The following is a 71,373-nucleotide window of genomic DNA, read 5'->3' as shown; positions in this document are numbered from 1 at the left end:
TGGGCAGGAAATGAGTTGAATTGTGGCTGAAATAATGAAGAGCATGTGTGTGTGCAAGTGTGACAGCTTGTACATGTGGAAATGATGACTAGATGGCAGCACACACACATGGGAATGCAAGGAAACACACGGCATGGGCAGCAGGAAATCAGAAAATGAAGAATGAAGATGTGGAAATGATGATTACATGGACATACACACACATGCAAAGAGGCCTTGAGCACCATCCTTCACACTTGTGCAGCAGCAACCCTTCATCATTACTTAACATTTCTGCACAAGAACATGGAGACAACATTATACAAGGCATATGCAAAAGAGAAACATGGACAGCCAACAAATTCGTCAAAACTGCCTGTGCAGATTAGCTGACTTTGGAAGCATGTTACGAACAGCTCCGAATGAATGAGAGAATGAGCCTTATATGTTTGGAAAGCTACGGATGTCTATTTTCTGAAGCAATTTACGGATTGTTAATATCATTTTTCTAGAAGAAGTTATGGGCATTGTAACACTGAAAGGTTCAGAAAATGGCTAAGCAGATTTGGCTAATAAAATGAGAAAGTAAAGGCACTTGTTTTGTGTTTTTCTTTGTCATCAACACTCAGCAGCAAATGGGGTTATGATTGTACTCATTTGGCTTTGGAGCAAGTGGAAATGCACAGCTATAAAGAGAAGACACACCCACATGCAAAGGAAAGGAGAAACATGGGCAAAAAATGGGTGGATTGGTGGCTGAAATGATGAAGCATGTGTGTGCAAAAGGAAAGGAGAAACATGGACAGCACACACCCATGCAATCTGCACATGCAAAGGAAATGGAGTGGTCCTCTCCCTAGCCTATAAATACATCTACCACCCCCCTTCCAAAAGGGTACAATCTTGATCCATCAAAAGAGCTTCATTTCATTCACAAACACAATTTCCTTGTAGTGACCTCCATCCATTCATCTAGCCATACTTCATCTCACCAATCCATACACTTTCATCTCTTAGCCGTGCAAATCCATTCCATCCATATATCCATACACATCCTAGACATTTGTGCTACAACAAGGTGGTGAAAACAAAGGTCCTTGGCGTTTCAAGCTTGGAACTTTGGAGCGTTTTAGGTGTACTTCGTTCTTGCTTTCAATGTCTACTTTATTATTTTCTAATTTTGTTGCAATTATGAGTGGCTAAACCCCTATTTAGTTAGGGGGAAGTTTGAAGCCATGAACATGCTTGAGATTTGAATTGATTTCCTCCAATTGTGATTTGATAAGTTGTGATTGCAATTCAATTATCTATTTTATTCATAACTAATTCTTGTATGTTTATTAAGGATGCATACTTAGTTTTCATGCATGAATTAGATGCTAGAATATAAATGAGTTTCACCTAATCGTTACAAGTTTATATTCATGAGTAGTGAAGGTTGTTTATCACAATCGCGTTAATTGAATTCTTGGCAAATGTATCATGCATTCATAGTTATAATTGCCTCGTCAACACTTATGATTTTCATTGAACGTAATGATCTCTGATTGTATCTCTATTATGCATTCATATAGGGGACTTTTAGAGAATGATTTGGGTTGTTGCATGCATTCATCCAACTCAATGAGTAAAGGAAAATCTGAGGGTTAATTTGTGCATCACGGTTAATTTGGGGTGTTGAGCATCATAGTTAATTGAAAAGCAATTGGAAATCGATTCATATACAAGTATGTCATGTGTGAAGAACGGACCTCTAACTAATCCATCCATCATCTCATTTCTTAAATTCGTTTTACAATCTGTCTAATTTTATAAGTTGTTTGTTTGTTTCAAATTCATCAAAACTAAAATCCCCCTTTTACTTTCTTGTTTCAAAGTGTTAAAATCTGTTTTGTTTGTGTTTTAGAGTGTTTTGAGTCAAGTCAAAAACCAAATTCGTCCAAAGTTGTGTTAGAGTCAGAAACTGCCTAGTTTTTGTTTTTAGGCAGTTTTGAGTGTTTTTAAGTTATTTTGAGTCTTTAGAATCTGTTTTGAGTCCCTTGAGTCTATTCAAACGTTTTTAATTTATTTTTATGTTTTTGAGTGAGTTTAGAGGTTTTAGCAAGCCCTCCTAATCCCCGGTTTAAGAACGATCCCTACTTATACATATACTACAATTGTCAAAAGAGGGTTTAATTTGGGTGCTTAACTTTCATCGCATCACATACATTCAGGCAATTGAAAGTCCTCGATCAATTGTATGGCACATTGTTATGAAGGATGAGTTAGATTCAATGTTCAAGAATCAAGTTTGGACATTGGTGGAATCAAATTCTGAAATTAGGCCAATAGGTTGCAAGTGGGTGTATAAAACAAAAAGGGATGCTAATGGTAGAATTGAGAGATATAAATCAAGGTTGGTTGCTAAGGGTTCACTCAGAGAAAGGGCATTGATTACAATGATACTTTCTCTCCAGTTTCTTCTAAACATTCCATGCGAGTTGTCATGTCTTTAGCTGCCTATTATGATCTTGAGTTACATCAAATGGATGTAAAGATAACTTTTCTTAATGGAGACCTACAAGAGGATATCTATATGAAGTAACCTACTGGATTTGTTGAAAGAGGGGAGGAAAATATGGTATGCAAGCTCAATAAGTCAATATATAGCTTGAAATAGGCATCAAGACAATGGTATTTGAAATTTGATCAAATTGTCTCTTCACAAGGTTTTGTAAAGAATAAGCTGGATGATTGCATATATATTAAGTTCTCAGGATCCAAATTCATCTTCCTAGTGCTTTACATTGATGATATTCTTCTTGCTAGTTCATGTCCACAATTGCTCTAAAGTACTAAAAGAATGCTAAGTGATAATTTTGAGATGAAAGACCACGGTGAAGAACATTATGTATTGCGAATATAGATTGCTTGAGATATACATAAGAGGCTTCTTGGTTTATCTCAAAAAAGTTATATTGACAAGGTATTAGTGAGGTTTAATATGGAAAGATGCAACAATGGTCAAGTTCCAGTTAATAAAGGAGATAAGTTCTCGAAAAACCAGTGTCCAAAAACTGATTTGGAAATGAAGAAAATGCAATCTAAACCTTATGCTTCATTGGTTGGAAGCATCATGTATGCAACTATATGTACAAGACCATATATTGCCTTCATTGTAGGCATGCTAGGCAGGTTTCAAGCAAATCCAAGTGAAGCACACTGGGTGGCAGCTAAGAAAGTCCTACGATACTTGCATAGAACCAAAAGTTATATGTTGGTATATGGTAGAAGCAATTCTTTGGAACTTATGTGATACACGGACTCGGATTTGGCTGGAGATGTAGATGATAGAAAGTCAACATGAGGTTATATCTTCATGCTCAATTGAGGGGCAATTTCATAGAAAAGTGCAAAACAAACTGTCATAGATACATCCACCATGGAGGCTGAATTTGTAGCTTGTTTTGAAGATATGAAACAGGCAGTTTGGTTGAAGAATTTCTTGACAGAATTGAAGTTTGTCAATTCAATTTAGAAGCTTGTGAAGATGCTTTGTGACAACAACTCAGTTGTATTATTTGCCAAGAATAGCAAAAGAACTTTAGCATCAAAGTTAATTGATGTGAAGTTTCTTAAAGTCAAAGAACAAGTTAAGAAATGAGTAATTGAAGTGCAGCATATTAGTACTACTATGATGCTTGCAAATCCCTTGACTAAAGCATTGCCTATTGGAGAGTTTAAGCAACATGTTTCTCGGATGTGAGTATTGGAAAGTTTTGATCAGTGGGAGCAGTCAATCATCTTCTCGAGATTTGGATTGCAGTTGTGTGGGTGATAAGTTATAGATAATGAGTGCAATCCTAAAGCAGTTGAGGTTAATTTATTCAGTTATAGCTAGTTTGTTAGTCTATTTTGATTTTCAATAAGTGTCTTAGTTTCGAGGCTAAATACTTCAGCTTTTGAGTTTCATAGTTTTGAATGATGGATACTGTTTTAAGTTAGATTCATTTGATGTTTTGAAAAATAGTTTGTCTGTTTTTAAGCTCATGATTAATGAATTGTTCTTTTATCCAGTAATTGATATTCTGCTCTTGGTTGTGATTAATGTGTTTTGATCTTTTGAAAAGTGGGAGCATATCTTTTGAGTCATGAGTTATATTTGCGGATTGGATATATGTGGACTTGGAATCAATACTGCATTTTGTTTGTAGTTCATGGTTCTTGGTTTTTGTATTTTGAAATGCAATGTGATAATGATCATGATAGTGAAGTCTTGAATAAGGCTATGTGATCACTTCTTGTAATTGGTAAAAGCCATGCTTGATCTTTGTCTCATGCTCAAATGGGAGAATGTAAGAATATGAACATGAGATTAGGTGATTTGGCATTAGGTATTTGAGACCAATTGGTATAAGAAATCTTTATGGGAAGATGCATACTAATTCTTGTCAATAGAGGATTCTGTTGTAGTAATGAACTGATGTGGATTGGGAAAACATAAGTTGTTTTCCATAAGGATTCTAATAGGGAGTCCTCATTCGGTCATGAGAAGGGATATATGTATATGTATATATATAGCGACCTCTCCTCTCACAGGATCACACTCTCTTTGAACTAAGCTCTATTCTTAGTTTGAGCTTAAGGTATTCTGACAAAGAGAATAAGAGTTGATGTGCACTAGAATTGGTTCTAGCATCCCTGGCTACATCGAGTGCAAATTATTCATGTTAGTATATTGCAATAGTTAAATGGTTTGAGTTCTTGTATTTTGTATGATTGTAATTCTAGTAACTGAGTCTTGTTTGTTGTTTATGGTTAACTTGTATATAATATCGTTTTTTTTTTTTTTGGACGGTGCAATCCGTATAAAAAGTTTATCTTTCGATTAAAAATTTAGTAGTTTCATGAGCAATGCAACAGTTGGTCAATGTGGCATCATAATGCGCGACAGTTGATCACCGTTAATTGATATGAATTTACGTAAGTTTAGCTGTAACCAGCAATTGTCTGTGTAAATAAAAAGACTATATGCGTCTTGGATTGTAGTGGGTTACTTAACATCGTCATTTTTTAAGCTTGAGCTAATTTAGACCCACAACTCATATAATATGGGTTTCTAAAATGAGTACTTTCAAATGACTTTTGCACGAAGTGTCAAATAATGAGTACATATTAATTTGTAAGGTTACTGTGTAGTTGAGGGGAGAGGACTCTTATGAGTGGCTAATATGGCATTGGTTAAGTACTTAACTTAGATTCATTAGTCACTTTCTTTACTTAGTGATAAATGCCAATGTGTCCTCTCATGAATTTGTACGAATTGAAGTTAGCATATAGGGATTGAACAAACGTAGAGCTCGTTTAGAACTGTTTTTAAAATGACTGAAAGCGCTTTTTATGAAAATATTCTTTGAACCAATCTTTAGTAAAAATGCAAGTAAATCCTTAAAAAGTACTTGAAGGAAGCAATGTGCTTCTTGTAGGAAGCTTGCAGGAAGCACTTTAAATCCCTTGGGATCTAAAAACATTTTTTTTTAAAAGAACTTTCAATCATTTTAAAAATATTTTCAAACGAGCTCGTAGTTGATAATAATTTGATTTCCTTGCACTAACAACAAAATATTTCAATCAAGATGATAAAAATAAAAATAATTTTATTGATTGTATGTGTATAGTTTGAGTTTATATGCATTTCTTCTGAGGATTCTTATATGATTTTTATGTGATTATAAGAGTATGTTAAGCACTTTCGACCTTTGCTTAAATAAGGACCACTTATATTTACTTCTCATGCACTTCTATCAATTTTCAACTACCAGATCGAATAGATTGAAGTAGATCAATCGACAAAAATTAACAAAAGTGTGCAGGAGGTAAAAAGCGGTTTGTGAATAGCACTTATAAAAATTAACAAGGATGTGCAGGAGGTAAAAAGCGGTTTGTTAACAAACGATATTATTTACACTAAGGAAAAGGGTAATAGCTTAGCCTCACAATCACTGGCGGATCCATGTAGGGACCCTTCGGAAGTCCGAAGAAACACTTGTGATTGACCTTCCAGACCCTTGATGCAAAAATTATCTTAACACACAAATTAAACCATCTTGTTGTCAAATTGTAGTATAAATGCAAGTAGAGATCGTTCTAAACCGGGGATTAGGAGGGCTTGCTAAAACCTCTAAACTAACTCAAAGACATAAAAACAAAGTTAAAAACGTTTGAATAGACTCAAATGACTCAAAACAGATTCTAAAGACGCAAAACAACTTAAAAACACTCAAAATTGCCTAAAAACACTTACTGGGCAGATTTGACTCTAACACAACTTTGGAGGAAATTTGGGTTCTGACTTGAATCAAAACACTCAAAACACTAACGAAATAGAAATTTAACACTTTGAAACAACAAAGTAAAAGAGGGATTTTGGTTTTGACGAATTCGAAACAAACAAACAACTTATAAAATTAGACAGATTGTAAAGCGAATTTAAGAAATGAGATGATGGATGGATTAGTTAGAGGTCTGTTCTTCGCACATGACACACTTGTACATGAATTGATTTCCAATTGCTTTTCAATAAACTATGATGCTCAACACCCCAGATTAACCGTGATGCACAAATTAACCCTCAGATTTTCCTTTACTCATTGAATTGGATGAATGCATGCGACAACCCAAATCATTCTCTAAAAGTCCCCTATATGAATGCATAATAGAGATACAATCAGAGATCATTACGTTCAATGAAAATCATAAGTGTGGACGAGGCAATTATAACTATGAATGCATGATACAATTGCCAAAAATTCAATTAACGCGATTGTGATAAACAACCTTCACTACTCATGAATATAAACTTGTAATGATTAGGTGAAACTCATTTATATTCTAGCATCTAATTCATGCATGAAAACTAAGTATGCATCCTTAATAAACATACAAGAATCAGTTCTGAATAAAATAGATAATTGAATTGCAATCACAATTGGAAGAAATCAATTCAAATCTCAAGCATGTTCATGGCTTCAAACTTTCCTCTAACTAAATAGGGGTTTAGCCACTCATAATTGCAACAAAATTAGAAAATAACAAAATAGACATTGAAAGCAAGAACGAAGTACACCTAAAACGCTCCAAAGTTCCAAGCTTGAAACGCCAAGGACCTTTGTTTTCACCACCTTGTTGTAGCACAAGTGTCTAAGATGTGTATGGATATATGGATGTAATGGATTTGCACGGCATGGAAAATGGAAATGTATGGAGATGTGTTTGAATGTATGGATGAAATGGAATGGAGCTCAAGGCAAGGGACTTGTGTTTGTGAATGAAGCTCTTTTGATGGATCAAAATTTGTTCTTAGGAAGGGGAATGGTGGATGTATTTATAGACTAAGGAGAGGACCACTTCAATTCCTTGCATGTGTAGTTTGTATGGGTGTGTGATGTCCATGTTTCCCTTTACATTTGCACACACATGACCTCCATCATTTTAGCCACAAAACAAACACATTTTCTGCCATGTTTCTCCTTTACATTTACACACATGTTCTTCATCATTTTAGCCACAAATCAACCCATTTTCTGCCCATGTGTGTGTGTTTCCTTTGCCCATGTGTGTGTGTTTCCTTTGCCCATGTGTATGTGTTTTTCCTTTGCATTTGCACACACATGTTCTTCATTATTTCAGCCAACAATCCACCCATTTTCTTCCCATGCCAAGCCCTCCATGTCGTGCCTTTCTTGTTGTGTGTGTGCTGTCCATGTAGAGTGTGTGTTTGCCCTCCAACCTGTGCAGTTTGCATGTGTGTAGCTGTCCATGTTTCTTTTTTGCATGTGCATTTCCACTTGCTCCAAAGCCAAATGAGTGCAATCATAACCCCATTTGCTGCTGAGTGTTGATGACAAAGCAAAACACAAAACAAGTGTCTTTACTTTCTCATTTTATTAGCCAAATCTGCTTAGCCCTTTTCTGAACCTTTTAGTGTTACAATGCCCATAACTTCTTCTAGAAAAATGATATTAATAATCCGTAAATTGCTCCAGAAAATAGACATCCGTAGCTTTCCAAGAATATAAGGCTCATTCTCTCATTCATTCTAAGCTGTTCGTAACATGCTTCCAAAGTCAGCTAATCTGCACAGGCAGTTTTGACAAATTTGTTACTTAATATCTCACTTGTGCTACTTTTCTTTTCTTTGCTTGATAAATCACACAAAACACAAAAACATAGTAAATAGCTCAAAAATATAAGGAACTAACTAAGAAAAGACAAGTGAATTTTATGTAAAATATATATAAATATGAGCTTATCAACCCTCCAACAATTTGGGCAGGTGCAATGGAGAGGCTTGTTGCCTCCATGGATGTGCAGGCAGCAATGCTTATGACAAAGAAGAAGAAGAGGTTTTTAATTTTTGTTTTAAAAGACCTAGCCAAAACGACAACGTTTTTTAGCTTGGTCATTATGAAAAATTTAAAAACTAAAATATTTTTGTTTTCTCTACAAAGCCCAAGAACCCCGATCTTTTCCAATATCCCCAAATTATATTTAAGAACTCTCAGCCCCAATCATCGCAACCTTCCAACTTTAAACCCAAGTTACCCTATTCCCCACCACCATTTGCCGTTCCACCGCCTTTAGCTGCCTAATTTAATTTCTTCCAAAGTCATAGAAGTTTTTTAATCCTAGACTCTAGTCCCAACTCCCAATTATAAGATATATGTTACATTAGCAAATTTTATCTTTGTAGAGTCACTAATTGCGTTATGTTGCTGAGGAGAATTTGTTGGTATTACCCTTAAGATTAATCATGATTTATTCAATGAACCAAATTCAAAAGAAAATAGTGATTTGGAACCAAATTAGTCTAATATATATATATATATATATATATATATATATATATATATATATATATATATATATATATATATATATATATATTTGAGCTTTTATGTTGGGATCCCCCGATCTTGAAAACCTGGATCCGCCACTGCTCACAATGGGCTAACAATAATATAGTTCAAATTCACCTTTAGCAAGAATCGAACTTAAAACTCTCACTTATAAATGAAGTGGTTTGGGGTTCTACTGCCTTTGCCATTAATTTGACCCTACAAAAAAAAAAAAAAAAAAAAGCATCGTTAGAAACGCAGGAGTAGGATTATCTTCCCTTGTAATCCTTTCATTTCCTTCTCCTCTCTCACTCTCCTTTTGTAAGTTTCTCTCTATAAAAAAAATCAACACAAGATGTTGACGTGGCTTAATCGTGACCTTTCAAATAAGAAAAAAAAGTAAGCAAGGAAAATTTAGAAGGAGAAAATCTTACTCCAGAAACTCAAGAGCGCAAACCCTGGCAGTAACCTTAGCAAGGGGAAGATATTTTTGTGGGTCTCGAATGCACAAAAATAACCACAAATTTTAATTATTATTATTGTTGTTTTTTTTTTCAGGACAGATTTTAATTATTTTGGATTCATATATTTTTGTATATATTTATTTGTGCATGCAAATTGGAGAAACAGAAATTGAATGCTCAAAGCAACAGATCGTATCGTAAGCTTCTGGCTTTCTCAGAGAATTTCCAACGGGGCTTCACATGCATATGCATTATCCACACGGTAATACGATTGAGTGCTATTTAACGCTGTAATCAAATTAATTATAGTTTAGAAACATAACAATTTGCATATGATGAACAAACTTTCTTTTAACAATTTACATGTGTGTGTATATACATATAAATTGATGCTGATACGTATTAACTTCAAATGTTTTAGAAATTGTCTATGATACTAGCAATTTTATTAAATTTTCAAAAATAAAATTTATAAAAAGAGAAAATATAACTGGTCGCTAAAGTTTTTTTGTGACAACCTGATTTTTCATTGCTAAAGAGATTGTGTTTGGGTTAATATTTGAACATTGGACCTAGATGAAGGAAAGCCTAGGGATGCCAACTAAAAGGGGACTTGCCCGAAGCCCAACACCAAACCCAGAGGCAAATTGAAGTCTTCTCAGCCAAAATGCAAGCCATGTGCTTACTATTGAAGTGACAAATGATGGAGATTAACCCACTACCAGCCAAAGAACACTTTCTAGTGGCATTCTAAGTAAAAAGCTGATGACTCACTACCCTTCAAATGCTTTCGGGCAAGAACAAAGTTACAGCAGTCAAGTTAATTTGCCTATAAAATTAGGAAAAGACCCCAGAGATAAGGACACTTAACCAATCAAACAAACAAACATACAAACTCTGCTCTCAAGTCAAATTTACATCCAAAAGCTGAAATCAACCCAGATTTAGTCCTTTTTAGTGACAAGCTATCTCTTGTCCAGTTTAAAGCTCTGTTATCTCCCTTAGTGGCATAGTATTGATTCCCTTGTGTAAACTTGTTTACCATCCATCCCTTTCTAGCATATAAACCCCTGTTAATTCAAAGAGAAGTGATTGCAAGAGGTTCAACCTTGACAGACAAGGTGAAATCCTGCCCGACACTCTTTGTTTGTTTTTCTAAATTTGCAGATCTATTACTTAATGCATTCTCCAGTATGTGTTCAAGTTATTTCACTTGTTTTCCTACTTTAAGAGTCTCATTTGTATGTGGATCAGGCTAGTTTAATGAATATGTTATCATTAAAAACAATGTAGGACCAAACAAATGACTTAAGGGGATCTGGACCCCTTTCATTCAAACATACAAGACTATTAACTAAAAGTCCTTGTTTACAAGGTAAGAAAAAGAACTTAATGTAGACTTAACCCATCTGCGACAATCCTTTGATATCAAGAAGTCCGAGTAACTTGGGGCACAAGTAATCCACTTAAAACACTCTTGTTCTACATCTGCTATACTGAGATAGTAGTGGCACACCTAGCACTCAGTTAGTTTTGATTGCGAGTCTTAAGGCCTACACCTAAGACCCCATAAAGGCACATTTCAGAACTAACTTTGTCCTCTTCTTATAGCACATCAACAAGCAAGAGCCCGACTACACATTCAAAGTATCAATCCCTTGGGGAGCTGTGCTGAGGTCCGAGGATCCTTTTTCAAAGAAATCTTTGCCCGAACAGGCTGTCCATATCTTCTTCCTCTCTTCTTCGTCGCTGCGTTTCAGAACACAGATTTATGGCTCATGAAAAGATGGCGAGAGCTCTCTTCGTCCTCTGCCTACTCTCTACTCATCGTCTAAGGTCGGGAGACCGAACCAGTTGGCTCCGACAGTGATTTGTCAGACTCATCATTTCTCAAATTTTGGTCTTAACCCCATCTAATAGAGGCTTGGCCAAGATTCCGAACAGAACCTCTCCCCTAATAGTGCACGTTTCTCTCCCCAAATAGTGCACGTTTACTTTTAAAAAATGAAGAAAAGAAGGAAACAACATTGCTTTTTTCTTCTCTCCTCTCTCTCTCTCTCTCTCTCTCTCTCTCTCTCTCTCTCTCTCTCTCTCTCTAAACAACATTGTTTTTTTCTTCTTCTCTCTCTCTCTCTCTCCCTCCCTCCCTCTCTCTCTCTCTCTCTCTTTAATGCCGCACATGTAAATAATGCAAGTAAGAGTACCTTTAAGTATTATTAGCATGTCTCTCTAATGCCGCACATGTAAATAATGCAAGTAAGAGTATGTTTAAGTACTATTGGGATGGCTCTGCCAGACTGCCACCGTGTTTGTATTATTGTAAGAATTTTAAACAAGGCAAAAACCGTGCAACAAAACCTTCTAGAATAGTGTTTATGGTACAAACCATATTCTTCAATAGTGTGCTATTAAGCTAGTTCCTCATCTCACATCTTCAAAGTTAAATAAAGTTCTTCTATGTACAAGAAATTCGTTCTTTTTAATAGACCGTTAATATAGTGTTCGCGTCGCTAATATTGATAGATAATACATCAATAGCAAAATATATCAACGTTTCATTGACATGTTATAAACATTATGATTACAAAAGTCATCCTTTAACAAAAGAAAAGTCATCATTCATGTATATAATCTATATTTTAAGGAAGAAGGCCAAACTAATGAAACATTTAAGGAAAATTTATACGAACCAATCGATCTTATCTCTAAACCCAACTTAAAAATTTTGTTTACCAAACTTACAATTTTATCCTTAAATTAAATAAGAAAAACAAACTAAAATTCAAAATCCAGCTACCGGCATTAACATCACAACCCCTCCATTTGCTCCGACGAATCCAATCCAAGCTCCGGGGAGACTTATGCAACATCGTTGATTGAAAGCAACAATTCCTTTCCAAATCTTTTTATCGTTCTCCTCCTTCCTCTTCTCTTTACTTTTTATCGTTCTCCCACCATCCCTCTTTTCGATTTCCGACGACCCAACCAACTGCCAATGGTGTCTCCCATGACACAGTGACCACTGCTCTTTTCTCTTCATCCCATGGGTTGTTTTTTTTGTTTTTATGAAATTCTATATATCTACAGTCTATGGACCACGGTGTAATTGTTGAATTCCAACTCAGCATTACCTTTTGGCTATTAAACAAATCAAAAGAAAAAAAAAAGACAACATGATTATGTTTCTTCCTTGTTTTGGGGAGAAAAAAAAAGGGCACTTTGTCTAAAGTTATTTTCTTTGGCATATGTGAAAAGTGACGGGAATGGCTGCAGAAAAACATAGAGCAGCAAATAAAGAAAGGGAGAGAATTGGCTGTTGTGCTCCCACTTGTTGCATTTTGGTAATGAAAGAAACCGAGAGAGAAGCAGAAAAATAAAAGGCAGCAGCCCCATTTTGAAGAGAAGAAGAAGGTGATCTTTTCATTGGTTAGTAATCATCCACCAAAGTAGTTGTTGTTGTAATAGCTTTGAGCTATATGTATAGAGAAGAAATTATTCATTATATTTCTTCCTCTATTTGTTTCTTTGGTGTGTGAGAGCTATTTGGTGTATTGGGTTATTTGGGTTGTGAGATTGCCAACACTTTGTAAACTCCCATTTGGTTGATAGTAGATTATTGGGTGAGCTCATACTGCTCCGATGACGTACTCCAGTTACACTGACTATTGAGGAACCTCGTTAAAATCTTGATGTCTTTTGTATTTTGTTCTTGCATTTTCATTTGATAAATTTCCTGTGGTTTAGCTTGAGTTGGTTCCAACGAGTTTGGTGCTATCCCAGCACAACAGTAATTGGATACCTTGCCTATGAAGGAATCCCATGACATGTTCGTGTAAGAATTTGTTTGTAGCATTTTGCACATTCATCAAAAGGTCAGATTGGGAGGAGGTGAGTTTGACGCAGGAGAATAAGGGAAGAAGAACGCCGAAACTGTAATAATTCATTTTTCTGATTGGGTTTGGGTTCGGTGGTCGGTAATTTAACAATTTTCTCTCTACAGCCATTTTTTTTAGACAAATTTGTAAATATAAAATACACAAAAAATACTATTGGGTGTAGAATAAATAATTAGGTTAGATTAGGTTCGAATAAAATTATCCAACATTAATATACCAAAATGTGTTTCACGAGAAAATTTTATAAGACAATTTTTCTTTAAAAGAAAATTTAATGGTCGATAAATCAAATCAAATTTAAAATAACCCAAGTTGGAGTCACCTTTATTTACTTTCTTTTAATCGTTTAAAATGACAAACGACAAATCAAATTTCTAAACAAGGACAAAGCATCTTATATTTCGAATCAAAATGTTTAAATTAAAAATCATCAAGTTGAAATATGCAAGATGACTTGCAGTCACCTTTATTTATTTTCTTTTAATTGTTTAAAATGACAAACGACAAATCAAATTTGAAATAAGGTTTTTTTTTATCGCAAGTTATCCTTGAAACTGACCCGCACCATCAATATGGTCTCTGAAATTGAAAATCGATTAATGTAGTAGTTAAAAGTTAATGAGGGTCGCAAATCAATGTGGTCAAAAATTCTGTTATATGTTAATGTGTCACATAACTAGTTTCCACAAGTCTAATAAATATTGTCATAATGAATTAAAAATATTTAAATTATAAAACACAATTTTTTTTTTATATAATTAAAAACTTAAAAAAAGGGGGGAAAAGGGATTCATCTTCTTCTTTCCCCAAGAACGGAACTCGCAAACAAAAACAAAAAAACAAAAACAAAAACAAAACAAAAACAAAAAAAAAAAAAAAAAAAAAAAAAAACGCTTGCTTATATATACGAGCATTGAGCACCTGTGGGTATGAACAATCAATCTTAAGTTATAACAAATATGGCACTTACAACATTCTCCTCGCTCTCTCCCTCTTTGGTCTCAACTAGTACTAGGTATCAAAGATTAATCCATCTTCCAAAAGTTCTGCTTCAAAGAACAGTAGGAAAACAACCCTCCTTCCTTTATGTATCAATAAACTCATCACCGTCATCGAAGGTTATCAGTAATCCTCCGGCAGTGCAACGGCGATTCGCTCAATACCATCCGACCATTTGGGATTCCAAACTCATCGACACATTCACCACTCATTACACGGTACGTATACTTCGATCGTTTGCAAGTTGTCATGACTCATTCATACATGAACACATCTTGATCATTTTTTTTGTTGGCTTATTTGTTTTCATCCTTGCGCAGTATGAATTGCATGGGACGCGATTGGATCGTCTAAAGCAGAACGTTACTGAAACGTTGCTGGCAGCATCAACTAGTAGTACTCAAGGCACTACTAGCACTTTATCGATGTTAAAGCTTATCGACTCAATGCAGCGATTGGGAGTGGCCTATCATTTCGAAAAAGAAATCGAAGCAGTTTTAACTAGCCTTGGTTCTTCCAGTACTGCCAGTACATCAAGTGATCTTCACACCGTTGCCTTGCAGTTTCGGATATTACGAGAACATGGTATCCCTATTAGCCCAGGTAAAGCACATAAATTATTTTGTTGCTCACATTTAGTTTTAATTGTTTTCAAAGCGGCACTTAATTAATTGTGAGTTATGGTGACAAAATAATTGAGCAGATGTGTTTAACAAGTTTAAAGCCGGAAACGGAAGATTTGAGGATAGCTTAAGCAAGGACATTGAAGGACTTTTGAGCTTGTATGAAGCCTCACACCTTGGTATGCTTGGGGAAGAGCATGTTTTGGAGGAAGCCAAGAGTTTTAGTGCCAAAAGGTTGAGACAATTATTGGGAACATTGGAGGGTGAAGATGGTTTATTGAAGCAACTAGTTCAGCAATCAATGGAAACCCCCTTACATTGGAGGATGCCGAGGATAGAAGCTCGAAGTTATATTGATTTATACCAAAAGGACGATTCTAGGAACATCGATTTGCTTGAATTAGCCAAATTGGATTATAATCTTGTCCAATCAGTATATCAGAGGGAGATAAAGGAGCTATCAAGGCAAGAAATGTGAACTTTGTTTTCTATTTTTTTCGCAATTTGATTTTATTTTCACACATGGTGGAGGATAGGGTTTGCCCTACTTCCTTTTCTTATCTTCCCACCCCACTTATTTTGTCACCCACTATTAAAAGCAAAATCAATGCGATACTATCTCTACACCCACCTTCATTCCTAAAATAACCTTAATATTTTAAATTCCTAACAATAAATAAAAGATAAAATAACAATTATTTATTTTTTTGTTTGTTTCATCTGCTCATGATTTGTGGAAAAATCATGAATTGGGCCTAGTACTCCTTATCAATGGAAATTTTTTGGTGATACCAATGGAAAACTTGAGATCTCATTTTGTATCCCAGCTGGAGAAGGTTGTAGTGTGTTGGATTTGGACGAGAGAAGATGTCGCGTGCACGGTGTATGGAACAGGCGACACGTTCCAGTCGGGTTGCGTATATGGAGGAGTGGCGCTGGTCGCCTCTTTCCGGATCTGCAGAAGGCAACAAAATATTTAATTTGGAGTGGGTGGAGAAATAAAACATGGGATAGCAACACTCATAATATATATATATATATATATATATATATATATATATATATATATATATATATATATATATATATATATATATATAATGCAACCTCATCCAAACATGTTGGCAAGATAACGACTGCATAAATAGTGCATAAATATACCGCGACCTAATATCCACACACGTTAGTAAAATAACAACCACATATATAGCACACTTAACGTAGGTTCGCCCCCGCCATTTTTTTTTCAATGTTCTGCTTAATTACAATCTTACGTTACAATGCTCAGTTTTTACATTGATGCAGGTGTTTAGTTAAATTAAACTAATTAAGACTTTATATCCAACAAATGCAGGTGGTGGACGGATTTGGATTTTGAACATAAGGCAAATTTTTCGAGAGACAGATTGATGGAGAACTATTTGTGGGCAATGGGAATCAATTATGAGCCCCAATTCTCGAATTGCAGGATTGGCCTCACCAAATTCGTTTGCATATTAACAGTAATTGATGACATGTACGATGTTTATGGATTTTTGGATGAACTTGAGCTGTTTACAGATGCAGTACATAGGTAAGTCATTAATTAAGCACCAAGATGTAATTTATCTTGGTAAAAAAAGTATTTAATGGATGCAATTATATATGTATAATGTGTGATTTGGTTTTTTGTTCCTCTGATTTATTTTTTCTTGTTTAATACAGGTGGAATATGGAGGACACGGAGGAGCTTCCCGAGTACATGAAGCCAATTTATACAGCCTTGCTCAACTTTGGGAATGAAGTAAATGATAACGTATTTAAAAACAACGGTTTAAGCGTCCTCCCCTATATTAAGAAAGAGGTAACTAGCAACAGAAATTGTAGCTGAGTTAATTGGTTAAGAACATCCTTTTTGTACTGGAGGTCGTATTAGACTTGTAGGTCATTGTTGCTAACTAAACAAAAACACTTGACTAGAGCGTGTAGGATAACCAGGGTACGTTTGGCAATAATAAATTAGCAGCATGCAAATTATAAAGATATTGGCTCTGTTATTCTATTTTTCCTATTTTCTTAATTTACGATTTATTTACTATTTTGTGTGTGCGCTTGCGCTTGCAGTGGGTAAATCTTTGTAATTCATATCTGGTAGAGGCACGATGGTTTTACTGTGGATACACACCAACCCTAGAAGAGTACTTAAAGAATGCATGGACTTCAGTGGGTGGTCCTGAGGCAATTCTCCATGCTTATTTGTTGTTGCAAGGACGCAACATAACAAAAAGCTCACTTGACTCCTTTAAGCATGGCTCTCAAATAATATATTGGTCATCTCTAATGACTCGGCTTAGTGATGATTTGGCCACTTCCAAGGTAAATATATACGTGTTATATCAGCTATATGTACATGAGTTGTTTGATAATTATTTCGTAATTAGTTCTATTTTTTTTAATAAAAATTAAAATTAAAATGGTTATCAAACGGAAAATATGATAATTAGATTCTAATTTTTTTTTTTTTTTTTGGAATTAACTAAGGCTGAGGGTGAGAGAGGTGATGTGGCAAAATCTGTTGAGTGCTGCATGAAAGAAAGAGGCGTATCTGAAGAAGAAGCGCAGGACTACATAAACGAATTGATCTGCTATTCGTGGACGAAGATTAATGAGGAGAGTTCAAAAACTGCCATACCAAAATCAATTGTAAAACTGTCACTGAATATGGCTCGGACTGCTCACTCTATTTTCCAACATGGAGACGGTATTGGAACTTCAATTGGGGTCACCAAAGATCGTTTAATCTCTTTAATTTCTAATCCTATCCCTATCAACACTCACAATTAAGTGACAAAGATTAAATGATGCAATGTAAATAATTATTTGGTAAGTTCACGTGTTTTGTGTATTGATGTTGAGCTAATCTTATGGTTCTAGTTGAGCTAATCTTATGGTTCTAAGTTCTCACTACCATTCTGTGTAGTGATATCAGACATGCAATCTCCACTATAATTTTTTTAAAAGCAAAACGATAATCGTTTTATTACAAGAACTGATATGAACATCAAAGAGAAAATTTTGGAACAAAATTAAAAGGTCTTCAATCCAAAGACCATGTCAACATAAGACACAAAGCCATTATTAAACGATTCATTCCTTGTATTAAATTAATCAATAAAAAAGAAAGATTAGCACATTGTATTAAATTAATCAAAGGAGTAAAAGAAAGATTAGCACTACTATTGTCTCGTATCGAAAGAGTAGTAAAGGGTTTCCGAGTCAGGAGATATGACGTAGCATAAAAGGGATGGATTAGTAAATTAATTTAGGGCCAAATTTTTTTTGTGATCCCTGTGGTGACACAATACTTTCAATGTGACACGCGTGGTGAAAAAGTTGTTAATTAAACCATAGTAGTGAGCTGTGAACACGGAAAATTCCTGAAACTAAAGAGACAAGAACAACGTGCACAAACAAATATTTGTATTTTGATGATTTTGGGTTACAATCTCTCTCAATTTTGATCCTCTGATTCGATCTCCGTAAGGCGTTGATTTGTGGATGTTTCGTTGATCCAAGGGCCGTCGAGGCTTGATCTTGGATGAACTGTTGGAAGTTTCTTCAAGGGGCGGTGGGCTTGATCTTTGAAGGTAGATTTGAGCGGATCTTCAAGGAGCCGTTGGGGCTTGATCTTGAGGATGAGTGTTTCTTCAAGGGCCGTTAAGGCTTGATCTTGAATAACGGTGATGAACGGATCTTCAAGGGGCTTTTGGGCTTGATCTTGAAGAACAGTGATGAACGGATCTTCAAGGGGCTTTTGGGCTTGATCTTGAAGAACAGTTTGGATGTATGGCTTTGTCGACGTTTGCTGATCCAAAGGGCCGTTAGGGCTTGATCTTAGGATGAGCGGATGATGAACGAATGAACACTTTCTTCAAGGGCCGTCGGGGCTTGATCTTGAATTGGTAGATAATTGTTGATTCAAAGGGCCGTTGGGGCTTGATCTTAGGATGAACGATGAACGAAGAACGAAGAACACTTTCTTCAAGGGCCGTCGGGGCTTGATCTTGAATTGGTGGATGATTGTTGATCCAAAGGGGGGCCGTTGGGGCTTGATCTTAGAAGAGCGGATGATGAACGAATGAACACTTTCTTCAAGGGTCGTCGGGGCTTGATCTTGAATTGGTGGATAATTGTTGATCCAAAGGGCCGTTGGGGCTTGATCTTGGAAGAACGATGAACGAAGAACAAAGAGAGCTTTCTTGATTCTTCAGGAACCTGAATGCTTGAGGGCTTCGGAGTTTCAGAGCTTCAGAGCTTCAAGAATTTTGCATAATGATTTTGGTTCCCTTGAATGAATGAATTAGCCTTCTATTTATAGAAATTTCCAAGGCCTAATTTTGAATATAATATTCCAGATGAAATAAGTTGTTTCTGCCAAGTGTTGACACGGGTCATGTTTGATGACTTTTCCAACTTATTATGATTTTTTGTTTAGACACACGCTACGTGTAAAATTTATGTAATACATGAGCGTTGAAACTTTAATTTATCGGTTAACATTTATTTACCGAAATTTTGATGTCTACAAATGCCCCCACTTCAAGACGCGTTGTATACATGTGCTTGTCACGTGTAGGAGATGCGTTTTGAAGTCCCTTACTATAGATGTCGATCCAAGGGCCACCGAGGCTTGATCTTGAATTGGGCTGGAGATTTCTTCAAGGGCCGTTGAGGCTTGTTCTTGAACTTTTGTTTGAAATTTCTTCAAAGGCCGTCGAGGCTTGATCTTGAATTGGTGGAAGTTCTTCAAGGGCCGTTGAGGCTTGATCTTGAAGGTTGAAATTGGACCACAAGGAACTTCATGTGGTAGATGATATTTGGCTTTGGTAGTGGATGAATCGGCACGTATTTGTTTTTGCGCTTTGTTGACTTTCCACAGCTTTGATCTTGAATTGGATTTGATTCAAGAGTGGTAGACACTTGATCTTGAATCGGACTTGTGATTTCCTCAAAGGCTGTCGAGGCTTGATCTTGAATTTGACTGGAAGCTTCTTCAAGGGCCGTTAAGGCTTGATTCTTGAAGGTTGACTCGAACACATAGCAAGCAGGCACGAGGTGAAGGTGACGACTTGTTGCTTTGTTCAATCTTTCTAATTTACACCTGAGCAGTTTGGTCAATGGTATGATCTTCAAGATTGATGGGTTATTCTTCCAGTTGGTGACTTGATCTTTAAGGATTTGATTCAAGGGTGGTGAATCGGCACGTGCAGCCCACAACGCCTAGTAAGTCGACCCAAGAATTTGAGGGTCAAAACGAGTTCACCGTCCAAAGTGATTGCAACCCTGATGATATGAGATACTTTTGATTTTGAAAAAGTAGCGGATGACTCAGCACGTGCTTTGTTGCACTTGTCTCCACATGCTTCAAGGTATCATTTTCATTTCCTTTATCTGTTCCTCAGGCAGATGTGGCATCTTCTCGAGTTCTTCATCTCAGACTCTTTCTGCTGAGTTGACTGCGCATGCCGCATTTCCTTATTTGTTTTCCAGGCAGATGTGGCATCTTCTCGAGTTCCTCAGCTCGGACTCCTTCTGCTGAGTTGACTGTGCAGGCCGCATTCTTCTCTGCTTGTTCCTTCTGCACGTTGTCTCCACATGCTGCAAGGTATCATTTTCACTTGCCTTATCTGTTCTACAGGCAGATGTGGTAGCTTCTTTGGAAGTACAGCAGCAGTGGGAGACGAGTACTCGAGAGCAGTGCTAGGTAGGCAATCAGGGAAGGGTTCCAAGCAGTCGGTTCCTTACCTGAGTTTGAGTAGAGGTTCCGGCATATTGTTTTCTTTATCCTTGTCTTTGTAGGTAAGAACAAAGACAAAGGAAATGACAGGGAGAACGCCTGATATGAGATACCCTTGCTTTCTCCCCTGGTGATATGAGATACTTCTGTTTTGGTGTCATTTGTTTGCAGAGGTACCCCAAGGAATAAGGAACATTGAATGACTCGAGAGGCTTCGTTGGGAAAGCATTTTTGGAGATGAAGAAAGGCTCTGTATGTCTGCCTTACTATGGAGGGTGAAGGTGGACAGTTATAGGAAGTTCCTTAATACCTGTAGAGGTACTATTCTTTCACTCGTGTCGGCAACTAACGCGTGATTGAATAGTAAACTTCACGTGCTTTCTCCTTCACCGAAAATCTTCGACAAATTGCCCGTGATTTGAGCAAAGTTGAGTATGCATATGACAGGTGTTGACGCGGCTGAAAAAGACTGGCGCCTCTTCGATATCTGGGATCAGCGCTTCGACAAATTACCCATGATTTCCGCAAAGCTGATTTTGCGTGTGATGGGTGCTGACAAGTCTGGAAAGGAAGATCGCCCGTGGTTTCCGAGCAAGCCCAGCTTTTGAGAAAGCTAGCACCTCTTCGATTTTTTGAATTGGCCTCTTCGAATTCTGAGCTCGCCTCTTCGATCTCTGAAATCTCGTCGAGTGCTGATTTTTTATAGAGGCACGCTGTTTGTTTCAAAGCACACTTGAATTTTCGCTTGTGAAAACTCCCTTCTTGCACTTCTAAGATCTTGATTTGTCCGATCTTTTCTTTCTTCAACACTTTGAAAATGTCTGGACCCTCCGACAGTCGTTTTGACTTGAATCTTGGTGAAGAGGCAGTCCCGCCTTCTCCAGACAACATATGGCGCCCATCCTTCATATCCCCTACTGGTCCTCTTACCGTTGGGGATTCGGTGGTGAAGAATGATATGACCGCTGCAGTGGTGGCCCGAAACCTTGTCACTCCCAGAGATAACAGACTACTTTCCAAACGGTCTGATGAGTTAGCTGTTAAGGATTCTCTGGCTCTCAGTGTGCAGTGTGCAGGTTTTGTGTCTAATATGGCTCAACGCCAATTTGCTCGAACCCATCAAGTTGAATCATTGGCGACTGAAGTGACGAGTCTCAAACAGGAGATTAGAGGGCTCAAGCAGGAGAATAAACAATTGCATAAACTCGCACATAGCTATGCAACAAACATGAAGAGGAAGATTGACCAGATGCAGGAATCTGATGGTTAGATTTTACTTGATCATCAGAGGTTTGTGGGTTTGTTCCAGCAGCATTTGCCTTCGTCTTCTAGGGCTGTACCGCATAATGAAGCTCCAAATGATCAACCTTCGGTGCCTCCTCCTCCTGGGGTTCCGCCGAGTGATGAAGCTTCAAACAGTCAACCTCCGGCGCCTCTTCTTCCTAGAGCTTTGCCGAGTGTTGAGGCGCCACCTGATCGTCCTTGAAGATTCCCTCTTGTAAATTTGATTTGATTGATTTTTTTTTTTAGGTATGTATAATGCAAATTTATGTAAAATTTCCAAAAATAAAATGGACTTTTATTTCTCTTAATGCTTTTTTTTTTGCTGTATATATATATATATATATATATATATATATATATATATATATATATATATATATTATACACACACACATATCTATATATATATACACATACATATATATATACATACATATATATATATATTTTCACGTGGAGTGATCCACCATCCCAAAACCCATTTTCCCTTTGCTTTTTGCATGGTGCTAGCCACCAAGAATCCACCTTCTCTTTTTTTATTTTTTTTTATTATTTTATTTTATTTTATTTTATTTTTTTCGTCTGCTTTCACATGGTGCTTGATCCACCATTCCCCTTTTTTCACGTGGTGCCAGATGCACCACCACCTCCTCTTTTTTTTTTTCTGTATAAATTTGGGTGATGGGTAGAGGAATTTGCAGGAAAGGAGCAAGGAGGCCGAAAAGATGGTGCTTCGAGCTTCACGACCGGCTAGTCGTTTGACGGCGATCTTTGAAGTTCTTTGTTATCATGGTGGTCATAATGACGAGCTCGAGGGAGGCCAGGAGCTGCAGTGAAAGGAGTCGATGCCGAGAGCGCAGAATGTAAGGCGTCGAGCTTCATGATCGGCTAGTCGTTTGACGGCGATCATTGAAGTTCTTCGTCGCTTGTGATCATGGTGGCCAGAATGCACTGCCGTTGCTGTTTTCCTGCGAAGATGAGGATGCACTGTTGCCTAAGGACGAGCCGACATGTTGCTGTGCCTTGTAGAGGAAAAGATGAAGTAGCTGCAGTCCCGCAACCCCCTTGCTTCGTTCATATTCGCCGTCAACCGTTTCACGCACACCATGCATGTGTCGCAGTTGCCGCCGCATTTTACCAGCAGAAGTGGAGGGCACGGAAAGCTTTCATGGAGGGCAGGAGAGGAAGTGAGAGGTGGAAGAGAGTCACGGCGGAGAAGAGCTGCTGGTGGCACCAATGCTAAGGATGGTGCGGATTGTTGATGACAGCAGATGTGTAGCAGCTCAACCCTTTGAAGGCATACTGAAGGAAAAGATCTTGGAGTTGGAGTTGTCTCTGAAGCTGGACTTCTCCATTGCCTTCTTGTTCAGAGCGTGCGACGAGTTCTTGCAGGAAGTCCCGGCCTTGAAGTAGACGAGCTTGAGGTCGTCGGCAGATTGGAGGAGGATGTAGAGCTGGAGGAAGAGAGCGAGGAGACAGTGGGGGAAAAGCTGATGATGTTTTGAAGAAAAAGCTTGGACCTTTCTTGTTTGTTTCCGTTGCTTCTGCACTTTGTGGTACTCGACCCGACTCGAATCAGGCGAGATGAACGGGTTGAAGTGGTGGGTTTGGGGGGAGACGCGCCGAGAAGCTGGTGATCGCGCAGCTGCTGTGGTGGAGTCATAGCCCCTGGTGTGTCCGAGTTCCATGTGTTGCTGCCTCTTACCCTGTTGAGACAGCTCCAGCACACCAGAGTACTGACTGCTAAGCGGCTGCGAGTTTTGACCGAGATCTGGAAGCATCCCGTGTGAGCTGCTACCATTTTCATTTCCTTCGAAACCCCACGAAGTGATTGGAGGTTGCCGAATGAGGGACTGGTTGAGTCGGAGTCGAAGCTTGAGTCGGAGTCTCTTCGCTGGGCAGAAAGAAAGGGAGAGCTGAGTGGTGATGAAGAGAAGACGATCTAGGAGGGCTTCGAACTGCTCCTTTCGTTCTTCCTGATCATCTCCTGCATTGTATCCAGGAACTCTCATGTAATTGTTGTACCATCTGGATTCTAGCTTGAGGTCCGTGAGCTCGCCGGACCTGGATTTGGGTGCCCTCTGGGTGCCCTTTGGGTGCCCCGAAGTTCCACAGAGACGGAGGGAGAGGGATGAGAGATTCACGAGGGCGGTAGTGTTGTTGCGCCGTCATCGAGGTGGCTCTGGTACCGCGTTATGTGGGTGTGGGTTCGATCGGTGAGAGAGGGAGATCCGAGAGAGTGCGAGAGATAAGAGTTAGCTGAGAGGTCGGCAAAGGATTAGTTAGCATTTGGTCACCCATTCGCCGATCGAGTTGACATGTCAGCTGTAATGGGAAGTGGCAACATGCCTTCTGAATTGACGAGGTAGGCCTCTGCTCCGGTTCTCCAGTCATCACCCAGTCGCCATTCATCAGCGTCTCAAGCGCAGACTGGGTCTCTTGCACTTCTGCTGAATCTGCTGTCGCTGCTTCTCGGCGAGCTCATCATCCACTGCTGCGGCGGCGGCTGCTGGTACTGCTGCTGTGGATCTGACGGAATTTGTTGTGGTACCAATCCTCCTGATGGTTACTGCATCATGGTGAAGAAAGGCGGGTGTTTGGGTATGGCGATAAAGGCGTCCTCGTGAAGGAGGAGGGAGGACTGCGGCGCGGTTTGGGAAAACCGATAACCTGAATCCCGAATTGGGTCTGAGAGAGCTGGGCATGGACTGATGCCTTTTGTTGCTGCTGGAGCTTGGTGTTGGGCCGAGACATATATATATATATATATGTTTCCCCTTTTTTTTTTTTTAATACATAATAACATATGTATTCTTTTTTTTTCTTTTTTTTTTTTAAGAAATTGTATCTCTTTTTTTTTTCTTTTTTTTTTCTTTCTTTTTTTTTCTAAATACATAATAACATATGTATTCAATTTTTTTTTCGAAGAAACTGTAATTTAATTTTGTACAAAGAAAATTGCAAATTTTCTTAACAAAATAAATTTGTAATAAAATTGACCTTCTTTAATAAAACATTTATTCTTTTTTATTTTGATGTGACTAAACTCGAAAAATTGAACATTCGAGCTACCTACGTACCCCTCCAAAGAAGAGATCAAGTCGTAACGTAGTTCAAATACATACATATTTTTTGGTATTTTCTTTTTGTGCCGTTTGCAGTTTAGGCTCGTGCAGGCAAGGAGCATTTGTTGTCGCCTTTTATGCTCGTGCAGACCAGGAGCTTAGTGCCATGCAGTTTAGGCTCGTGCAGGCGAGGAGCCTTGTGTCTTGCAGTTTAGGCTCTTGCAGACAAAGAGCTTTGTGTCTTGCAGTTTAGGCTCTTGCAGACAAGGAGCTTTGTGTCTGTCAAACAATCCTGGAGAGGTTTTCCTTGCAATTTTCATAGCAAGGAGTCTTGACCGAGTGATTGAAGAAGTCTTCAGGAAAGAAATCACGCATCGTGATGGGGATGGACGATCTATGTGTCGAAATTTCATCATCTTCAACACGTTCAAGTTGCTTTGAAGGTTGACAAGAGCTGCTTTGCCCCCTTTCCGATTGGCGGACTTGTGGATGAGACGTATGCTTCTTGTGCAATTTCTTAGGAGTGACTTGAGTCCATCCCTCAACTTTGCTTGTCTTGGAGGATGCCCCCAACGGTTGAAGTGAAAACTTTGAGTCGGAAGAGCCAAAAGTGATGGTGGTATAGTTTGACTTCACCACATCGTCAAGATCTAGCTCGATGATTCCTTTCTGAGCCAGCTTCATGATGAGATCTTTCAGCACGAAGCACTTTTTTGTCGGATGACTGATGAAGCGGTGGAATTTACAGTATCTTGGAATGTCGGTACGATTCATCTAAAGGGCCGTCGGGGCTTGATCTTGAATTGGTGGATAATTGTTGATCCAAAGGGCCGTTGGGGCTTGATCTTGGAAGAACGATGAACGAAGAACGAAGAGAGCTTTCTTGATTCTTCGGGAACCTGGATGCTTGAGGGCTTCGGAGTTTCAGAGCTTCAGAGCTTCAAGAAGTTTGCATAATGATTTTGGTTCCCTTGAATGAATGAATTAGCCTTCTATTTATAGAAATTTCCAAGGCCTAATTTTGAATATAATATTCCAGATGAAATAAGTCGTTTCTGCCAGGTGTTGACACGTGTCCTGTTTGATGACTTTTCCAACTTATTTTGATTTTTTGTTTAGACACACGCTACGTGTAAAATTTATGTAATACATGAGCGTTGAAACTTTAATTTATCGGTCAACATTTATTTACCGAAATTTCGATGTCTACATAAGCCTTGTTAGCAATTGAGGTCCAATCCAAACTTCTGTTAGTCTTTCGTTAAATAAACTTATGTGACACCTATAAAACCATGTCAATGGTTAAGAGAAGAGGTGAATGTGAAGTCGCGCCTGATTTCTTAGGTATGATTTCGTTTGGAAATCCTAATACTTTTAATAAACTATTTTTTTTTTCATTGCCAACACGTCTTTAATCATGAGTTAGAGACTTAGTCTTATTTGAATTTTAATTCTTCTATCAATTTGTACCAATCTGCATATATGCCTTTCAATTTTGTCTTTAATTGGTAGTGTGGTTTGATGCAGGCCATAGTCTTGCAGTACACAACCTTTCAATGCACCTTGGAGACCTCCTGGAATGACCTCTGCAATATCATCAAATGCTAAAAATACTTGGAGACCTTCTGGAATGGCCCTAATGCACAACATGCACAATCAACAGATGAAAAAGCACAATACCTTGCAAAAAAAATGATAATAATAATGATGAAGTGAAGGGAATTGATTTTGTTTTGTGAAAAACTAGATTATTTGTTTATGTTTTGGAAAACATTTTTAATGACTTTTTGTTATGATGAACCACACTATATTGTGAAAGAAATACTTTTGTCTTTGTTGTTATTTTTTATTTTTTATTTTTTGGGTTGGATATATGTTTTTGTCATTAGTGTGCAAAATACATTATGGTATAAGAAATGATGAAGTAATTTTTTATTTCGTGAATGGTTAATGTAAATTATATCCCTCTTTGTTTCAATTTGCTTTGTATACTGGAATCAGATACCAACTCACAAGAGAAACAAGTGTATGTCATAACTCGCTCAGAAAAAACACACATATACGGTATACCTAAGTCATGCTAGATGTCCATGGAATATGATGTAATTTGGATTGAAATGATGAATTTCACTCATCCACGTGATAGTCATATGAGTTTATTTAATGAAACACTAACGAAAGTTTGGATTTGGACTTCAATTGCTAACATGACTCACCACGGAGGTTTAATTAATAACTTTTTCATCACAAATGTCACATTGAAAATACCGGACCATCATAGGGACCAAGAAAAAAATTTGGCCTTAATTTAGCAAAGAACAAGGCAACAATCCTTATATCATGGCTGAATGAAACTAATTAAACTATTAGACAGTCGATGCGGTGGCAGATATGTAATAAGCTACACAAAACAGCCCATGAACAAAACACAAGATGCCTCCAATCGACAGAAAATGGTGGTGTGTGAAGCCACATGATGCTCTTGACTTGTGGTTTGACCAAGTCCCTATCACCAGCATGGACAATCCAACGGCCAAAATTATCCTACTCATCAACGACGCCCATATATATTTAGAACATAAAAATTAACAATTATTTTAATTTTAGTTTTTGGTATCTACACAAATTGAAATTACTGAAGACGAAATGATTATCAATTAACTCTTAAGCAATTAACCTAATCATTGATTATAGACATGTACCAAGTGAAGACGAGGCATGCCATTGAGAGTTGCTTGTTAGGAGGAGCCTTTTGGAGTTCATCCTGAGAACAAATGCAATTGCATCCACCAAGCAAGTTGGCAACAACATGTGCAAGAACCAAAAGTCCAGCTGCAGCTAACCCTAGCTTGAATGCTTCATGGCTTGGTTCTCTGCACTCAAAAATCCAGAGTCTCAAGTGTTTCACCTGTTGCAAGCAACAATATTATATATGAACAAAATATTTGAAATTAAACATTCCCTAAAATTGTGAGTATAGTGCTCAAAATGAACTTTAAAAGCGACGTTAAAGCATTCACTCATGCGCAACCGAGATCTTGTTTTTTACTACCATCCCGTATGACAATCATACTGAACAATCTCTCATAGAGGAGCCTGCCTCGCCATCTGTCACCACCCCCACATATGCCACAAGGACCTGGCTTCTCTGCCCTCCCGCTTCCCATACACTCTCATCCTCTCCTATTTGTGCGGTCACGGTTAAGTCATGTTAACATTTTATATTACTATTGTTTTTTGTCTTATTATCTCCATAAAAAATCAATATAAAATGTTGATGTAGCTTAACCGTGACCACACAAAATAGAAAAGAATGAAAATGTATGGAAAGTGGGAGGGCAGAGAAGCCAAGTCCATGCCACAAGGTGAATCTCTGTGTAATTTCGGAACCTTTTTGACTTTTTAAGTTTTAATAACAAAGGAGATTTTGGAACCATTGAAAATTTGGCTATTCACCAATAATTAATATGCCCTCCTATGTACCAATAATTGCTTGGTCATCCAATATATTATCAGGTAGTGATTTTCACATTGTTTTTTAGTCTACACTTTTCTTTTCATTTTCGTATCCATTAGGGAGCTAATTCTCACACACTATTTTTAGCCGGGTAATGCTAGAGAAACTAAATTTCTAAACCAAATTTTATAAACCAAATGATGTGAATGTTGATGATTGTATTTTACTTAAGTGTTTATTAATATACGTGCTTATTTCTTATTGATGATAAATCATTTAGTTTACAAATTTAGTTCAAAATTTTGGTCTTTCTAGCATTACTCTTTTTGCCTCTCACAAGCCCCTCTTTATTTCCATTTAGTGGATTGAATAAATCAAACACAAATAACATATAAAATTAAACAAGGGTGTGTGAGCGGGGAAAATTGATGCTTTTATCATTTCTCTTTCATTAATCTTCATTGAATTGATTCCATCCAATAGTTGAATAGAAACTAGAAATGAAATGAGATGTCTGAGTGCAAAAATTATTTTCCATTAATAATTTTAGGACATTCACCAATTTTATTTTTTTCTGTCGAATTAGGACATTCATATTCATATTATCTATAGAAAGGCAGTAAAAATACTCCAAGTATTTTGACACAAGTCCTAAATTTAGGACATTCATGTTCATATACTCTATACTCTATAGTGACTCTTTAACTTTTCTGAAATTGGGGGGGTATTCCCTTTCATTTTAGGTCGGTAGGGGATTATTCCATTTTAGGATAGGAAGAAGCAATTGAATTTGAATCAGGAAAAGTTGGTCTCTGCAGGTGTGTATATGGGTCTTTACGATCCACTCAAATCTGCAAATTCATGTCCTACAGGATAGAGACTCTTTGGGTCATCTTGGGCCTACTTTCATATTCATCTGGACCCCGACCTGATGGACGTTACACTTCAATGGTCTCTCCAATTTTTTGTGGATATTCATAGGACGTGAATTTTTTTTTTTTTTTTTTAACAAATGATATTATTTATATTAAGGTACTATTGAAGTATTAGCATCCTTGATCCCAGTAGGTTTAAATTTATCCATTTGAAAATTTTTCTGACCCATATGGCTGCAAGCAGCATCAGATGAAATATTGGGCATCGAATATTGTATATAAGTAGCAGCATATGAAATATTATAGAATATCCATAATTTTCTATTAGTTAATTCCAAATTCCATTGGACATTGGATATAATTTTCCATTAGTTCATTAACTTAGTTCCATTAGTCAAACACTGAACAGAGCCGAATTAGGTGTTCTTTTTTTTTTTTTTTCTGCTTATAGTTTTGGTTGAGTCAGTGGATCTGATCAAACTTAAATTATGTGGTTGAGTTAGTTCGTCTTGCTCAATTTTATCCAAACATGGAGCTCATACTTCTTGAAGATGAACTTAAAAATAATATTTCTGAAATGCGTTTACATAATGAATTTTCTATGTTGAAAGGAATTAGTAGTCTTTCACAAAAGTTGGTGGAGACAAAGAGGAATAGACATAGACCTGACAATTTCTTACACTACCCGTTAACACGACACAAAAATAACGGGTTTCAGGTCAACATGATAACTAATTGGGTCGTTATCTGGTCACACAAGAAGAACCCGTTAATAATAGGTCCTTAACAGGTTTACACAAAGGTGACAAGCGGGTAACCCGATTCGACAGGTTAAGAAAAAGTTATTTTGATGATTTTATGTTTCTAAACTACTAAAAAAACTTACTATAAAATATAGTAGCCATAGTGTATATGTATATATTATATATTATATATGTATTATTCTATTATTATTCTATATAAAATTAAAAAAATTAAGTTTTATTTATTTTTATAGTATACTATAGGGAAAGAGTGAGATTAAAAAAATATATAAAACACATTAAAAATAAAAGTAGCAAGTAATTAAAAAATACCAAACACATTACAAAATTATAATAATTAATTTATAAGTGCAAAAAATATGAAAAAATATGCAAACGCTCGTGATCGTATCTTCTAGCTTTGAGCCTGGGTATATCGTCGTTTGAATTTTTTAAAACCATACAAACTCTCATGAATAGTATTTTTAAGGGAGTTCAAAATAAATAAAATTCATGATTATTAATGTACAAGTCTGAAAAAAGTCCCCTTATTTTGCATATCCTTGAACATTTAATATTTTGCAGTAATGTACTAATGTTTTTTCATTAGGTTCTATTTTTGGAGTATGTAATACTGTCACAACCCGTCCCAAATTATTTTATCGCCAGTGTGAAATGTCTATTTTGCCCTTGGACGTTGAGATGCGTCATGTGTTTTGAGTTTTGGATGTGGACCAAATAGGTTAGGTTCCTAAGTTTTTGGACCCAACTAGAACCAAATTTTTCCTACTTTTGGTTGGTGACAAACTGGACCACACACTCACACACACACCCTTACTCGTTGACCTCTCTCTCTCCTCCCTCTCTTGGATTTTCTTACCATTTCCGTACAACCTATACGGACAACCGTCAAAACCCTTTCAAACTTCACGGATCGAGGTTGTGATTGGTGTTTTTGGACTCCTTGCTAGCTTAGGAGTCAAATAGTGGTGGTGGTTGGACGTGAAAACCTCAAAAACCCGAGAACTAAGAATCTCAGATTTTGAGTATTGTTCATGCAGTCGTGATCGTGGCCTTTTCTTCGAGTTTTAAGGTTCTAGGAAGCTTTAGGACGTCTTCACGAAGCTTGGGGAAGAAAGTTGGAGTGTTTTAGACGTCGAGAAGCTTAGTTCAACGAGTTTCAAATTTGGCCAGATTATCGAGGTTTCTCCGGCGAGATTCCATGGATTTTAAGGCTTAAAATTGGTAAGGTTTTGTTCTACTCGTTGTAAGCTTCATTTTGGTTTAAGTTTCATGAATTTTGGTTGAGAAATGAAGAAGATATTGAAGTTTTAAGATTTTCCAGTTTCCGGCGATCGCAGCGACACCAGCGCTGGACTCCAACGAACTAAGGAAGAATAAGGAGAATATTCCATCAAAGTTGACGGAATATTCTAACGCCGTCAGGTAATTCTAATGGTATATGCTTATATTTAACGGAATATTCTCTAACGCCGTTAGGGAATCCATTTGGTGTGCCAAGCACGTGCCTGCGCGTGAGCCGCGTGTCTGGCCGTGCCTTGGCCAGCGTGTGAGGGCGCGTGGGTGGTCGGAAATTTTTTCTAAAAATATGTGGATGTTTCTGAGGTTGAGTAGGTCATTGTGGTTTATTCAAATACCCCATTTAAGCAATGTATGAGAAGTTATTTCCTAGTTTTGTATATGTGCTCTAAATAATGTTTATTTAGTTATTTCGCATATAGGTGAGACCTATCCTGAGGACGAGCGCCATCAATCGAGGCTCGGGGGTTACGACCCTTCGACATACCAATGAGTGGGCTTTTGGTTTTCCGTATATACCTATATACTTGAGATTTTTCCCAGAAAACGAATTTGAATAATTATACGTTTTGAAATGCCATGCAAAGTATCTGCCTATTTTATTTATGCATTAGTAGTTGCATATATTTATGATTGGTGCTGCGGACGCACAGGTAAGTACCAGGTAAGTTCATAAATTAAAGATATGAGATTACTTCAGTTATGCGAGATATGATGTGATGTATTGAGAGCTCATAAACCTGCACCCCAGTGTTAGTGCTCCCGCCAGAGTTAGGGTACAATCCTTCACTTGATGTTCACCTCCCACACCATATGCTCACCTTGGATCCAAGTTAGGTGCACAGGCTTGTCGTACAAACCACTTTAGGTGGTTCCAACTAGTAAATGGCCGCCGATCATTCGCACAGCCTTCACGTGATCGTAGCACTAGAACATATTCATTTTACACCTAGTCTTGTCGTATAGACCACTTTAAATGGTTCCGACTCGTGTGCAAGATTTGATACGATTGGGATTGGTTATGAGTTATAGATTCAGCCATGCAAGTCACGTTAGGTGGATATGGCTGATATGATGTCTGGCATTGATACATTTTAATTGGATTACTTATAGCATTTCATTGAGATACTTTGGCATGGTATATTTCTATGAATTTTCATCCTAAGCATGATTTCTGATATAGCATATATTATATTTTCTAGGAAATTATACAAGTTTTACGGCGAGGTGTTAGAATTTTTTAGAAATGAAATGATTTTGAAAAGCTTTATTTTTGCCCACTCACACTTTATGTTTTGCGCCCCTCCAGGTTTTAGGTAGAAGTGCTTTGGTGGCTCACTAGGATTTCAACGGTGGTTCTAACAGAACATCATAAATGTAGGATAACCCTTAGGTGTTGTATAATTAGTATTTGTCCTGCTTGACTGCATTTAGGCTATTTATGCTCTGGTTGTGTATTTCACACTTAATCTCGCATTAGCACTTTCTCCTAGCTAGTATTGCTGGTAACTTGGTCCTTATTTATTCGTATTTCTTTATGTTGAAGCACAAAACCGGAGGTCTTGGAACAACGTAAATCCGACTGTGAATCTGCAAGAAAGTAAATGACACAAGATGTATCGTGGTTCACCCCAATGTTTGGGCTACGTCCACACTGATGTTGATTGTATTTCTCTGTATGAATGTATAGATTACAAGCGTGAGAGGGAGTCCCCCAGAGAAAAAGAGGGTTCGAGAGAGCTTTTCTGTAAGGATGAAAGCTCTGAATATGAGAGCCTCTGTTTAGGGATGTGAGGCTTGAGGATTATGAAGGTGAGGAGTCCCTTTTATAGACTAAGGGCTCCTCACTTATTACATATTTGCCCCTTCATTTATTACATAATTACATTTGAGTCTCGCTTCCGCAACTGAGCCTCATGAAAAATACTCAGGGGACTTAACCCATTATTCATGTATTAAGGAGCGAGCCCTTATTCTATAAAAGGGACTCCCTCACCATCATTAGATAGCATCGCTGCCTGCTGAGCAACCGCCTCGCCGCGAGCATCACTCCTAACCCATCACTTATGTATTGTAGAGCGAGCCCTTATTCTATAAAAGGAACTCCCTCACCATCATTAGAGAGCATCGCCGCCTGCTGAGAAACCGTCTCACCGCGAGCCTCAACTCTAGCCCATCACTTATGTATTGAGGAGCGAACCCTTATTCTATAAAAAGGACTCCCTCACCATTATTAGAGAGCATCAAATCTAGCTTATCATTCATGTATTGAGGAGCGAGCCCTTATTCTATAAAAAGGACTCCCTCACCTTCAACGCCATAAGCCGAGCCAACCAAAGAAACATAAGCCACAAACCGAGCAACCTCGCAACATGTGCTACTTCTAGTTGAGCATCATTTCAGATTGAGCACCGCCTCATATCAAGTATCAGTTCTAAACGACATCTAGTTACTTCGACCCACACATGGACTGAATTTCAAGTCTCCAGCCAAAAGACTCTCTTGACTGAAAACTTGGGGTACTACTGTTTGTACCATACTTAGGGCCTCTGTATTTAGACCTCATATAAATACTCGGGGGACTCAAATGTAATTATGTAATAAATGAATGGGCAAATATGTAATAAGAGATGAGCCCTTATTTTATAAAATGACTCTTTACTCTCCTCATTGGGAGAGGCCAAAATCTTAGGCTATGGGAAGAGAGCACACAGAAAATAGGCAAGAGAGCACGCTGCCTCTAGCCTTCTTGTATATTCATCATTCAGAGTGAAACAATATCAACATCAGTATGGATGTAGCCCAAACATTAAGGTGAACCATGATACATCATGTGTTCTTTACTTTCTTGTAGATTCACGATCTGGTTTACATTGTTCCAATACCCCTCCAGTTTGTGCATCAACATTTGGCGCCGTTTGTGAGAATCGAGATGCAAAGCTATGTTGGTTTTCTTTCATTTTTTTACCTCCACTGTAAATCTGTAAAAAAACCCAAAATACACCGAAAAACGTCCCACCATTTTCTTTGAGAAGCAGAATCAATACCTCCGCCCTGCTTCCTTCTCTTCCAAGAACCACCAGCTAAACTGTCGTACACACTTTAAACCTCCAACTTCAACCCCCCTCTCTTCTCTGTTCTTTCTCTCTCTACCTTACTCTCTGTAACTCTGATTTCTCTCTCTACCACACTCTTTGTCTCAGAGTGTCCTTAAACCGTTTGGAAACTCGCTCGCTGGCGGCTCGCTCATTCATATCGCCTCCTTATGTTTCGTTAGTTCATTCTTTTGGTGCGTTTGGCTATGGCGAACGAGTCTGTGGTGAGGTCTGCTGATTTACCCGTGAAAAGGGCCAGGGAGGAAAAAGAAAATGACGCGGGAGCTGCTGCTTCAGCAGTGTCCATGGAGACTGACGGTGGCAAAGAGTCAGATTATGTCTCTACTGTTATTCCCGACTGGTTCTCTGAGATTAGCCCAATGTGGTTAGACTCCAGACATCGTTCAGAAGAACCAGAGGAATAAGAACAAGCCAACTGGGTTTTCTCCAAACCTTCCAAAGAACCCTGTGTCAGGGGCAAACAAGGGATTCTCTAATGCCATTGATGGGTGTTATGAGAAATGGGCTTTTACCATGACTAATGGATCTGAGGTTGATGTGGGTAAAGCAGCAGGCTTTAGTTCTCCATTAGCCAAGAATGAGGTTTCTTCTGTTCCTCTGTCGCCAAATCTAGCAGCTCAGTTGGAGAAGAAAAACACTCAGGCCTCTGAGCATGCTGCTGCTTCTCCTTCTTGCAAGTCCGTTAATCTCACTCTCCTCCACTTCACCACCGACTATCTCTCTCTACAGCGTCGGCAGTAGCAGCACTACCACCTCTAAATTCTCTGCCTTTCAACCGAGGCTGGCCAAGCTCTCTTGTCTTAGTATGAGCTCACTCCACCGCAACCCTTTCAGAGTTTCGATTGGTATAAAGAAGGAGTTCGTGGTAATGAAGGGTAAGAAGAGGGGATCGAGTGCGATGTGTTACACTTACGCTGCACCTCTCTGTATCAACACCTTCCAATTTATCTCCATCATTTCTACTACGGTTCTATTGCTTGCAAAAGGGACTGCTGTTCAGAAATCATTTCTTGTTCCCTTATTTCTTCTACAAGCGCCGGCTGCTGTCATCTCATGGATTAAAGGTGAATATGGTATCTGGGCTGCATTCCTAACCCTTCTTGTCCGTCTCTTCTTATTTATTCCCGGTTTTATTCAATTTACCAGTGGGGATAAACCCATTTCTTGTAATCTACCTTTCTTTCTCGTAATCTACTCACCATTGAGGACGAAAGGGGTTTGGATCAGATGCATGCAAGCACAGGTGGGTTGATGACCTCCAAAGAAGTGGTTACGGAGCTCATGAGTGATGACCTCCAAAGATGCTTTTTACAAATAGACAGCAGCGCAGATACAGAGACAGAGATAGAGACAGAGGCGCAGTGGAAAGAGAAAAGAAAAAGCAAAAGGATGTCTGGAAATTGAGTGGGAAACAAAAGCAGAAAGCAAAATAAGATAAAAAGAAGCAGACATAATTGCGGTGGTGATAACATGCAAAAAAGGGAATTATGGGTGGGACCCATTGAGCAGAGGGTCGGATTTATTTTTAAATGATGTGATTTATTTTTCTTATCTTTCGGAGACATATGTATAACTCCATCAGAAAGTAATCATAAAAAATAAAAATAAAAGGCAAGCCCAAAATAATGGGCTGGAATGTTATGTGGAGGGCGAAGGCCCATATGCCCAAAAGAGCCAGGCCCTCTATTATCACCAACCAGATGATCAAAAGTACGTCCAGTAATACAAAACATTATTTGGAAGCCTGCAGGTGATCAAAAGTATGTCCAGTATTACAAAAAATTATTTGGCAGCTTGCCGCTATTATCACCAACCAGGTGATCAAAAATACGTCCAGTACTCCAAAATTATTCGGCAGTCTATCGCTATTATCACTAACCAGGTGATCAAAAGTACGTTCAGTACTCCAAAAACTATTCGGCAGCCTGCTGTTATTATCACCAACTAGGTGATCAAAAGTACGTCCAGTACTCCAAAATTATACATGAGCATCACTCATGTCAATCATACATAAATGTTCATGAGCATCACTCATGTCAATCATGAGCATCACTCATGTCAATCATACATAAATGTTCATGAGCATCACTCATGTCAATCATACATAAACATTCATGACCATCATTCATGTCAACATTCATGAGCATCACTCATGTCAACATCCATGAGCATCACTCATGTCAACATCCATGAACATTACTCATGTCAATCAACATAAAACATTCATAAGCATCACTCATGTCAATCAGCTTCGAAAGCTTCATTTACAGAGCTCCAGCTTCAAAAGCTTCATTTACAAAAGCCCTAGCTTCAAAGCTTCACTTGCAAAGCTTCACCTACAAAGCTTCAGTGCAGGGTATACAAATACCGCCTCCGAACAACCACCATTTCGGCCCATACATGGATTCAATTTGAAGTCTCCAGCTAACAGGCTCTATTGACTGAAGACTTGGGGGACTACACTATGTACCATATATTGGGCTTCCGCAACTGGGCCTCATGAAAAATACTTGAGGGACTTAACCCATTATTCATGTATTGAGGAGCGAGCCTTTATTCTATAAAAGGGACTCCCTCACCATCATTAGAGAGCATCGCCGCCTGCTAAGCAACCGCCTCGCCGCGAGCATCACTCCTAACTCATCACTTATGTATTTAGGAGTGAGCCCTTATTCTATAAAAGGGACTCCCTCACCATCATTAGAGAGCATTGCCACTTGCTGAGCAACCACCTCACCACGAGCCTCAACTCTATCCCATCACTTATGTATTGAAGAGCGAGCCCTTATTCTATCAAAAAGACTCCCTCACCATCATTAGAGAGCATCAACTCTAGCCCATCATTCATGTGTTTAAGAGCAAGCCCTTTGTTTATACCATATTTAGGGCCTCGTATTTAGATCTCGTACAAATACTCAGGGGACTTAAATGTAATTATGGGATAAAGGAAGGGGCAAATATGTAATAAGTGAGGAGTCCTTATTCTATAAAAGGACCCCTCACCCTCACAATTAGGAGAGGCCTCACTCTCACTCTCAGAGACCCCCTCTCAAAGCCTCATCACATCCCCTAAGCTCTAAGCTCTCTCTCCCTCTTCCACAGAGAAATATAATACAATCAGTGTGGACGTAGCCCGAACCTTGGGGTGAACCACGATACATCTTGTGTTATTTACATTTCTGCAGATTCACGGTCGGATTTACGTTGTCCCAAGACATCCAGTTTTGTGCATCAACATTTGGCGCCGTCTGTGGGAATCGACACGAAAAGTTATGTCGGTTCTCTCTCAATTTTTCACCTCCGCCGTGAATCTGCAAAAACCCAAAATTTACAGAAAACAGAGTTTCTTCCAAAATCCCAATTACAGAGAGGCACAGACTCCCACCACCAAACCTCATCTAAACCATCCCCAGCTCCTCCACCAGTCGAAGTCCAGTGCGTAAAATGCCACTCCTACGGGTTCACAGAGGATTACACCCCAACATATATCTCCTGCGTCCGGGACTGCTACCAGGGCCGTTGGATTTGCAGACTCTGCGTCAAGGCGGTGAAAAACGAATTGGTGCGATCAAATAAGCTCATCTCCACAGAGGAAGCCCTGAACCGCCACACCAACTTCTGTAGGGTTCTCTCTACCATTATTTGTCAGTTACAATCACACCCATTCAATCAGCACATGAGAAGAGAGAACGAGATCAAGTTGCAATCCACGTTTGGCCAAAATCTTCAGAGCAGAGACCAAAAGTCGGAGCAACTAACAGAGGAGCAGATCGCCGGGTTCAAGGAAGCTTTTTGCCTCTTTGACAAAGATGGCGATGGTTGCGTCACTACCAAAGAGTTGGGGACTGTGATGAGATCTTTGGGACAGAATCCCACTGAGGCTGAATTGCAGGACATTATCAGTGAAGTTGATGCTGATCAGAATGGCACAATCGATTTCTCCGAGTTTCTGAATTTGATGGCGAGGAAGATGAAGCTGTCATTAGAGGTCGAAAAATCAGGTGATGGGTCCATCGCGATCTTTGACTCTACCCCGATATCGGCAAGAAAGCCAGAGATCTTCTTTACAACGATTACCAGAGCAACCATAAGTTCACTGTCACCACTTACACTTCCACCGGAGTTTCAATCAGTTCGATCGGAATCAGGAAGGGTGATCTATATTTGGGGGATGTCAGTACTCAGCTGAAGAACAAGAACAACGCCAACTGCTGCTGCGACAGCGCCATCCACCTTTGCTTGGCTCGCTATCTGTGAGAAGAATGTCTCGTCAGACGAAAGTTCCCAAATTCCAGAGAGATCGACAATGAAGCAGCAATCCAAGGACCCATTCGAAGCGGCATTCGAGGAGCAAGAAGATGACTCACCGCTCGATTCTCCGGCCGTCGCTGAAGCCACAAGCGCCGCCTTTGGTGCCCTAGAAGAGGACGACCCTCTTCTTGTTCCTAGCCTGTCATCTTCCTCCGCGCCATCAGCTGCAGCGCCAAAAGCAACAGCAGTTACCAGAAAAGTTCTCTCTTTTCTTTTGCTTTTGTTTCACAAAGTCTCTTTTCCTTTACAGAAAAGAAAAATGAGGAGCGAGAATGGATGGGCACGACCAGGCTGTCCAAGAAAAGCAAGTGGGTTTACAAGCAAAGATACCTTACAAAGCAACATGGGTGGACAGAGAAGGAGTGGAGAGATAAACAAAGGCAAATGGGTGGTGTCTATCCTAGCAATTGTCATTCTAGAGAAAAGCAATGAAAGCAATGGCAATTAAAAACTTAAACTCAGATGGTCTCCAAAGGCCATAAAACATGGGTGGACAGATATAATTGCGGAAGACCAGGGATAATTGCGGGAGACTCATGGATCATGCAGAAAGGAAAAGAAAAAGTAAAAGAAAAAGCTTCTGCAGCCATCTGCCATTCCACTACCCAACTTTCAATTGTGCAGATACTATCCCATTATCCAACCATCTGCCATACCCACCTTCTACAACAATATTTATGAATGATGTAATTTATTTTTATTATCTTTCGGAGACATCTGTATAGACCCCATCAGAGGGTAATATATATAAACCCCATCAGAGGGTCAAAAAAAAAAAAAAAAAAAAAAAAAAAAAAAAAAAAGCCCAAAACAAATGGGCTGACATGTTGTGGAGGGCAAAGGCTCATAGGCCTGAAATAGCACCAACCAGGTCATCAAAAGTACGCCTAGTACTCCAAATCATACATGAGCATTACTCATGTCATTCATATATAAACATTCATGAGCATCCCTCATATCAATCATACATAAACATTCATGAGCATCACTCATGTTAACATTCATGAGCATCACTCATGTTAACATCCATGAGCATCACTCATGTCAATCAACATAAACATTCATGAGCATCACTCATGTCAATCAGCTTCAAAGACTTCATTTACAGAGCTCTAGCTTCAAAAGCTTCATTCACAAGAGCTCTAGCTTCAAAGACTTCATTTACAGAGCTCTAGTTTCCAAGACTTCATTTACAGAGCTCTAGATTCAAAAGCTTCATTTACAAAAGCTCTAGCTTTAAATGCTTCATTTACAGAGCTCTAGCTTCAAAGCTTCACTTGCAAAGCTTCACTTACAAAGCTTCAGTGCAGGGTATACAAATACCGCCCCCGAACAACCGCCACTTCGGCCCATACATGGATTCAATTTGAAGTCTCCAGCCAACAGACTCTATTGACCGAAGACTTGGGGGACTACATTATGTACCATATATTGGGCCTCAATTGGGCCTCATGAAAAATACTTGGGGAACCTAGCCCATTATTTATGTATTAATGAGCAAGCCCTTATTCTACAAAAGGGACTCCCTCACCTTCAAGCGCCACAAGCCGAGCCAACCAAGGCAACACAAGCTACAAGCAAAGCGGCCTCGCAGCATGTGCTACTTCTAGTTGAGCATCATTTCAGATTGGGCACCGCCTCATATCAAGCATTAGTTCTAGACGACATCTAGTTACTTCGGCCCACACATGGACTGAATTTCAAGTCTCCAGCCAAAAGACTCTCTTGACTGAAGACTTGGGGGACTACTGTTTATACCATATTTAGGGCCTCGTATTTAGATCTCGTACAAATACTCAGGGGACTTAAATGTAATTATGGGATAAAGGAATGGGCAAATATGTAATAAGTGAGGAGTCCTTATTCTATAAAAGGACCCCTCACCCTCACAATTAGGGGAGGCCTCACTCTCACTCTCAGAGACCCCCTCTCAAAGCCTCATCACATCCCCTAAGCTCTAAGCTCTCTCTCCCTCTTCCACAGAGAAATATAATACAATCAGTGTGGACGTAGCCCGAACCTTGGGGTGAACCACGATACATCTTGTGTTATTTACATTTCTGCAGATTCATGGTCGGATTTACGTTGTCCCAAGACATCCAGTTTTGTGCATCAACACCCTTATTCTATAAAAGAGACTCCCTCACCTTCAACGCCACAAGCCGAGCCAACTAAGGCAACATAAGCCACAAACCGAGCAGCCTCGCAACATGTGCTACTTCTAGTTGAGCATCATTTCAGATTGAGCATCGCCTCATATCGAGTATTAGTTCTAGACGACATCTAGTTACTTCGGCCTACACATGGACTGAATTTCAAGTATCCAGCCAAAAGATTCTTTTGACTGAAAACTTAGGGGATTACTGTTTGTACCATACTTAGGGCCTCTGTATTTAGACCTCATATAAATACTCTGGGGACTCAAATATAATTATGTAATAAATGAAGGGGCAAATATGTAATAAGTGAAGAGCCCTTAGTCTATAAAAGGGACTCCTCACCCTCACAATCCTTAAGCCTCACATCCCCAAACAGAGGCTCTCATATTCAAAGCTCTCATCCTCACAGAGAAACTCTCTCAAACCCTCTCTTTCTCTGGGGGACTCCCCCTCACGCTTGTAATCCATACATTCATACAGAGAAATACAATCAATATCAGTGTGGACGTAGCCCAAACATTGGGGTAAACCACGATACATCTTGTGTCATTTACTTTCTTGCAAATTCACGGTCGGATTTATGTTGTTCCAAGACCTCCAGTTTTGTGCATCAACAATTTATATCAATTTTGCTTCCGCATTGTGCACTTGGTTACGTCACTCTTACGTAACGGCCAGCATGCCCTGATTTAGGTCGGGGTGTGTCAAATACTTGAAAGACAAATATATATTTTTTTATGTTTTGAAGTAATATATATGTGACAATATAATATGCATATACTAATTTAGTATTATGTTTTCCATTTTTGTTTGTCAAATTATATTTTTCATTTTCATTATTTATTGATTTAAAATATATTTTCTTTAATTGGTAACGGGTTGGGTCATATTACTTGATAATATTAACAGGTCGATTTCGGCTCGGGCTATATTACCTGCTTACTTTAATGAGTGTCACACAACACGACTCGTTAAAATATCAGATATGTCACAAAAACGACACGAACATGAAAAACACGACACAAATGTCAAGTCTAGACAGTACCCCTTGGTGTACTTGCTAGTGAAATTAGCAATAACTTTACCCGTTGCGACACTTCCGTTGAAAGAGTTTTTTGGTGATACAAGCGTGAGTGATGAATGGTTGAGTGATAGTTTGGTCGTATACATTGAGAATGATATATTTGATTCTATTGATAATGATGGTGTGATACAACATTTCCAAAATATGAAACATGTCGTGGACAATTATAAATGGAAGTATGATCAATTTTGAAAGCTATTTTTTGACCTCCATCGTTGTAAATTCTTAGCTCCGCCATTGTATTAAAGGCTTAAGGGAGTAGGCTAAGCCTCACAATGGGCTAGTAATAATGTTGTTCAAATTTGCCTTTATAGAGAATCGATCATAATACCTCTCATATACAAATAAAAAAAAAATATTACTAAACTATAGTACTAAATGGCTAGGACATGATTATTAGATGAGAAAATCTTCGGTAGCGGCGTCACATGATTGGAATTGTGCGACCACTTAATAGCAAGAAAATAAAGCATTTGGTTCTTCTTCCAAACCGTAAATTTTCCAAATTACAATATTAAAGTACTTTTTTCATTGGTGTTCTCTGTTTCCCCTGTCCCTAGATATAGACTATAGCTATGGTTAACTGTCACTTTCTCTCCTAATATTATAATGGCCTTAATTCCAACCAGCACTCTGTTCCAAAAGGATCACTCACTGACCAAAACTCTGACTAATTTCATCAAAAAAGGTTAGAGACAAATCAGACTAAATTAAAAAAAAAAGAGACCAACTTTAGAAATCAAGGCGATTAGACGCAGATAACCCAATATTAAGCAGCAGTAACCATGATTAGTGGAGTTGGTTTTACTTAGTAGGAGAGAATGATAATCAATGGAGCTATGGGGACGGTGGAGATGATTTGGAGGCGGTGGAGGACCCCATTTTGTGGCTGAATCGGCGGCTGATTTGATCCAACTGCTCCACCGAAAACACACAGCAGCCGCGGGAGTACATGACGGTCTGAGCAGAAGGGGAGTTGAGCAGAACCTGCAGAAGCTGGTTGCGGCTCAGCCTCTCCAGCTTGCCGCTGACGCTACTGGTAGCAAAGGAAGTGGTGGGCGGAGTAAGGACGGGCATGGTTTGGAGCGCGGAGAGCTGAGCCTGGAGGAACTGGATGTACTTGTAGGCCTCTCCGTAAGTGGTGGCGGAGTCCATTTTCTTGTCCCAGGGTAGGAGCTTCTGCAGGCAGCGAGTCTTGTCGCTCAGCCTCTGCCTCCGCTCGCGAGCGAGAGCACTGCCGGGTAGGGACGGGGATGGGGTTGTAATCCTTCTCTTAGTTTTAACCTGCGGCGCCGGAGGAGGAGGGGGAGTAGGAGCGTTGGCGTGTGATGAAGATTGAGAAGCAGAGGAGGTTCGGAAGCCATAGTTGTTAAGAGGTGGGAACAGAGGGGCGTTGTTGAAATGGGGTAGAGGAGGATGAGGATGGAAATGTTGGGTGGCGACGGCGGCGGCGAAAGAAGCTGACGGGTAGCAGAAGTGATGAGAGCCGACGAATCGGGGGCGTTTGTAGGGTGATGAGGAAGATGAAGAACATGGGAAATAGTTAGATGGGTCGAGCGGAAGGAGATCTGGCAAGTGCTGGAAGATGGAGGAGTAGTCGTTGGATTCATTGTCGTGGTGCTGGAGATGACGCGGCGGAGGAGGAGAGAAATGGGTGGTGGGCAGCAAATTGAGATCAGGTGGGTAATCGTAAAATGTTGGGGTTGGGAAGTAGTCTTGGTAGTTGGAAATTGGTTCGTGTTTAGCCAACCTCAGGACTTGGGAGTAGTCCAAGGCGGCGGCGGTGGCGGGGCTAACATTGGTGAATGTGTCTTGAGCGAAATCGGAGTAGGGTAGGGGTTTCAGAGACGGGGGTGACGGCAGCATTGGGCTTTGGAGGTGGTGAGGGGCGGAGGTGGTGGTGGGGAGGAAGGACTGGAAGGTGATACCGGAGGACATGATGGCGTTGAAGGTGGCCTCCTCCTCATCCCAACCAGTAGTGACACAAGCAGTGGCCTTCTCTCCACCTCCGTCAGCTCTGCCCGACAATGACCGAATTGCCCTCCGCAGCTCTGTCTCAGTCTCATCCATTTCTCTCTCTCCTCTCAACAGTGTTCCTGTGCGAATGTGAGAATATATGATCAGAGGGACGTTACGAGGAAGGCGTAGGGAAGGGACACGTGGCGCCCGGGGAGTGGCGATCATGCAGTAAGGCGGCTGGTGAGGTCAGGGTCCGTACACAGACCACGCTGCGTCTCCTGCCCCGTTTGTCGACCTTTTTGTCCATTTTCGATTCCGTATCCTCTCTCTCTCTCTCTCTCCCCCCTCTTTCTCTCTCATCACTCGCGTTTCGGGCGATTCCATTTCTTCGAGTACGGACATTTTGCCACGGAAAGGGCGTGAGGGGCATTTGCTTTGCTCTTTGGGAGGGAAACAGATAGGGGTGGTTTCGGGATTTTACGGAGACAATTTCTGATTAGCGTACGGGTCGATGTTGGGCGTGGGATGTATTAATTTTTTTTCAAACGAACATTCAACAAAATTCAAACTTAATACCTCTCATTTACAAATGAAGAATAATATCACTAGACCGTAGTATTGAGTGGCAACGAACATTCAACAATTAATATGTTTGATTTATATTAATTTTCAAAATATAAATAAAAACTATCAAGTATCTAAAATTTTCGTTTGGAATTCAATAGCGCAACGGGATTTGAGCATTTCTTGAGAGGGCTTCAACATTGCCCGTGGAAGTCTCGACAGGTTAATTTAAACAACTCGTGATGTGGCGAGCAAAAGTTTCTTGAGCAGCAAGAATTTAAAGACCAGTAAGGGTGCGTTTGTTGCACCGGACTGTCTCGGACTGGACTAGCTTCAGGGACTAAGCTAGATTGGCTTAGACTAGACTAAGCTGGACTAACTTAGTGAAGCGTTTGGTGCAGTGTCTGACTAAAAAGCAGGATAATAAAAACAATACTATCATCAATTTGGTGTTTGCTCAGACTAGGACTACATTATTGTTCTATTTTAATTTCTTTTTTTATTAAAGATATTATTAAAATTAATAATATTGGATGAGAGTGAGACTCAATAAAAAATACATGATTAAAGAGTAGCATTATTCCAAACATCAATATAACAAAGTGTTCTCCCAACAATCGACAGGGTTCAGGATGCTTTTCTTAATTATTCACCTTTGGTTTAAAGTTGTAGATTAAAGTTAAGAGTAAATTGTACAAATGGTCCCTCAACTTTAATCAAATTGGAGCAATGGTCCCTCAACTAAAAATTCATTACCTTTGGTCCCTCAACTTATCAAAACGTGCATCTATGGTCCCTCAACTAAAAATCCATTACCATTGGTCCCTGAACATTAATTCAAGTGGAGAAATGGTCCTTTAACTTTAACCTAATTGTAGCAATGGTCCTTCCAATATAACTCGTTTTGACAAATTTTTTGACATAGTTGACGAAAAGAACCATAATTATACACTTTGATGAGTTAAGGGACCCTAATTATATAAATGGTCATTCCAACATAGCTTATTTTGACAAAATTTTGACAAAATTGATGAAAAGGACTATAGCTACACATTTTGATAAGTTGAGGGACCAATGGTAATGGATTTTTAGTTGAGGGACCATTGCTCCAATTTGATTAAAGTTGAGGGACCATTTGTACAATTTACTCTAAAGTTAAAGGTGTTGGTAAATACTTGTATTTGAGTAGAACGAAAATTGATGTCTAACAAGTTCAAATTTTTACTCAATTGTGAAATAATTACTTGGAATTGCTCTTGTATGTATAAGCCAATTTCAGTCCATACCGTGAAAATTGCATTCAATCCCAAGACCACAATGATGCGAGGCACAATGACAAATGGATAGCTGCGCATTGATCATTGCTACATTTGGATTCCTACACGTAAATTGACTTGCTCCAACTAGTTTGAATAAAACTAGTAACAATATGCAAAAGGAAGAGATCATGAACAATTTATGCATTCCATTTGTATATTAAACTAAGCAATTAAAATGTCTTCCCTCACAACGGAGCAAGTCAGTTAGTCAATTCCATGTGCACTAGTGCTAATCCAATGAAAGGAAAAACAAATGAGAGAGGGAAAGGTCACCAATTTAATCAAACTGTTGAATGTTCCAACTAGGACAAATGAAAGATCCCAATACTACATTAACTCTGGAAAATAACTAACTGCCTCAATCATCCGAGCTATATTTACTCAATTCAAGAACTACAACAAAGGCGCAACAAAACAACTCTTTATCCTTTAAGAGGAGACAACTTCCAACTCAATTCCATTTTAGATCAAGTATGCTAAATTGTGGCTAGGGCGGGATGCTCACACTGTAGGCAACACCAGGAGTCCACATGTACAAACGAGAACTTCCTGTGCAAAAAATAGGACGAGCGCACGTAGGATCCTAAATTGTTGCACGAATAAGATATTTCTGCACCAAGTTAGCAACGAGTTCAAGATGGCGTATGTGACATGTCCCATATCCAAAGAATGCTTGGCATGCTATCAGAACCATATCAACTACAATAGCCAAACTCATAGCTAAGATAGCTTTCCTTGTACAAAAAAGAATGTGAAAGAGTAGTGCTGTAATTCATCATTTTTCTTTTCAAACAAAAATCTTCACGGTCTGAGTTACTCCACAAAATTGATCCCAAAATACTTGACCATTGAAGACCAAACGCCAAAACACACTAATTTCCTCCACATATGAAGACCAACATCACAACCCCAAACATTCCATCTTGGCTACATTCAAAAGAATTTTCAGATTCATTCATACAAGGAAAACAAATAAAGACCTAAAGTTTAACACAATAAGCAGATTGATACCATAGATTTGTGATGTTTCCACGTGACAAAAACCTGAACAAGTATGATTGCACAATACTCAAATAACTCATTCAAGGACCTTCAATTGACCAGTGATATATTGTGGTCTAAGTAACTTATTTAAGAACTTTAATTGGGGTTATCCACTTCTAGAAAAGTAAGGCGCTAGTGATGGATTATGGTCAAAATCAAACCATAGCCTCTTTCAAAAGTGACGACAAGGAAACAAAGTAGCAAAAACAAAGCAAAAATCACAAATCAAGCCAAGTAATTGACCATAAATTAATAAATTAATCCAAATTAACGTAATTTTATCAAACCCATTAACACAAACCTGATTAACAAGCTGGTAAGGCTGGAAAAGGGGGACGGTGTTAGAGCTACGGGTCAAGGCTTTGCTGCCATTTTTAGAGTTGCATCACGAGTTTGAAATTGAACAAAAAAAATACAAGAAATGAAATAAATTAACCTACACAACTTCTCGACATTATTGAATCAAGGACGGTGAGTGCGAGATCTTCCTTGGAGGTGGATCGGAGGACGACTAGAGTTGGACAGACAACGGTAAGAGCGGGATCTTCCTCGGTTCAAAATTCTAGGTTCAAGGTGAGGAGAAAGGGAGAAAGTGGTGGTGGGCTGGTGGTATGGTCTCGCTGGAGTTGGCGAGTTGTGGTGTGATGGTGGTTGTCGGTGCTTAAGAGAATAGAGAGCAAGAGAGATAAGAGCATGATGAGGACGGAGTAGACGAGGTCTTAGCAATCTCATGGGTATCGGGGGGTCTAGCCAAGAACTCCTAGCGAAGGAGTTTGTCCGTGCGAGTCCCTCTTAGTCTCATTAAAGATAATCCTAGTACAAAACAAACACTGGATTGGACTAATTGTTAGTCCAGTCTAGTCCAGTACCACTTAGTGAGGGCAAGCAAACGCCCCTTAAAAGTACTAGTAATCCTACACGTCAGACAAACCTAACAACAATGACGTCATTATTCAACTTACCAATAAAAAAAGTAGGGTTAATCTCAGTTTACTACTTTGAAGTTTCGTGGTTTTCAACATTTGCTACATGAAGTTTGTTTCTTCCCAAAATCATACCTCAAGTCTTAATTTTGGGACTATTAATTGATGACATGGCGCTCACGTGGACAATAAATGAACGCCACGTGTCAATATAGCCCCACTTCAATATTAAAAAAATACAAAAAACAAAAAACAAAAAACCCCACCTGTCTTCTACCTCTCCCCTCCCTTATTCCCTCTGCAACCCGCACCCTTTCCCCCAAAACCAGTCTCCCCCAAGCTCACTTCAACCACCAAAACCAGTTTCACCCAACCTTCCTCCTCCAACCTGCAACCCACACCCTCTCCCCCAACTTTCCTTCACCACCAAGACCAGTCTCCCCCAACCCGCACCCTTATTCCCTCAGATCCAAGCTCACTCCCGCGCTTCTTCTTCCCTCAAATCAAAACCAGAGTTTCACATAAATTAATACCACCAAAAAAATGATAATTCTTGTTTTTTCATAAAAGAAAATTGGGTCAATGTTGGAAAATTAAAATTTGTAAACCCAACGAATCAAATGAGCAAAAAAATGAAACCAGAGCTTAATTTATAAGTTCTAATTAACCCCCAAAACAATAACACAGTTAAATTAGATATGTTTACAATTGGCTATTCACAAATAAACCCTTTTTAATCCAGCAATTTCCTCACATAAAAAAGCAAATTAAATTGATTAAAAAGGAGAGATTAAAGAAATGCAAGGGACTTACGGGATGGATAAGAAGAAAAAGGACCTGGTTGGAATTTTCAAAGGAGATGGCAGATTGCAGGTTACAGAGGGAAGAAGAAGCACAGGAGTGAGCTTGGATCTGAGGGAAGAAGGAAGGGAGGGTGCGGGTTGGGGGAGACTGGTTTTGGTGGTGAAGGAAAGTTGGGGGAGACGGTGCGGGTTGCAGGTTGGAGGAGGAAGGTTGGGGGAGACTGGTTTTTGGGGAGAGGGTGCGGGTTGCAAAGGGAAGAAGGAAGGGGGGGTTGGGGGAGGTAGAAGGCGGGTGGGTTTTTTTTTTAATTTTTTAATATTGAAATGGAACGTGACGTTCAGTTATTGTCCACGTGAACGTCATATCATCGGTTAACAGAAGTTCTAATGGTAAACTTAATGGATGTATGAAATTGTCCCAAAATTAAGACTTGAGGTATGATTGTGTGATGAAAAAAACTTTATGTACCAAATGTTGAAAATCACAAAACTTCATGATAGTAAACTGAGATTAACGCAAAAAAGTATAAACCAAATAAGGACTTATCAATTATTGAATACGCAAGGGTTAGTAGGGGAGTCTTTACAAGCATGTTGCTGGTTCATGTCCCAAGATCAGTCAACGTGGCGACGAACCATTTGACATTATTCAGAAATATAGAGATGTGAGATTATAAGTGGGTTAACCAACCTCCATCTTCGTTGATTCGTGTTCTCAAAATGACAGATTATCCTACCCTTCTTAGTTTCTTGTAATTAATAGTGTAGGGGCCGACGTCTTAGCATTTTTCCATAAGCACAAGAGAACGTAAGTGAGCCAGTCAAATTTCCTTGATAAAACGAGTGGCCATTGGATTGTGAGCATAGGGCCCGACATTAGAGAATACAATTGCTGCAAGTAACTTGGGACAGAAGAAAAGTAAGAAACAAAAACAAGAGCTAATGGATTTGGCTACTTCTCTACTTTCATTTCTCTCTAAAATTACAAGTGGACGACAACAAATGTTCTACTGCTACATAATGGATTACAAATTACAAAGATGAAAAACCTGTACACAAGAATGGGGGAAGCGGCACGACGAATCGCTGTTTTGGAATGATTACCAACTCCCCACATTGAACGGGGCAGCCGTAAATTTAAAATCGAGAAATCATTCCGAAACAACTGAAACTGAAAAAAAGAAGAAGAGAGAGTTAGGTTCAGTAATCCCGCTGCCAGTTCCGACACTTGCAAAACTTCATCGATCCCACATAGCCTGAAATATCGCGGGTCTGTGCTTTAACCAATGCACCATCTCCCTGTCCAAATGAGATTTATTCACAACAGCGTCTAGCATCGGACTGGCGATAACTTTTGGAGAGTTACTGAACGACCATATTCGATCCTTAGGCCAAGGTCTCTGCGGCTGCTTCTCCTGAAAAAGCATTGGAATATATGAGCAACGCCATAAAAAGAACCTAAAGGCATAAATATATGAAAAACCGCAACTCACCATCCTCGCTAGCATAAACTTTACTGTTCTTGGGCCATAAACACGCTGTCGTGAAGGTTTCTGAACCTTGGCATAGAAGGAACTGAAGTCTGGTAATGACAAGCAACCCCTACTTGCTCTTGCCAGGCTACAATCCGGCTCTGCACTAGTCTGGCTATACCAAAAAATCAGCTGCCCTAAACAATAATTCTCCCCATACATCTTGCAATACTCCTGAAAACCTGATCCCAGCGTCTCAGTGTACTTGGGGCCTAGGTCAAGTGGACTAATGAATACTGGTGGCGAAGTTACAGTTTTGTATTCCTGAAGAGAGTAAAATGAAGCACGTTTCAGATTCAAATAGCAGAATTACAAATCAATTGGAAAACTTTTTAGAGGTTCTCATTAGAAAGACATACCCGTATTCTAATAAAACACCGTGTGTAAGCATAAATATGGATCAAGTCAGCAGCAGCATCGTTTCTAGACTTGTATGTACAAGGAAGATTCCGGACTTCATCTCTCAACCTTCGAAAACAAAAAGAATCCCATAAAGTTGGAATCATTTACAGAGTCAAAACCTAGCATAAGAAAATTAACTCAAGTGCATGTTACTCACCATAATAAAGATCTCTTAAGTTCTTTCCATATGTCATCCGAACCTGATGGATCACGAGCAAGGATCTTCATCCGTAGATCATTTAGCAAGTTTTCCTCCACATGAGGAGCCATGCTCTGAAGAAGCTCCTGTACAAGTGATCCTTCTCCCTTCCATAGAAAGGAAACAGCCTCTTCAGGACTTAACCTTTCCAGCGGAGGTGGAGCATCCTTGGGGTTGCCAAAAGCGCATTTCATAACATACCTCACCTGTAGATATCATTGAACATATCTTTATACAGTGCAATAGTATATAAAAAAACGACCACTTATTTATAGCAGAGAAATTCACCTTGTCAAGAGTTACAGCCAAATTCTGAAGCCTTTGGTTGTACACGCCCTCAGCCTATCATGCAAAAAGAAATGGTAAGCCAGGATTAACCACAAAAGACATGAATCACATGATACTAAACACACACATATAGATTAGTCAAAAAAATTTACCTGAACCTCAGCATCACTTTTCTCAACCTCAAGGAAAATATCTGAAAAGTACTTCCTCTTTTCTTCCAAATTGTGCTTTAAAATCTCCTCAGGAAGCTTTGTTCTTTCAAAATTTATAAACCTCACCTTCGACCAAAATGAAAGGGAATGAAAATAAATGATAGTTGATTTCAATAATTACTAAAAAGGAAACACTAACGCAGCAGAAAAACAACATACCAAGCGAGCTGAATATGCAATCACCCAATCTGGCAACCCACCCAGCAAGCAACTGCCTAAACCAGCCCTTCCCAACTCAAGATAGTCCTCCTCAGATACTGAATTTAACTCACAAGCCTCCAGCATTAACTGATGACGATCAAGAGCTCCATGCCACTCTTTCAGCACCTGATCAATGGACAATAATCCAGTTAATAAAACAAAAATGACTTTAAAAATAAAGTAGAAGAATACCCATAGGAGGACTTCCTGTCTTTGGGCACCGAGATTGCAAGGTTGAAAAAGAAATAACTTAGTTCCCCTCAAGAGGAATCTGAGCCTCTAAGAATTAAGTGCATCCATTATTTTTCTCTAACCTTTTGAAAAGCACCTTCGCCTGTCAAATTTAAGTAGCTTCCCCGGCAAACTTGGCTGCCACACAAACAAACTGATGCTTCGTATTCTTCCTTACTCTGTCACAAATCAGATGAGCACAACTGTTTACATGTGTCGTCATGTAAATTGTAATTTAGTATACACAGGGCCAATAGGAAAAAGAGTCACCTCTGTAACGGAATTGTAATCGAATGTCACCTCCTCACCATATTGAATTTTTTGTACAGTGTAGATTCCAATTTGGTAACGACCATCTACAGCAGTAACTCTGTATTCAACAAACACTATATGTTATAGAACTAGCAGGAAAAATTCAAGTAAATTTTGCAATTACAAAGCAACACTAGATTATTACAGGTACTTCTGTCCAATATAAGTTAAAGCCTTCTTGTCATCAACATATAAGCCTTCAACACACAGAATGAAGCCACACCCATATCCTGATTATAAACATCAAAATTTTATCCCAACTTCTCATATATTGGTCTCCAGAGCTAAGCAAAAAAGAATTATTGTTTATCAAGTGCGGATACAGCCATTCAAATTCCAGCAATAAAGATCTGGAAAGGCATGTTCTGACAACCAAACATTAAATGCTCCTCAAATCATAATTACAAACCAAGACACAAAGGTAACAATAGTACACCATTAGCAACAAAGTAACAGTAGCACACCATTAGCAACAAACCACCAAAAAAAAAAAAACAACTATATGAAGCACAATCTTTACAGAGATATGATAGCTTAAATGAAAAATATGTGAATTTATAACTAGCAAGGTGACTCTGTTATGTACACTGATAAGTTGAATTGAAAGTCCTGCCTAACATAACTAAAACAACAGAACTTACTTTGCTTCGCAATTAGGTCGGCATGAGTGACAAATTCTACTTGCATAGTTTGCCTTATGCATGGCATCCACAACGACTAGATCATACCCATCGGCATCACCCTGCCAAATAACAATGAATGATCAGATGCTAATCCATAAAGCATGCATATAACTATGTGTGAACTTGTGCAAGCGAAAAGCACCTTGGGTCTTTCAAGATAAATGTTGTAAAACTCTGGAGCTGGATCTTTATTATTCTTCTGCAAAGATCGAATCCCGTCTTGCTTCTCGAACCATTTCCAAACAGGATAAACCTATTTTACATTAAGTGTAGATATTAGCCAATCACAAGATCAAAAAACAGTTACTTTTACATGACGTTTAAGATAAAAAATTGCACAACGGTATAAGATAAGCCAGCATCATATAAAATATGGGATGATTAAATGACTGAGAAAACAACTCCACAAACAAAATGGAGCCATACCTCCCCCAAAAATTCCACAACAAAATCTTCTTCTCCAAAGCCGCCTTCTTTGTTGCAAACGACACCAAGCCCCTGATCATCATATCAAATTAACAATTACACAAGATTGAATAGTCATCCTCCTAATGGCTTGACATAAATCCAGGTAGTAACATGTCAATAGGGCGTGGGGCAAAAAGTTCACCTTTCTATATGCCACATACTTATCATCATGTCGGCTCTCTATGGCCTTCAAAATAGCCTGACACATCCTAACAGTTCGCACATCACCATCCTCCTCAGCACCGTTTAGGATTTCTTCAACCACAGGATGCAAGGGAACCATCATGGGAGTATTTCCACTCCCAGTGTACCGCCTGACTTGCTTATTCAATGTGCGAAGGAGCACATCTTCGATAAACATATGCTTCTCCGCAAGAGGCCAGTCGAACTCCTCTGGCATGGAGTCAAGTAAAAGATTGTGGCTATAAGGATCAATTCCATAAACTTCTTGCTCTATAACTTCATCTCCAAGCATTTTCCTTGGCTTGTAATCCTTTACTTCAGGAAGCTCCATATCCGACTCCTCAATTCCATTCTTCTGAGAATTAAGTTTCTCAACATAATCATCTGGTAAAGATACCTGCATCTTCCGTTTCACATCCTCCTCATTGGATACAATAACATATTCCTCAATAACTTCATATTTCCTCGTAACAGGAGGAACCAAGCTTGATTTTGTCATGCGAGCACCCCACTCCCGATCATCAGTCATAGAATCAAAACCCTCATCAGGTGTATAGCTTCCATCTGCTCTTGACTGCCCAGTTTGACTTTGTGACCTCACTTCGGAGTCACTTTCTGTATCTGAAGAAGTACTATCACTATTGCTCTTGCTATATTCAGAAGACTTGTCCATATCATCAGAGGTTTCACTTTCTGAATCCATAGATTTTTTATTCAATCTGGATAAACGCCTTCTGATTTCTCGATCAGATGCATACTCTCCATAATCCAAACTACCATTCACAGTGCCATTACTCCTATTCGAGTACTTCCTTTCAGGTGCTACTTTATTGATCTTCTTTCTACACTTGGAGGATGAAGAGAACCCTGCAAATGTATCATCTTCCCATGACTTAATCAGCTCATCTCTTTCATTAGAAGACTTAGTAGCCACTTCTAAACGTGTAGCAAGTTGAATAAACAATGTTATAATGTGATTCATGTCTCCAGCATCCCCCCGATTCTTTGCTCTGCACACAGAAAATAATATGAGAGAGAAACTTCTATGATATGGACATTCGACTAAACCAGAAAAATAAGGTAGAACTTACTTTATTGCATCCCTGCACATTCGACTGATATCCTCCTTGACAGAACTCAATCCTCGGCGTATGTAATGACCATTTCTCATTTTATCCTGAATTTCAGCAACCTGGATAAGAAAAGGAGGTAACAAAGTTTCAGAACATATTTGTACAAAATTGAATGTAAACACAAAGGAAAAAAAGGGAATCAAATCTAAATGCAAGACAAAGATTAAACAACAACAACAAAGCCTTTTCTCACTAAGTGGGGTCGGCTATATGACTCCCAGTACCTTGGGCACAAAGAAATCATAGGGATTGTCTTTCATGATATCCTTCAGACTTGAAGCAACAAATTCCTCAATCTTCTTGTAACCGTGTTCAGATTTCTTAATGGACAACCGCCTCATGCGAGCATCCCTAGATAGAATGGATGAGGACCGTCTAGCATCAAATAGTTTTGAACGTTTGTACAAACTTCCCCGGAATGATAGATTTGCAGTTTCTCTCTTATCCACACTATCAAAGTACACTTTCAGTTCACTAAAATCATCCATATCATTGCCTAGAACCTTACTTCTAGAAACAGATGAAGATTTCTCACTGATCTGCTTTAGACTCCTAATTTTCGAGTAGGATTCCTCAAATATCTTCGTACCAGATGAACTTCGGCTCTTAATCCAGTTCAGATTCTGAAACTTGATGACCAACTCGCCAAACTGGTTGCAGCCTCTGATATCTATGGTAGATAAACAAGGAAGTGAACTAAGGATCTCTTCAAGAGTGCGGGGGGTGATGTTGGTGCAACCAATCAGAACCATAGAGTTAATCTTTTCTTTACCATAACCACTCTGCAATTAAAGAATTACATTAGATTTAAGAGGATGTACATAGATTCCTACTGTTCTGTGATGCCAAAAAAATAGCAAAACCTACCATAATGTTCACAATCGCTGAATCAGTGCAGTTAGGACCCAAGGATGAAAAATCGACCTGTCTTGAAATATCCTTATAAAACATGACAGCAGCTCTCCAGTGCTTACAGGTCAAAGAAGCAAAGGAAAGGGAATTCATGTCTAATCTCAGAAAATGAAAGACTCGTGCCAGCACTTGCCCGTCTAATAAACCCCAGCTTCCCATCTCTGAGCCATAACTCCCACTATTTTCTCTGTAGAAAGAAGCATCACCACATAGATCCTCAAATGTAGACTCATCCTTTTCAACTGTTAGCAAATCATCTCCCATGTCATAGTCTTCTTCACTTTCATCAATCAGCAACCGGGCTCTTTTGGCATTACGTGCATCACCATCTGCGAACACCAAAGTTCAAGTTGAAGGGAAATCAAACCAAAAAAATAAAATAAGAAAGATTGAGGTCAAGGAAAAGAGAAGAAAGAGGGCGAATGGACTTTAAATTAAATAGATCATACCTGTTTTCCAGTACATTTGCTTCTCCACCTCTTTCTTTGGCTGCTTTGCATTAATCCATGGATCTAGAACATCATTTATGGCCGCAGCAAACTCCCGGCTTTTGTAAGATTTCATCACCAGTTCATGAAGCTTTCCGCACGTATAACCAATGAATTGAGGATGCAGGTTGTGCAACCAACTCGACTTTGAGCTCGATTCTTCAAATAAAGCATTTTTAGATTGTGAAGGAGCAGGTCCTGAAGTATCACTAGATCTTGTGTTCTTCTCATGCTGATTCATATGAGTAGCTTCAGAAGTCTCTGCAGCAGATGTCACAGGAACCCAGACTTTATCAAATTTCCGGAAAACACTGCTATGTTTTAAGATCACTCCTTGATCAACCAAGACCTGTAGCTCAGAAAATGATGAAGGTCCTTGTTCGTGCCCAGCACCATCCAGGTAGTACCAGTCACCCAAGTGCAATTTCAATTCATCGACTGTGCAAATACGGTCTTTGTTGGTGTTAATAGACGTAATGCATTTTGAAGAGCCCTGTGACCGTCGTTCACCAACTGGTTTCAACTGGGTGTCACCTTCTCCCGATGATCTCTTCCCATCACTACCTGAAGAATATGACCGAGAAGACCTTGACGTGTACCTCTCCATACCACGGGCTTTTATGCGAGGCTCAGAAACAAATGAACCATGGTCTTTAACCACGCATGCATTTATCCTTACTACCGGAAGCATAGTTCCTTTTATGACAGTAGGCTTAACTTGAGTTGTTCTGCTCACGCCACTACAATCATTTATCTCACCTGGACATGAAAAACCCCAAGTAGGTAGATCAAGTCTTCTACTTTGCGAAGGATAATACAATTCATCTTTTCTATGCCATCGAGGGTCTTCATAACCAGACTTTGGCATCTGGCATAATGGGAAACCATAATTGACAACAAATTTCTTCCTAGAAGACCTCTCTTGTGAAGCTTCTTCATTCCTCTTCCAATCACCACCCTTGCATGACCACCGATCAGAAAACCAGTCATCAGAATCACCACAAGCAAAACCAGCGTCCTTGTCAGAAGGTGCAGTCAGCCAGATTTCTGCAGCTTCCTTTATTTTAATGTCAGAATAGCCGGGTTCCTCGGTTTTCTGATCATACAGTTCAGCATCGTGGCCTTGACTGAAACCTATACGTGCCAATAGATGCACAAGTAAAATACTTCTCGTAAATAGAAATACAATTTTTAACATCAATTTCACATACTATTTAAATTTCATATTCTATATTGTCTGAACATCAACTTGACATACTATTTAACTCTCCAAAAAACTAAGAAACCAATGTAAACCAATATGTACCTGCAGTGTTTTCCCATCCATCTCGTTGTGCATATTCAAATGACATTTGCAGAACTTCTGCATAACGACAAAAATAAAAGAGGACAAAAAATAAGATATCTCCACACAAAAAAATAAAATGAAGGTGTAATTTCATTTGTTACCGCACAACAGCAAAAAATCAAATTTCAATAAAAAAAAAGGTCTTTTAGCCAAAATGATCCCTAAGATTAGCATAACTCCTCACTTTGGTCCCGAAGATTTGAAATCAATATAAGTGGTCCTGAGATCATCAATCATTTTAGTTTTGGATGAAAAATTATGTTAAATAAGGATAAAAAGACAAAATTACCCTCAATTTAATAAACAATAGATCAAAATGATTCTATAGAAATTGAGGGTATTTTTATCATTTTACCCTTATTTTATTGATATTGTTCACGGAATGACCAAAATGATTGACCGTAGACAAACTCATGGACCAATTCTATCGATTTCAAATCTTAGAATGCAAATCTCTGAGACCATCTTGGCTAAAAATCCAAAAAATAATACAAATCGGATAAAACACACCTCCCACAGCTTCAAGCTCCCTGCCAGGAATAACCGCAAAACCCTCCATCAGAGCTCCAACCCTTTCTTCAATATGGAGATCTTCTAAAGGCTCAGAAGCAGCTCCACCAACATCTGCGCCAAATCCTGGCGGCAGCAAAGTGATTGCTGTGTCCTTCCCACTCTGAGCATCATATTGCGCAGTATCTCCAGTATCTGCCAATAGATTACCAGGAGCTTCTGGAGGGCTTACTAGTCGAGTTATAGAGTCTGATACAAGGGATGGGAAATGTATGGTCACCAGTGGTGAAACTGCATTTTCAACAGTTACCCACCTATCACTATCCGAGTGCTTGACCATGTGGTCAGACACAAGAGCCCCTTCTTCAACAAGTGCTTTAAGCTCACACAATTTTGAAGGTCCACGTTCCACACCATAATAATCGAGGTAAAACCATTTCCCGGCGGATGAATCAGCAATTACCGGGACATGTGGTGGTGTATCACATATATCCATATCTTCTTCCATCGAAAGCAGCTCTTCAGGAGGGGCTACACTGATATGAGAATTTTCGGTGCAATTTACACTTGGAATTTGAGACGGTTCTTCTTTGTGAGACTCACAGTTGGAATTTGTCTCCACAGATACATTAACATCAGGCACAGTGCTTCTATCTAGAGATTCTTTAGCAGTCGAATGTGAGTCTTTTCCACAGGGATCCTTCTGCACCGGTTTATCTTCTTGCCCCCTATTACCGTGATGGGAGTTGCGCCTTTCACTTGCTCCACTTTTTCGACTTGTGTCTCGATGATTATTAGGTCTACTCCGATCATGAGGGGACCGTTCCAAATAATTTGGAGTGCGATTCCTGCGGTCATGGTATCGAGGTCGATCGTGTGGAGACAGACTCCGGTTCCTGTGATCGTATTGATGGCTCCTGTCATATGGAGATCTCTCCTGACCATATGGAGATCTCTCGCGACCATAAGGTGATCTCTCTCGTCCATATGGTGATCTCTCGCGCCTGAATGGTGATTTCACGCGGCCATGTGGTGATCTCTCCCGGCCATGTGGTGATTTCTCACGGCCATGTGGTGATTTCTCACGACTATACGGTGATTTTTCACGAACATACGGTGATCTCTCACGGCCATGCGGTGATTTCTCCCGACCATATGGAAACCTCTCATGGACATATGGAGATCTTTCACGGCGCAATGGGCTTCTGTCCCGGTGATCAAAATAACGGGCCCGATCATGTGGGGATCGCTCAGAATGACCTGGAAGTCCAGGACTTCTCCCATGCCTGTCATAAACTACCCTGGAAGACAAAGTAGATTCATAAGGCCTGGAGGAGTACTTGTCTGCTGCAACTCTTGATGATGAAGGATTCCGATAAGACCTCTCCACAGAACTGCGTGAATAATGCTCAGGGTGGGCAGAGCGATTGGTGTCATCAGAAACCCTACGAAATTTTGCACCTGGATAATCCCCATAGTCTCCATAATTCTTTCGCTCACCGATACTTGTATCAGTACCAAACCTTTTTAACCGATTAATAGAAGGGTAGTCTCTGGGGTGGCACTTACCATTGCTGTACTCATTTCTGTACGCACTGTCCTCATCAACAATTTTGGAACTGATCCTCGTATTCCTGTCAAGGCCACTCTCCCACCTGGCAATACTCTTGATCTGCTGGCTTCCACTTCTATTTTCTTTCCTTCTAAAAGGGTCATCATTTGAATACTTCCCCGAAGGTGGCGTACGCTCACGATCAAATTTCCAGCTCCTGTCCTTACCAATATCATACCTGCGGAATTTACTGGGAGTGTAGTCATCTCTGGCCCCTTCCCCTTTCTGCCATCTATCTGGAATGAACTCACCTTTCTCAATATCATCCTTGGGAGGTCTCCAGGACCCGAATTCGGCTTCGACTTTTCTGCTCCTCTCTGGAACAACCTCTCCTTTCTCTATGTCCCCTCTTCGCCATTTCCCTGAAAGGAACTCTGCTTTCTCCACCTCACTTCTCCTGCACTTCTCACCAACAATCTCTCCCTTCTCAATCTCACTTCTTCTCGACTTCTCTGGCACAAATTCACCATTCTCTTCTTCAACTTTGGGCCACTTCAAAGTCCCCAATTCACCCTCTTCCACTTCCTCCTTCTCCTCAGCAATTTCACCATTCTCAGCTTCCTTAGTCGCACTGCTAGCACCTTTATCCAATCCCAGTTCACTTTTTTCGGACTCCACGTTCTTTGAAGACACAGGGTTCTTGACAACTTTCTTCTTGGGCTTCATTACCTTCACTATCTTCTTCTTCTTAACCGTCTTGGAATTGAATCCATTGTTACCGTTCTTGCCTCCGCAAACAGTAGTCTTCTCCTGAATTGGAAACCTGTCCATGATATTATGCTGCAAAGGCATGCATGTGACGCCTCCATCGCCCATGGAAATCCCAACCGTTTGCACCCAGTCCCAAAGCCCTAACTGTCCCCTTCCCCGGGGCTATGGATGCTCATGCTGCAATTCGCTTCAACTGGGTCTTCCTCTCCTCAATCAGCGCTCCAACCGAAAACCCTATTTCCAAAAATTCAACAAACGAATCAATACAAACCCAATGTAGGGTTTCAATATCGAACACAACGCGTACATAAACAAACAAAAAATCGAAGAAAACCCCAGAATTCCAACAGCTCCGCAAATCAAAACCCTAACCCAGGAAGTTTACAAAACAAACGAAATCGAAAGGGGGAAATTACCGAGAAAATTGACGAGCTGAATGAATAGATCGGCGAGAAAATCTTAGCTTGACGAAGCGAAGAAGCGTGCGAAATGAAAGAGACTTGACGAAGACAGATCGACAAATTGCAAGAAATTGAGAGCTCGAAGGCCAATCTCTCTCTCTCTCTCTCTCTCTCTCTCTCTCTCTGTGTATCTCTGAGTCTGTCTCTCTCTGTTCGTTCCTCTCTCTTGTTGTTGCTGTTCTTGGTCTGAAAGACGAAACCTTCGTGGTATTATTTATTTATTTATTTATTTCTTTTCGTTTTATTCATTTTTCCCTTTGGGCTTGTGCTTCGATTGCGAGAGAAGTCCTGAAATTACAATAATGGCCTTGGGGTGTTTGGTCCAGGTAGAAATGGACTCGAGTTCGTAGTTTCAATCACAAAAAGGTCCACTTGAATTGTGATTCGTCTTTAGGGTTGGTTCGGAACGGGATTCCGAACTGAAAATAAAATTCTGAATTTCGAACCGATTCCTTTTGAGACAAGATTTCGAAAACAGATCATAGAAAATAAGACAGTTTGGTATGTTAATAAAACATATAAAGAAAATAAGACAAAAGAAAATCAAACTAATGCGTTTTTGTACCTTTGACACTAAGTACACAACTGAATAACATAATAAAAGTAACTCAAATAAGATCATTCTTGTATACATTACTATATTTTTATATAAAAATAAGCTTATAACTCAAAGAATTAACAATATTTACTCGCGCAGAAAATTGGTTTCCAACAAGTCAGTTGCATTAGTTCGTATCCCATAGATTTGTTACGAAACACCCTCCTCCTACACCTATGAAGATTAATCAAGACGATACAAAATTAAATTACATGATTAAGCATATGCATTAAGAACGACAATGATGCATAAGTTCGGATAAGTCTATGTAATTACATGTGAAGGGTGTAGTTGTCATTGTGGGTGAATGGTGGGGTCCACGTTGGGATAGGGACTTATTTTGGTAAACGTGGTTTTGGCGCTCAACTGAACTTGAGCAAAAAATAATTTTACGAGGCAAATTGCACAACGTGGAGGGAGATTAGGGCTAATTAAAAGGGCTCGTTTCCAAAATCTAGGGATTTTGTCAGGTGTTAAAGTAATTTAAGCCCGAAATACGGAACAGTATGTTATATGTTTCATATAAGTGGGTAAAAGTTCTATCTTTTAAGTATTTCTATTTGTATAATAACTAATGTATGTGATCATATCTCAGGTACACTAAAAAAATCTTTACAATTGGAGGTTTTGAGTTCGTAACCCGCTGCTGGTGTGGAAACCAAACTTGTGGCTAGAGAGAGGTAAAAATGCCTCTGTGAGTCTTCCAGCCTCCGAAATGAGTAAATAACCGTAGCTTGTCACCGGTTATTTCCCTTAAAAATAAAAAAAACAAAAATCCACGTTGGATTTATCTCCCTCTAAGACTGTAGATTGGTTACCAGTAAAATAGTTAAAAGATAAAAAATCATTGGTTGCTTGAATCTTTACAATTTTGTTGCTTCTTGTGGTGAATATTTGATCAGATTCTTTATTGGGTACTCACGAGGCTCACAGAGTTGTGCAAGATTCTGCCAGTAAGTATCATTGACCCAAAACTGAACTCTAAAGCCCAAATAATTGAAGCTCAAAGCCTAAAGCCTCTCCAACAATCTGGTTTTCATGGAGAAAACAGAAAAGCGGCTATTTCAAACTGATTAAGAACACTGCAGTTCAGTTAGTTAAACTTGGATATTGCTTCTTGTTAGGGCTAGGGGTGAGTTCGGTTTCTTAGAATCGGTTTTTGTCAAAATGAAAATCAAAGCGAAATTACTATTTAGCTCAATTCGATTCAGTTTATGTAAATTATATTTCGGTTTGGTTTGATTTTCAATTTTTTTTTCCAAAACAAAATTAAAAACTCTTTTTAACCTAAAAATTCAAGATAAAATAAAGAAAAAATGATCTAGGTAATAAGATTTTCACATGTTTGGGCCAAAAAGTTGAGTTTTCCTAACCTTGGATTGAAATTAGTGACACGTCTCGACCCCGATATTCTCTGAATACCCGGATAGGCACGCGCTGGCCAACACCCGAGGGTGATGGAAGCCATTTATTGATTACAAGAGTAATGATTAAGAGGAAATATTCATGAATAAACATTAGATCTAGAAGTAATAAACAAAATTTAAGGAAGTGTCTAGAGTGCACATAACACATTCTAAAACAAGATTCATAAAAGGAAAGATCATTACAAGATATCACACAAGTGAGTGATAGATTGCTACTAGTAGGGGAATGCCTCGTACGTCGTGTTGTAGTCCTCGTTTCTAAGACCTGAATGGGAGCGCAAAACAAAGGTGAGTGAACCAAGTTCATATATACAATAATAATAAAACAGTTATCAAGATACTAACCCCCCACAGTTTATATAAAGAAAACTACTAGTATAATAAATGATGGTTTTACTGAAAACCCTAGCATGCCAAAAATATCTTAACAGACATCGTAGAATACAAAATATCAAACGTCTCACAGATCGTCTCGTAATGTGATGTACTACTAGTAAGATCAATGAATAAATAAATAAATATATATATATATATATATATATATATATATATATATATATCTCCCGGTCCTATGCCAGCACTGTGGTCTTTACGCCCGTAGGCAAAGATTACCAACTCCCCGCCCAATGCCTGCTCCGTGTCCCTCAGCCCGTAGCTAGGGATTATTTCTCCTGGCCTATCTGCCAACACCAGATCATCGCCCCATGCGGCATAGTGTCCACTAGGTACGCACAAATAGTTACGCCTCTAAAAAATAACCACTTTATAGTATAAAGTCATCCATTGTCTATACTATAAATAGGGGTTTCTAAAATATGTTATAGCATCCTATCGTCATCCATCAGATAATCTACCAGCTCATGATTTTTATAGAAAATACGATATTTTAAAATATAGCTCAATATAGGCCAACAATTAATTTCTCACCAAAAACACGAGACGAAAAATCAACATATTCAATAAACATGCTTAACATAAAAATCAGTTCATAAACTCGTAAGGCATGCATTTAATTTATGCAATTGAACTATAAAATCATGTAATTTTAGAAGGGGTCCACTCACAGATTCTCCTTAACAGTAGAGTTGTGCGGATAAGGATTAAGAATTTCCTCACTAGCAACTTCACCTAAGCACAAAAATGTAATAAATAAATAAAAGGATTTTCTAAATGATTTGGGCTTGAATTAACCAAAATAAAGGATTTGGGTTGAATGGGTTAAGGTTTAATGGGTTTTAGGATCCTAAGGTTTTTGGGTTAAAAGGGTTTAGGGTGAAGAAGAGTGGTTTAGGCTTAAACCCAAACCCACACTCACACACACACGCCATCATACACATACATACACACACGTGCACATGCTTACACACACACACACACACACACCACACATGCACAGACACACAATACACACACGTATCACATAACACACACACGCAACCCACACATATGCACAACCCACTTTCACATACACACAACTCACACACATGCACGGCCCATGTAGGGCACAGCCCACATGCCAAATAATCAGAAGGGAAATGGGCTGGTTCAAGTAAGGGCTGAGGCCAGTGGGTGATTAGAGAAGCCTAATGGCCTGGTGTCTTTGGGTGTAGTCAGGGAAAAACACCGGAGCTGTTATAGCTCCGGTCGACGACAAACGTTTAAATAACAATCAAACCAAGTACCAAATTGAAGAGGAAAAATAGCTAAAATGATGGGAACGGAATTATACTACTTATAGTCTCAACTGTGGTCGAGAATGGCAAGGTGGATCACGTAACTCGCCGGGTTTTGGAAAACAAAAATATAAGGTATGCTTATTAGAACCTCCCATTGAAATGAGAATAACTCAACAAAACATACTAGAGAAGAGCACTCGCCTGAGTTCGAGTTTCAGAGGTTTGAAGCTCTCGGCTTTAATGGCAGAACACACATAGGTGTTCTCCCAATGCATGCATGGTTATAACTGTGTTCCTCAAGCTCCAAGGATTCTATCTATGAGGTTAAACTGTTGGTTCTGATTAGTTTTCAGAGAGAGAGAAAACAAGAGCTCTCGGAGCTCTAAAGTATATGAGGGTTCCCGTGAGAGTGAGAGAGAGGTTTGAGATGGAAAGTGTTTCGGGAAGAGAGGGAAAAGAAGAGAGTTAGAGAGTTGCCACATGGCAGTTTAGGATAAAAAAAAGGAATCTGGATCAACGGCTAGGATTAAAAGAGATAAAGGGCTAAATTGATAGATTTAAAAATGTTATAGGGGAAAAACAGAAATAAAATGGAAATATGGGGGTGGTTGTAACATTAGACTATTAGTTTGTTTCGGCTGGGTTTTCAATCCATTTGGTTTATTTATTTATTATTATTATTTTACTTCAGTTTGATATTTGGACCTTTTTTTTTTTTTCCAGTTTTCGATTTTTAGAGCCTAGCCCTATTGCTTGCCAATGAAAAATAACTTGTTTCAACTACTATACATGACATTCTGTTATTGATTTTATATGTCACAGTGCTATTTTCAGGAGTGTAGATAAGTCTCTCTTCTATAAGTTGACATATATGAAGATCATGGTCTTTAACATCACAAATAGGAGAACCTTAAATTTTCAAACTTTCAGCAATCAACTAACTAAACTGGAGTTTCGTTTAACACAATGGATTGCTCGCGTGAAGAATACAACTATCTCATAATCCAAGCGCGCTCATCAAAACTCAATTCTAGTTGTTAATACATGCATGCTGCACAATGCATCAGCGGTCCAATTAAACTACGGTAAAATGGAATAAAAATAAAATATCTGTTCTAAATCTCCACACATAGTAAATGGAATTTCATGTTATTTTCATCAAGAACAAAATTTAACAAAAAAAAATATGGCATGATAACGAAGCAAAACAAATAACAAAGCATTAACCGTATAGACTTTACACGAGTCAAACATCAATTTGCCAATTGTGTTTATGACAATGGTTGAAGAAAAATTAGAAGGGTGATTCATTCGTCTCAATTCCAACCTGCATTGCTCTTCCCTCAATAGATGAGAGCCATTTGTTTTAGATTTCAATTAATGCCACACATTCGTGCTCTTTGACACAACATTTGTGTCATTTAGAGCAAATAACTCAAATAAGTATCACGTATTCTTGAACTCAAATATTATAGTGTTGCACCCAATATACAGAAAAACGATAAAAAGAACAAAAAAAAAAAAAAAAAAAATCATGTGGCGTTCAGTGGCCTCATTTTTCACGTGGGTTGGTATGTAGTAGTCAACCAACTTTTGATGTGGCAATTGATCCAGTGGCGCCATCTATTCATCTACAAATATATATATAAGGTTTGGCAAGCTGAGATGAGCACCTTGAGCCCTGCTATATCTTCAAAGACTTATAAACGGTGGCTAATGATGATGACAACATTACTTAACGCACCATACAGTTACTCCATGATCCATATGCTGTGCATAATTGAACTGAATTTTACTGCACTATGGTAAAAGTTGGAGAAGAAGGCTTCAAAAGCAAGAGATTCTCTCTTGCAACCATGTATAATCTTAATGATATCATTCGTTTAATAAACACTTACTACATGTTTAAAAAACATACTACCGATCCAATATATTTATCTCGAGTTCAAAAAGTGAACCACAGGTGTAATATTTCTTAAGTGAGCAGTCTCTGATTACAAGGCATCCAATGTACCCAACAAGAACAAAACTAAACATACAAACCACCTCTTCCTCCATCAAAAACAAGGGAAAACCAAACCCTAGATGCCTTATATATTTGTCGAATCTTATTGCCATGTAATATAAAGTGTAAAAGATTAAAGCAATCAATTAAAAAAAATACTGTTTTGCCAAATTAAGAGAATAATATACAATCTTTGGATACTGTTTTTAGTCTGTGCAAGCCATGAAAATACAAATGGTTCTAATTCTAAAGAAAATAAATCCATCGATCATCTAGCAATACAGTAAATTTGTAATTAACTTCGATAATATATATTTATCAACAAAAAGCATTTAGAAATAGTACTGATCATCACTCATCAGAACATGGACGGCGTTGTTGAAAAAGTTGCGGGTATCATCATAGGTACGTTGTTTCTCCTGATGAAAATATTGATTACAAATGCACAAATTAAACTTCCATAAATTAAAAATTCTACACACACACACACACACACACACTAAGGGTGCGTTTGTTTCACCTTCTTAAGTGGGACTGGACTAGCTAGGATTATTGTCCCATGTTTGGTAAGCTTGGGGACTAACTTAAGTGGGACTAGCCCGGACTCGTGTGGACTATCTCCCTCGCTAGGTCATCTTAGCGAAGCACCCCGAAAACCACGGGATTGCTAAGACCTGCTTCATCTCCTTTGCGCTGCTTGGTGTCCTCCCTCTGCGAAGACCTTGCTTCGTCTGCGTTGCGTCCTTTATCCAACGAGATCACAGCACCACACCAAGGCCATTCCCTCATTTCGAATCTGAGAGAACTATGGCGATATTCTCGGCGACCCGACCAAATTGCAGCTGCATAGAGCTCCAACAATGACTTCTGTGCTGCAAACCTCCAAGGAATGTTCCGCTCTCGCCGTCGTCTGATTCCTCTGAGCTCGCCTAGGCCCTCTCTGTTACCCAGTACTCAAATCCTCAAATTCAATTCAAACATGCAAATTTGCAGAAGAATCTTCAATTTTTTGCAGAAGGGGTGTCTGTGTGCAGAAGGGGTCAGTGGGTTCGGAAAAGGAGCGGACTTGAGTAGCTGCTTGGAGGCCATTAGGAGCCCGGAGGTTAAGGAGGATAAAAAGGAGAGCTTGCGGAAAGGTCGATGGAGAAGAAGATGCATGTCTCCTGGAACTGGGTTCCGAGTCTTGTTTGTGGAGTTTCAACTCGGCTGGGTTTCCATGGCGGAAAGAAAAAGAGGGAAGAGGGTAAGGTTTTTGACACTTGGGTCACAGACACAGAGAAGGGTTTTGGATTTGGATGTTAGGATTTGGATTTTACAGCAAATGTTGACGTTGGGGTTCAATTTTTTTGTATTTGTATAAAATTTTGTTATTATCCTGATTCTTAGTCTGAGACTGCACCAAACGCTTATTAAGTTAGTCCAGCTTAGTCTAGTCTAAGCCAGTCCAGTTTAGTCCCTGAAGCTAATTTAGTTCGAAACAGTCCGGTGTAACAAATGCATCCTAAACGCCTAACTATGTGGTTAATTCCCTTTGTGTCTTTTTTACTGTTCATTCACCATTGTTCTTCCGTTTTTCCCCTTCTTTGTTTCTGTGATCACTATTTATTATAGTGTGATTCCGTTTTTACCGTTGTTTTGTCGATGATGGACACGAGTTGCTGATGGTGGACGCATGTTCGCTCTCAGATTTCTCGACCTCTCTCTCTCTCGAAGATTCCAGTAAACCTTTCTGTTTCCTTCTGTGCAGGTTTCTCGAGTTCTCTCTCTAAAATTCAATCTCTCTCCAAAATTTCATACTTCTCCTTCAAACCAGTTTCTCTCTTTAGAACTCCCTCGCCGCTGCTTTCTCTGTTTCACGTTCTTGATGAAAACGACTCACTTCCTAGCTTCTCTGTCACTTCCATGTCCGTCGTCGGTGGGTATTATAAGCTCACGGAGCTCTCGGTTTTGTTCATTTCTTTTTTGGTACCCCAAATGCTCCGTTTAGTTGCTGAGAGACTGAGAAAAAGGGATTGAATCGCTTGGTTGGTTTTTCGATGAGCAAACAGAACTGGGTTCTGTTGTGTTTTTATCGTGACTGATGGAAATTTGGTGTCTTTGGTTCGAATCTGCAGCACCCAAGAGGAAAATACCGCGACCCGTGAAATACGACAACGAGAACCCGGCGGTTCAAAACAATCCCATTTCTTCTACGGCCAAAGTGGTGGCTGATCAGCCTGCTAAGGTTGAGACTTCCTGTCCGAATTTGGAAAAAAAAAACCCAGGATCTCTAGCTGAAAATGGCAGGTCTTCGTGTGATTTGCCCCACTCTCAAGCTGTTCCGGCATCGCTGGAGGCTCAGCAGGAGTCAATTAGGCCGGAGAGCAACGCGGTGTCGAAGTCAAGGCCAGTGAACGATGAATCGGAGAGTTGAAATGTTAAAACAAGCAAGGAGGAGCCTCAATCTCCCAAGAAGGAACCTACTGGCATCAGATTGGATGATAAACGTGAAGAAATCACACTGACCAAATCGTGATAAAATACAGAGGTAACAAGAAAAACCCATGAATCTTCTTCTTTCACAGTACAATTTTAATTCAAATTCGGCACGGTTTAACCCTTTTTTTTTTAGTTGTTTCAAAGATGTGAAGTTGGTGAAAATCAGAACCCCAATCTATCAACCCCTCAAATGAACCAAGCTAAGGCCACGGAAGGCAACACTCAAATCAAGCACAGAGAAGAAGCAACCAATTGAGAGCACAACACCGAACAATGAGGTTCTTCCAAAGCTGAGAAACACGCTGTCTGCAAGGAATATTATGCTTGGTCCCAATTTTGATGAGGAAATTAGCAAGACTCTGGTTTGCCTTTATTAGATTTCTGTTGAAAGGTTGAGTTCAATGAAGAAATATGTATTTGGATTAGGCTGTGCTCAGGTGATTTTTTTTTCATATTTGTTTCGGCCTGGCACTCCACAGTTACGTCGAATCCTTATGAAAATGAATCCAGAACGAAACCGTGCTAAAGCTAGGGTGTCACCTATAAATGGCACGCTGTGTGGCCCGAGCACAGTGATAAGTGAGCAAGGGTCGCTGTATCTCCATCGGCACCCGGATGCAGTGTTAAATGAGCAAGGGGGCCATAGAAACTTCTTTTCGAACGACTCCACTCAAAGTTGTTTGGGAGCATATGCTCCTATCAACTTTACACAGGACACACAAAAAAGTACTTTGATCCTATTGGATGGGGGAGGATGAAGAAGCTAGGACAGAAGGGTAGAGTTCAAGAGAGTAGAATGCGTTTAGGAACGTGGAATATAGGAACCTTAACGGGAAAATCTATGGAAATAGTGGAAGTTATGGTGAGGAGAAGGATAAATATTATGTGCCTACAAGAAACTAGGTGGGTTGGTCTTAAGGCAAAGGATGTAGAAAACTCAGGGTTTAAACTTTGGTATTCGGGCACAAATAGAACGAGAAACGGTGTTGGCATCATCGTGGACAAAACCTTGACACAAGATGTTGTAGATGTCAAGAGGGTAGGAGATAGAATCATGGCAATCAAGATTGTAATAGGACAAGAAATCATCAATGTCATTAGTGCGTACGCACCTCAAGTAAGGTTGGATACGAGTTCGAAGGAGAAATTTTGGGAAGACCTTGGAGACTTGGTGCAAGGAATTGCCTAGACGGAGAAGTTATTTATAGGAGGAGATTTAAATGGACACGTGGGCAGGGAGACAAGCAACTATAGAGGTTTCCATGGTGGCCATGGTTTTGGGGAGAGAAACGAGGATGGGGAAGCTATCTTGGATTTTGCAATGGCATATGATCTCTTCTTAGCCAACACCTTCTTTAAGAAGAGAGAAGAACATGTGCTCACTTATAAAAGTGGGTCGTCAAAAACACAAATAGATTTTCTTCTAATGAGGAAAGGGGATCGTATAACTTGTAAGGATTGCAAAGTTATACCGGGAGAGAGCTTGGCTAATCAACATCGCTTGTTGGTGATCGATGTACATATCAAAAGAGTGAGAAAAAAGAACAAGACTTGGAAGTGCCCAAGGACTAGATGGTGGAATCTAAAAGGAGAAAAACAAGTCATTTTCAAAGAGAAAGTAATCACCCAGTGTGAGTGGGATAGAGAAGGGGAAGCTAGCCAAATGTGGGATTTCATGGCTAGTTGTATCCGAAAAGTAGCAAAAGAGGTATTAGGAGAGTCCAAGGGCTTTGCCCCACACCAAAAGGAATCTTGGTGGTGGAATGAGGAGGTACAAACAAAGGGGAAGGCTAAGAAGGAATGTTGTAAAGCCTTATACAAGGACATGATCGATGAAAATGGTGAAAGGTATAGAAGAGCGAAGCAAGAGGCGAAGAAAGCTGTGAGAGAAGCTAAGTTAACGGTTTATGGCGACATGTATAAGCGACTAGATACCAAAGAATGAGAGTTAGATATCTATAAACTAGCTAGAGCAGGGGAAAAGAAGACAAGAGACCTAAACCAAGTGAGGTGCATCAAGGATGAGGATGGAAAGGTTCTTGCTACAGAGAATGCGGTCAAAGACAGATGGAGAGGTTATTTTCATAATCTTTTCAATTAAGGACATGAAAGGAGTACTTCTTTAGGGGAGTTGAGTAACTCAGAAGAGTGTAGAAACTACTCATTTTATCGTCGAATCAGGAAGGAAGAAGTGGTTGTAGCTTTGAAGAAGATGAAGCATAGAAAAACAGTGGGCCAGACGATATACCGATCGAAGTGTGGAAAGTCTTGGGAGAGACAGGTATAACATGGCTCACTGACCTTTTCAATAGGATTTTGAAAATGAAAAAGATGCCAACTGAGTGGCGAAAGAGCACTTTGGTGCCTATCTACAAGAATAAGGGCGACGTACAAAATTGCATGAACTATAGGGGTATTAAGCTAATGAGTCATACAATGAAGCTCTGGGAGAGAGTCATTGAGTATAGATTGAGGCAAGAGACACGGGTTTCGGACAACCAATTCGGGTTCATGCCAGGGCGCTCAACCATGGAGGCAATCTATCTCTTACGAAGATTGATGGAAAGATATAGAGATGGGAAAAAGGATTTACACATGGTCTTTATAGATTTGGAAAAAGCGTATGATAAGGTCCCAAGAGACATTCGTTGGAGGATTTTAGAA

General features: G+C 39.2%; 5 protein-coding genes and 2 long non-coding RNA genes across 7 annotated transcripts in view; 3 read left to right on the top strand and 4 right to left on the bottom strand.

Moving 5' to 3' along the window:
* The window catches only part of LOC139193759 (uncharacterized), a 19,915-nt gene extending 18,614 nt beyond the window's left edge, over nt 1–1,301 (top strand). The window contains exon 2 of the long non-coding RNA XR_011578228.1: nt 1–1,301. This exon is cut by the window's left edge and continues 448 nt beyond it. This is a non-coding gene — a long non-coding RNA (uncharacterized lncRNA).
* A 12,737-nt stretch (nt 1,302–14,038) lies between these two features.
* Nucleotides 14,039–17,721, top strand: LOC103417108 (probable terpene synthase 9). The gene is made up of 7 exons (XM_029097760.2): nt 14,039–14,432; nt 14,535–14,817; nt 14,918–15,302; nt 16,192–16,410; nt 16,542–16,680; nt 16,941–17,192; nt 17,358–17,721. Exons 1-7 carry the CDS (start codon nt 14,175–14,177, stop codon nt 17,658–17,660), a joined length of 1,839 nt encoding a protein of 612 aa, XP_028953593.1. The 5' UTR covers nt 14,039–14,174; the 3' UTR covers nt 17,661–17,721.
* Nucleotides 17,722–27,139: 9,418 nt separating this feature from the next.
* Nucleotides 27,140–28,129, bottom strand: LOC139193316 (protein VASCULATURE COMPLEXITY AND CONNECTIVITY-like). The gene is made up of 3 exons (XM_070816304.1): nt 28,028–28,129; nt 27,665–27,870; nt 27,140–27,506 (listed from the first exon to the last, which is right to left on the bottom strand). Exons 1-3 carry the CDS (start codon nt 28,127–28,129, stop codon nt 27,329–27,331), a joined length of 486 nt encoding a protein of 161 aa, XP_070672405.1. The 3' UTR covers nt 27,140–27,328.
* A 6,529-nt stretch (nt 28,130–34,658) lies between these two features.
* LOC103448674 (uncharacterized) lies at nt 34,659–39,342 on the top strand. Its single transcript, XM_070816303.1, has 3 exons — nt 34,659–34,799; nt 34,843–35,150; nt 37,588–39,342. Exons 1-3 carry the CDS (start codon nt 34,659–34,661, stop codon nt 38,660–38,662), a joined length of 1,524 nt encoding a protein of 507 aa, XP_070672404.1. The 3' UTR covers nt 38,663–39,342.
* A 3,444-nt stretch (nt 39,343–42,786) lies between these two features.
* On the bottom strand, nt 42,787–44,093 carry LOC114822682 (transcription factor bHLH117). Its single transcript, XM_029097602.2, has one exon. It carries the CDS (start codon nt 43,963–43,965, stop codon nt 42,865–42,867), a length of 1,101 nt encoding a protein of 366 aa, XP_028953435.2. The 5' UTR covers nt 43,966–44,093; the 3' UTR covers nt 42,787–42,864.
* A 2,030-nt stretch (nt 44,094–46,123) lies between these two features.
* LOC139193710 (uncharacterized) lies at nt 46,124–48,883 on the bottom strand. The gene is made up of 2 exons (XR_011578155.1): nt 48,650–48,883; nt 46,124–46,479 (listed from the first exon to the last, which is right to left on the bottom strand). It is a non-coding gene; the product is annotated as an uncharacterized lncRNA (long non-coding RNA).
* A 699-nt stretch (nt 48,884–49,582) lies between these two features.
* LOC103404785 (histone-lysine N-methyltransferase ATXR3-like) lies at nt 49,583–60,753 on the bottom strand. The gene is made up of 20 exons (XM_008343745.4): nt 60,481–60,753; nt 57,742–60,298; nt 57,190–57,246; nt 55,845–57,017; nt 55,351–55,724; nt 54,708–55,265; nt 54,442–54,542; nt 53,310–54,360; nt 53,126–53,197; nt 52,842–52,952; nt 52,658–52,758; nt 51,975–52,074; nt 51,788–51,883; nt 51,432–51,599; nt 51,213–51,338; nt 51,061–51,114; nt 50,731–50,978; nt 50,531–50,639; nt 50,133–50,435; nt 49,583–50,054 (listed from the first exon to the last, which is right to left on the bottom strand). The coding sequence occupies exons 2-20, from the start codon at nt 60,167–60,169 to the stop codon at nt 49,878–49,880; spliced, it is 7,407 nt and encodes a 2,468-aa protein (XP_008341967.4). The 5' UTR covers nt 60,170–60,298; nt 60,481–60,753; the 3' UTR covers nt 49,583–49,877.
* Nucleotides 60,754–71,373: the final 10,620 nt, after the last annotated feature.

Source organism: Malus domestica, chromosome 17 (assembly GCF_042453785.1).
Source record: "Malus domestica chromosome 17, GDT2T_hap1".
In the NCBI taxonomy this organism is placed as follows: Eukaryota; Viridiplantae; Streptophyta; class Magnoliopsida; order Rosales; family Rosaceae; genus Malus; species Malus domestica.
This window is presented reverse-complemented; position numbering and strand designations above follow the sequence as displayed.

Coding starts and splice junctions, on each gene's coding strand:
- LOC139193316 (XM_070816304.1), bottom strand. CDS start 28,129: ATGGGAAGCGGGAGGGCAGAGAAGCCAGGTCCTTGTGGCATATGTGGG. Junction 27,871..28,027: donor AGAGATTGTTCAGTATGATT/GTCATACGGGAT, acceptor TGCTTGCAACAG/GTGAAACACTTGAGACTCTG. Junction 27,507..27,664: donor GCATGCCTCGTCTTCACTTG/GTACATGTCTAT, acceptor GTTGATGAGTAG/GATAATTTTGGCCGTTGGAT.
- LOC103417108 (XM_029097760.2), top strand. CDS start 14,175: ATGGCACTTACAACATTCTCCTCGCTCTCTCCCTCTTTGGTCTCAACT. Junction 16,411..16,541: donor TTTACAGATGCAGTACATAG/GTAAGTCATTAA, acceptor TGTTTAATACAG/GTGGAATATGGAGGACACGG. Junction 17,193..17,357: donor ATGATTTGGCCACTTCCAAG/GTAAATATATAC, acceptor GAATTAACTAAG/GCTGAGGGTGAGAGAGGTGA.
- LOC114822682 (XM_029097602.2), bottom strand. CDS start 43,965: ATGTCCTCCGGTATCACCTTCCAGTCCTTCCTCCCCACCACCACCTCC.
- LOC103448674 (XM_070816303.1), top strand. CDS start 34,659: ATGGCGAACGAGTCTGTGGTGAGGTCTGCTGATTTACCCGTGAAAAGG. Junction 34,800..34,842: donor AGTCAGATTATGTCTCTACT/GTTATTCCCGAC, acceptor CAATGTGGTTAG/ACTCCAGACATCGTTCAGAA. Junction 35,151..37,587: donor GCTGCTTCTCCTTCTTGCAA/GTCCGTTAATCT, acceptor AGAAATATAATA/CAATCAGTGTGGACGTAGCC.
- LOC103404785 (XM_008343745.4), bottom strand. CDS start 60,169: ATGGGCGATGGAGGCGTCACATGCATGCCTTTGCAGCATAATATCATG. Junction 51,339..51,431: donor TTGCATATTCAGCTCGCTTG/GTATGTTGTTTT, acceptor TTTTGGTCGAAG/GTGAGGTTTATAAATTTTGA. Junction 50,436..50,530: donor GGTGTTTTATTAGAATACGG/GTATGTCTTTCT, acceptor TACTCTCTTCAG/GAATACAAAACTGTAACTTC.